The 72,089-nt window shown below is 31.2% G+C and overlaps 5 protein-coding genes and 1 pseudogene across 10 annotated transcripts in view; all 6 read right to left on the bottom strand.

Annotated features, from left to right (window-relative positions):
- The window catches only part of LOC125420739 (G-type lectin S-receptor-like serine/threonine-protein kinase At4g27290), a 2,408-nt gene extending 207 nt beyond the window's left edge, over window positions 1–2,201 (bottom strand). Inside the window, exons 1-4 of the mRNA XM_048467698.1 lie at window positions 2,126–2,201; window positions 1,414–1,777; window positions 1,049–1,296; window positions 845–912 (exon numbers count right to left, since the gene is read on the bottom strand). Coding sequence (XP_048323655.1) covers window positions 845–912; window positions 1,049–1,296; window positions 1,414–1,777; window positions 2,126–2,201 — 756 coding nt within the window. The remainder of the gene's footprint in view (window positions 1–844; window positions 913–1,048; window positions 1,297–1,413; window positions 1,778–2,125) is intronic.
- Window positions 2,202–2,830: 629 nt separating this feature from the next.
- LOC107435916 (G-type lectin S-receptor-like serine/threonine-protein kinase At4g27290) lies at window positions 2,831–4,801 on the bottom strand. Its single transcript, XM_060813946.1, has 6 exons — window positions 4,567–4,801; window positions 4,150–4,301; window positions 3,882–4,062; window positions 3,515–3,752; window positions 3,291–3,441; window positions 2,831–3,147 (listed from the first exon to the last, which is right to left on the bottom strand). The coding sequence occupies exons 1-6, from the start codon at window positions 4,799–4,801 to the stop codon at window positions 2,959–2,961; spliced, it is 1,146 nt and encodes a 381-aa protein (XP_060669929.1). The 3' UTR covers window positions 2,831–2,958.
- A 56-nt stretch (window positions 4,802–4,857) lies between these two features.
- On the bottom strand, window positions 4,858–6,410 carry LOC132799280 (G-type lectin S-receptor-like serine/threonine-protein kinase At4g27290; annotated as a pseudogene).
- A 21,815-nt stretch (window positions 6,411–28,225) lies between these two features.
- On the bottom strand, window positions 28,226–32,700 carry LOC132804536 (G-type lectin S-receptor-like serine/threonine-protein kinase At4g27290). Of its 2 annotated transcripts, XR_009639730.1 has the most exons (3): window positions 30,508–32,700; window positions 30,166–30,280; window positions 28,226–28,604 (listed from the first exon to the last, which is right to left on the bottom strand). XR_009639730.1 is itself a non-coding variant. In XM_060819169.1 (2 exons), exon 1 carries the CDS (start codon window positions 31,561–31,563, stop codon window positions 30,508–30,510), a length of 1,056 nt encoding a protein of 351 aa, XP_060675152.1. In that variant the 5' UTR covers window positions 31,564–32,700; the 3' UTR covers window positions 28,653–30,280. The 2 variants fall into 2 exon arrangements, 1 of the variants encoding a protein (XP_060675152.1); XM_060819169.1 differs by lacking the exon at window positions 28,226–28,604 and having other exon boundaries at window positions 28,653–30,280.
- Window positions 32,701–32,837: 137 nt separating this feature from the next.
- Window positions 32,838–63,085, bottom strand: LOC107430800 (G-type lectin S-receptor-like serine/threonine-protein kinase At4g27290). 5 transcript variants are annotated; one of them, XM_060819158.1, is made up of 7 exons: window positions 61,872–63,079; window positions 61,520–61,636; window positions 34,501–34,658; window positions 34,133–34,343; window positions 33,771–34,008; window positions 33,523–33,673; window positions 32,838–33,439 (listed from the first exon to the last, which is right to left on the bottom strand). In XM_060819158.1, the coding sequence occupies exons 1-7, from the start codon at window positions 62,791–62,793 to the stop codon at window positions 33,134–33,136; spliced, it is 2,103 nt and encodes a 700-aa protein (XP_060675141.1). In that variant the 5' UTR covers window positions 62,794–63,079; the 3' UTR covers window positions 32,838–33,133. The 5 variants fall into 5 exon arrangements, with proteins under 5 accessions (XP_060675141.1, XP_060675143.1, XP_015897133.3 ...); XM_060819160.1 differs by having other exon boundaries at window positions 34,501–34,631; XM_016041647.4 differs by lacking the exons at window positions 61,520–61,636; window positions 61,872–63,079 and adding exons at window positions 35,039–35,155; window positions 35,417–36,460.
- A 905-nt stretch (window positions 63,086–63,990) lies between these two features.
- On the bottom strand, window positions 63,991–68,020 carry LOC107430761 (G-type lectin S-receptor-like serine/threonine-protein kinase At4g27290). The gene is made up of 7 exons (XM_016041638.4): window positions 66,400–68,020; window positions 66,105–66,221; window positions 65,387–65,517; window positions 65,093–65,303; window positions 64,760–64,997; window positions 64,524–64,674; window positions 63,991–64,452 (listed from the first exon to the last, which is right to left on the bottom strand). The coding sequence occupies exons 1-7, from the start codon at window positions 67,688–67,690 to the stop codon at window positions 64,156–64,158; spliced, it is 2,436 nt and encodes an 811-aa protein (XP_015897124.3). The 5' UTR covers window positions 67,691–68,020; the 3' UTR covers window positions 63,991–64,155.
- Window positions 68,021–72,089: the final 4,069 nt, after the last annotated feature.

Below are 72,089 nucleotides of genomic sequence, written 5' to 3'. Positions count from 1 at the left end.
AAAATTGCCTTCCCCAATCTTATTGTTGCTTGAAATATTGCTAGTGGACTCACTAATCTTATCTAGGTCAAAGAATAGCAACTCCAGGTTTTCTGTTTGGCCTTATTGTTCTGTTTCTTTATGCTTGAGCTGGTCCCTAAATTGTCTAATTAAGAATGAAGAAATAAAACAAAAATGTGGTTTGAGAGTGATAAATGAAAAGGGAACAGAAATATGTCTGGATTGGATATTAACATGGAAGCTAAATATTATTTCCAATTTCATAATCATGGAAGCAATGAATCTAATTTCTTATCAACAAAGATCACTTCATGTACTACTAAGCATGATATGAAATTGAACTATCTGCCAACCAAAAAATGTCTATGCAAGTTTTGATGTGTATGCAAATTTAACCAAATATTATACTTTTCTCAACTGTCCTAATTCTGGATGCCCAATAAATAGCAAGCCGAGTTTAGCAGTTAAAACAGAACTATTCCTACTAGATTTTTTTTTTTTTTTGTTTTTTTTTTAATAAGACCTCACTCATTGTTCATTATGTTTTTTTTAAAGTAACCCAAAAAAACTTGGAGCGGGGTATGTGCATACAAGATATTGGTGCAAAAGAGGTAACATTATGAAGTTGAAGGATGCCACGCAACAAAGTTGAATGTGTTGCAGTTACTAGCAACTCAAATAAACAGTACAAGCAGGTTGTTGTGGAAATCTATAATTTAACATGGTATCCAAGTGTTTTGAAAAGCTGTTCAGACTTACCTTCTAAGCCTTTCTTTGCCCTGAATTTGCTGATTTAATGAGCAAGCAAGAGCATCCCACAGATCACAAAAATAACAGCCAAAACCTCCAGAGCTATCTTAACCTCATCCTCACCATTTGCACCTTCACATTTAATATTGGCACAGCATACAACTGTATTAACACAGCATCACAGCTTAAAGATAACAGAAAGAAGCTATAATGAGCAGTTTTATTTTTTTAATTCTAATGAAAACAATCATTATGCAAAAGACATGGAAAATAAGCAGGTAAGAAAATGATTGTGCACCTAATTCTGAAGCATGCATTCGAACACAGAGATCTTGCCCACCATCTTGAAACTCTCTAATATCATTCAAGTCTCCAAACCACTTGAAACAGTCACTACCTCCTCCACTATCTTGAAACTCTCTAATATCATTCAAGTCTCTAAACCACTTGAAACAGCCACTACCTCCTCCACAGATATTAGCATTCATATAAGCAGTACAAGAACAATTGTCTAAGCATCTTGCTTTGCATTCCTTGAGATTCCAACTTAAATTCAGCCAAGAATGTGCAGTATCTGGCAATTTCAAGCCTTGAAATTTGATAAACAAAACTGAATCTTTGTGCAGGCAGTTCAATGATTTATTTCATTCAAATCCTTCAGACCAATCCATGAAGTTTCCTTTTAGTTTAAAACCCTTTAAACATTTGCAAACAGGGGATTCTCCAATGATACAATTTCCATAGGCACCACAGAGATCATCTCTATCACAGTTATCTCTGGGCTCTGACATAAATACTTCCCAACTTTGAGTCCCTGAATTACAAACATAGCGGTTCCTAGTATAACCATTGGTTTGGTCCACAACTACCCTTGATTTTGCAAATTCATTTTTGAGGTAACAATTATAGTAAACTTCATCTTTGTTTGAAACAAATTCAAAGTTGAATAAAGGGTTGGGTTTCAACTCTGGTGCACCACTATATCCAAGACCATTCCATAGGCCAGTTCGATAGTTCTTCTCTGAGCCTTTCCACACGATAGATTCAGGATAGTTATAAAGTGTTATCTGCCAGGTATAGTCTCCTAGAGAAGGCTCATTAGGGCTCTTCCATGATATTAGACGCCATCAAGACTAGTTTTCCAATCCGATCCCAGCATCATACCTGGCAATAACGTGTCACAGGGATAATCAAATCTCTTCCACAAATAGTTCTCTAAGTTGTCATACTTCTAATTTCTTAGTTCTAGATTTCCAGTGTCCAAAAGCTGTAATATTGGAGCCTGGACAGATTTAGTTGGGCTTGCTGACCAAACAACTCTACTCTTATTGTCTGAGAAGGATAAGATGGCCTGTTCTGTTAATCATCAAAGTACAAGGAGAATCATTGATTGGGTTCTGTCGGGTTGCCACACAAACAACAGTCATAACGGGGATATCCTTGTACCACATTCCCACCTACCGGTATGTGGGATTACCAGGACTGAAGAAACCTAGTTCAAATCTTTCATATTTGGAAGATGATGTTGGATGTTAAATTCAAAGTCATGAGGATTAAGAAAGGCAAAATTGTTCAAAGAAAGAGTCACATCATACGTCAATGACAGAAACCCTTTAATTGTTTCTTTTTAATAATTGATAGTGGACTTTTGACATACAAAGAGAGAGTATATTCCAGCTTATCCATCTTCTGGATGAGATGGAGATTCTTTGTACATGTTTCAGCATACAAATAAATGTCTGCGTAGGTGAAAACAGACCAGTATTAACCGTTAATTTTTTTATGCGACATGGTAAAAGTTAAAACATTATTGGCCGTGTGTACCAAATCAGCCCTTGCACCATGTGTATTGAAAATTTTCTAGAAATATGAACCCGATCACTAAAATTGACTATAGTAGACCTGTAAATTGTAATTACATCCTAGATTCATAGAGAGATTGAACAAATTGGTTAACTGGCACACTAAAAAAAATCATGACCATTTAGATTTTTTTCGGTTTTGATCACACAATTTAGATTGCTAAAATACGAAAACAGGACATGCATTGATGACAAAAAGTAACTCTACTAGACCTGTAGATACAAACCTCTATCGAGGCTCTAACAGAGTTATAGTAATTTCATTGGTTGAAGAAGATTCAAGCTTGTTCAATGGAGAATCCGTTACAACAGTGTCTTTACCTAATAAAAAAGCAGATTGTTTGGGCTAAGGCAAGACATTTTCGCTACCCAGCATAACAACAACATAAGACATGCTTGGCCTGCCTGTAGGGTGCTCTTGCACACACAATAGACCGATATGAATGCAGCAAAGCGCCTCAGAAAGATTGCTTGAATCCTGGAAGCATGGATTGATAAGCTCTAAAGTTCTGCCTTCTTTCCAAAATCTCCATGCCTATAACATATCAAACCCAATTTCTCATTCAAGGTGCTTTGCTATTATGTTAAAACACCATTGATCTTATGATCTCAAACATATATAGGAGAGATCGACTAAGAATGAATTATGTACAATAACAACAACAGTATGGCACTTACATATCCAATAAGGTTGAGAGTGTGGTCTACATGATAGAAACCTCTATTTTTCTTTCCACTTATGATCTCCAACAACAAAATCCCAAAGCTAAAGACATCAGACTTCACTGAGAAGAGCCCATCTATGGCATACTCAGGTGCCATGTAACCACTGTAAAATGTCATTTATACATATGTCATTTAAATGAAAGGTTGAAACAAAAAACATTTTAAGAAATACTTACGATGTTCCAACCACTCTCTTTGTATTCCCTTCAGTTTGATCTCCACTAAAAGTTCTAGCCATACCAAAGTCTGAAATTTTTGGATTCATTTCAGTATCAAGTAAAACGTTACTAGCTTTGTGATCTCTATGTATAATCCTTAATCTAGAATCTTGATGAAGATATAGAAGCCCCCTTGCGATTCCACAGATTATATGGAAGCACTTGGACCAGTCTAATAGTTTACTTTTCTTTTGATCTGAAAAGAACCTCATTGAAGCTAATCATCTATACAACAACGTTAAGGTGGGCATATTTCTATATTTTTCTATAGAAATTTCTATATTTTTCTTATTATATTTAAGGTAGCTTATGTGGAAAAACAAACCAAAAATGAAGGAGTCCAGCATTTTTTCTTCCCCTTGAATGCAATAGCCAAGAAGTTTTACTAAATTTCGATGTTGAAGTTTTTCTATCAGACCAACTTCATTTTTGAATTCGTTCAGTCCTTGTACTGAACTCCTTGAAAGCCTTTTCACAGCTATTTCTTGCCCGTCTTCTAATGTACCCTGAAATTTATTTGTTGAACAATTATGATATATAGTAATTAAGTTTGGTGTCGTTGGACTGGTTTTGTCAATATGTTGTAGAGTTACCTTGTAAACATATCCAAACCCGCCTTCCCCAAGCTTATTGCTTGTTGAAAAGTTGCTAGTGGCCTCAAAAATTGTAACTAGGTCAAAGACTAGCCCCTCCAGGTTTTCTAGTTGGCTTTTATTGTTTGGATTCTTTACTATTGCGCTGGTCTCTGCATTGTTTAATGAAAAAGAATACAGAAAAAAAAAGGTGTTTTCACATTAAGAAATGGAAAAGAGAACAAAAATTGATATGCTTGGATTGGATATACTAAGTTGATTTGAAATGGAATCTATTTTCAAATTTTATAATCATAGGAGCAATGAATCAAAGCTTTTTTAATATCAAATATCACAAGTCCAAGACAACTACAGTTGACCATCAATCTGTTAACATGTACAAATTCTGCAAAGGTATTCAAAGTACTTTAATTTTACCTTCAAAACCTTTCCTTGCCCTGACTTTGTCAATGTAACGAGCCAGCAAGAACATCCCACAGACCACAAGAATGGCAGACAAAACTTCTGCAGCTATTTTCACCTTATGCTCGGCAATTGCACCTTCATATTTAGTTTTGGTATAGTATACAAAGGTATTATGACTACAGCTTAAAGGAAATAAAAAGAAGCTAGAAAGTGGAAAGTTTTTCAACTCTAACGAAAACAGAGCCATTATGTAAAACTCATTGAAAATAAGGATCCTAATTATTGCTTTAATGTTATTAGCAACTAAGGAATGAACAGATAAGATGGTGATCCCTTACCTAGATCTGAGGCGTGCATTCGAACGTATAGATCTTGTCTACCAAAAGATGGTGATCCCTTTCCTTGCTCGGAGGCGTGCATTCGAACGTATAGATCTTGTCTACCAACTTGGAACTCTCTAATATCAATCAAGTCCCCAAACCACATGACACAGCCACTACCTTTTCCTCTGATATCAGAATTTGTATAAGCCGTACACGAACAATTAGTCAGGCATTTGACTTTGCATTCCTTGAGATTCAAACTTTCATTTACCCAAGTATATGTGGTATCAGGTACTTTCAAGCCATGAAATTTGACAAAGGCTTATGAATGCTTGTCCTGGCAGCTGAATGGTTTATTGCGTACACAGCCTTGAGACCAGGCCATCAAGTCTCCTTTCGGCTTGAAACCCTTTAAACATTGGCAAACAGGGGCTTCTCCAATGAGACAGTTTCCATAGGCACCACAGAGACCGTACTTGTCACAGTTGTCTCTAGGCACCGTCGCAAACACATCCTAACTTTGAGTCACTGAACTCCAAGCATAGCATTCCCTGCTATAACCATTGATCTGGTTCACAACTACCATTGATTTTTCAAATTCATTTTTGAGGTAGAATATGTAATAAACTTCATCCTTATTGGACAGAATTTGAGGCTGAATAAAAGGTGGTTTGGTTTTAACTCTAGTGAACCACTATATCGAAGGCCATTCCAAGGACCACTCCGATAGTACTGATTGGAGCCTTTCCACATCATAGACTCGGGATAGTCATAAAGTTTTATCCCCCAAGAAAGGTCTCCTGGAGAAGGGTCATCATAGCTCGTCCATGATACTATACGCCGCTCAAGACCAGTTTTCAAGTCCCATCCCAACTTCATGCCTGGTAATAAAGTATCAGTAGGATAATCAAAACTCTGCCACAAATACTTCTCTGAGTTCAAATCGTCTTTCGCATCTCATAGAACTAGATTTCCTGTATCCAAAAGCTGTAAAATTGGAGCCTGTATAGATTTAGTTGGGCTTGCAGACCAAACAACAGTGTTCTTCTAGCCAAGAAGGACAAGATGGCCTGTTCTGTTCATCATCAAAGTCCCAGAAGAGTCATTGATTGGGTCCTGCGGGTTCGCCACCCAAACAACAGTTTTACCTGGGATATCCTTGTACCATATTCCCAGGTACCATTTTGTGGAACCACCTGGACTGAAGAAACCCAGTTCAAATCTTCCATATTTGGAAATTGAAGTGCTGCCCTCACTTATGGACCGGGTTGCTTAAATAGTATCAACAGCCATAGAAAACTCAGAGAAGAGAAGAAGTAAAGTGGTACTGACAAAAAATGTCAAAGAAAGAATCCCCATTTCTTCCTTTCTTGGCCAGAGCAGACCTTCTGCTTCCAATTTAGATGTGCATAGGCTCAGCTAGACAATGATTAATGCAAAAACGAGACAGTTTATGTTACATTGATTGTTGATTGGTTGGCTGACCAAGAAGTTGTCACTCACCACTATATTATAATTGACAGGACTACTCATTTGGGAAACCGTGGAGCAAAGTGTGGAAACCCGCTACTCAATTGACACGGCAGTGTCAGAAAAAGAAAAACGAAAGAAACAAAGTTAGGTAAAATTCTTATTAGAGTCTGCAACTGAAATTTTTCTGCAAATGCACGGACAGAAACTGTGACTACCGAGAGATGGCAAAAGTAGACTTTTTCGACGAGTCAAATACTTACGTGGAGAACGTTTGAATATTATTGGAGCCTTGAAATATGATGACGGTATATGAAAATACAAAGGATTGCGACGGGAATTCTTTTAACCAGTGAAATCACATTTATGTATATTTTTTCTTTTTTCTTTTTTATGGTGAATGTGAAATCAAATTTATATGGACAGAGTGCTTGACTAAGAAGCACACTATCCTTCTTTCTCCCCCCACCCTCATTTATCAAACAAAAAAAGAATAAGCACGTTAGCCACGTAACCATCCCACCCACTCGACGTCAGTATGCAAAGACGCCACCTAGATATGCACATCGTATTATCAATTTTATTATTTACCCAAAAAAATAAAAGAGTATCAATTTTATTTTATTTTTTTAGTGAGTGTCAATGTTGTTAAAAATTCCAAAGAAATTACAAAAATTAATTAGAAAAGAATTAAAATTTACGTTCAAATAAACATTTTAACTATACAAGCGTATAGCATAATATTTCTTTTTAAAAAAAAAATTACAAATCATCCTTAAACTTTCATCTATATTTCTAATCTCTTAATTTTTTGTTTTTTCATTGAAGTAATTTACCCCTAAAATATATTATAATCTGAAAAATATGTCAGTCCTCAAAATTTTTTTGTTAGATTTTAATAAAATGACTAAGTAGTCTAACCAAAAAAAAATGGCTAACTGGCATTTAAATTAATATGATATATGTAATATTTGTGAGCTCTAAAAGATATGAGAGAATTAGGAACAAGATAAGTGAATAATATGCTAGTGTGAATTGTGACAACTAGTGTGGACTAATACAGGATACTGGCAAGCTATATGGTATCTAATTCTTCATTGCTTGGGTATTGAATGGTAATAATTCAAGTGTAAATATAACTAGCGTAAATATAACTACTTTCTTATAAACCAAAGGTCAACAGAATCCTAAGCTTAAGCATATTCTAATAAGAGCAATCACAATATAGGTGATCTCCTGGTAAGTCTGAACAAAAAAATCTCATACTATCTTGAGTATGATGTCTAAATTAAGATCAATATCTATGAAGGAAGAAAATAAGATATTAATGGGAGTGAGGTGTTGTAAAATATAAAGCCCCGCTTGATTAAAAGTTCATTTTTTATTTTGTGTTTTTGTTTTTGTTATTCTAAATTATATATATATTTCTTACTTCATATTGTTTGTTAATGTTTAGTTAATGGTAGTTTGAGGTATCTATTAACTATAAATGTAAGGAGAAAAAATAAATATAAAATGAAATACAACTTAAAATAGTGTTGGTTTTTAGTTTTTAGTTTTTAGTTTTCAGTTTTGTGTTTTTTTTTTTTTTTTCCTTAACATTTGTAGTTGATTGATATATCTAATAAATTTTAACTACTATCAACTAACATTAACCAACAATTACAGTAAGTAGTTTACACACAATTTAACAGAAAAAACAAAAACAAAAAAGAAATAAAAAGTGAACTTGATGGGATCTAAACAATTAATTTCTCTCTTATTACAAAATATAAATCTATACATGTTCTGTTTCATATGTAACATCTCGTACCAAACTGTATCAGAATTTTTTACATTTTGATCAAGTTTGACCGGAATTGACGGGGATTGACCAAAAGGCTTCCATTGTTGACTTTTTGGTAGAGCTAGAATTTCATTTTGACCAAGGCACCATTGCAAAGCACACATTATTACAAGTTCATGAACTAACAGTATGCCAAATTCGAAGTCAAGATATGAAAGTTGTGATCAAAATAAGGTTTGATCAGGACTAATTAAGCAAGGTCCAAGGTTGACTTTTTATTTGTATAAGTTATGGCTTTGACTTGTGTACCATCGTGAAGTGTTTGTCAATACAAGTCAGTAGACTAGCAACAGACTTAATCCGGAGCTACGGATGAAAAGTTATAGCTCTATAAACTTATAATTATTTATTTGGAATTGGTTTTACCATGTATATATATATATATATATTTTTTTTTTTTTGATAAACTTGCGAAAAAGAGGAATTAAAATATCAGCTGATACATGCCATGTGTTGGCATCTGGGTGGCTTATGTGGAAGAACAATGGCCATTTCGTGTCCATTTATAAGCCCATTCGGACCAATGGGAGAGAAGGAGAAGAGAAAGAAGGCAAGAGAGAGATAGAGACAGAGACAGAGAGAGAGCTTAAACCACCGCCCTATGAAATCCCATGGCCTAAAATCCAGCGACATGTCAGGATTGGAGAAATTTCTCTAGTGAGTTGCAACGGCAATGTTCACTTCTTTTTGGTGAGTTTCTAGCCAAATGAGCATCCTTTTCCACCATTTTTTACCCCTATAAAACCAAATCCAAGCTTTTTTTTTTTTTTTTTTTTACTCAATTCAAGCTAGATTGAGAGATCCAAAAGCTTGAAGTTAATCAAATCTTTCTGTGAAATTCTAGCCATCGCCAGTAGAATTATCGAAAGGTAAGATAGGATTTGTGATCCTCATGCTTTAAGCTTTGTTTTGATATATAGATTGCTAATTTTAGTTAAGTTTTATGTTTGACCCCCTAGGTAAGCTATATATTAAATACCCAATAAAAATTAATATTTTAATATGTATTATATTTTTGATAATGTTTTAGGGACCCATGTGAATCGTATAACATATCCCATAGAAGATTTGGAGTGGTTTCTATTTTTAAGTGAGTGATATATTTTTTGAAATATTTTTGGTGTTGATTAAATAAATAATTATTTTTAATCTAGATTTACTACGATGCTATATGAATTAAAGGAAATTGTTATATATGATTGGTTTATGAATATATTTTCCGTATATTATTTTGAAAAAATATTAGTTGAAATTTGCTATAATTATTTTACTCCGTTAAATACTTTATGTGGGTTTGACATCTTATGATGTTTCAGTATAATTTGTGAAATGGTTTTGGGTAAAGGTTTGTACATTTATGTTGTTTTTTGATGCATTATATAATATTAGTGTTCTGTACTATTGTTATCATTGATTGGGGCACATGTATCATTTAGTAATCATATAGGAGCTAAAGTAGAAAAAAGGTAAGCAAGTATCTTACCATATGAGCATTAGCCGCTCTTTCCTTAGCTGTTGGATGATAGATTGTTAGGATTCAAGGTGTCCAACTTCAGGTGTTTCTTCACCTCTCTTCTTGTCGGGGGATATTTGAGATGCCAAACACCACATGACATCACTTAATATATAGTGTGGTGCATCAGCTATACACCTAATATTTATGTGCTTTTAAATTTTCTTAATGGATTTAATTAATTTGTGGTTTTAATTAATTAATTAATCATTTATTAATTTATTTAATTGTTTTAAGTATTATATTTATTATTTTATTTTATTTTTCATTTTGATTTTTCTTATTTACTTTAAAGAATATTTTTTGGATATTTAATTAAATAATAGTTTGCCTCATCTTATTTTATTTTATTTTATTTTACTTTACTTTACTTTATTTTATTAGCCTTTTAAATTGAGTGGACTACTGAAAATTTTGAGAGAAAAATCCATTTTTCTAAAAATATTTATTTTATTTTCTTAAATTATCACTACTATTATTATCAATATTATTGTTATTATTATTTTTTATTTCATTTTATTAATTATTTTTATTATATTTTGCATTAATATTACTATTAATATTAGATAGATATCACTCATTGGAATGATTACTATCTTATTAGTTTTCTTTATTTTCCAAATCCATTTCTCTAGGTTCAAGTAGTTAGTGGACGAATTGTTCAAGCTACGCATCCCTTTTCAACTGCATTCTTTTGTCACAGTGCCAAGTAGCATCTTTACATATTCCTTTACTTTATTATTATTACTTCAATGTATTTGTAATATTAACATTTTTTTAAAAAAATATTTTTAGAATACTTTGATATTAAACTGTTGTTCTGGAGATCTATATAAGATTATTTATGTTTATTAATTATTTATATGCTGTATTCTTTTATCTTTTAAAGTACTAAAATCTTGTGAAAAATTTTGTGTTAAGGCAGAGAAATAAAGTGAATAAGAGTGTGATTTTAGTTTAGGAAAAATTTATGGAAGTTTAATTCACCGAGAAGATGCTAACAGATTTTTTGTAGAATTTTCAATGGAATTTCCCTAATCGAGACTATTATAGGGTTCTGGCGGAGAATTATGGTAGGGTTTTGATATCATATGTTTCAATTTTTATCAATTTTGATAAAAAAAAAATATTATAATTTAGACATATAATTTTTATATGTTATATATTAGAATGCTAATTGGTCAATTTTTTTCAAGTCATTTTGTATAGATTTTGATTCTGATACCATTTCTTGATATGTCAAATTCCACTCTAAATAGTAACTCAATAGAGGAAGTAATCTATGTTGGATTTTGTTCACACACTCATAACAGTTGCATGATATGAATCTACACTAAAATTCATCAAGTGTCTATATATATATATATATATATATACACAAAAAGATGAATCAATTTAACATTATGGCATAGTCTAGGGAAAAAAATTGTTTGATAAAAAAAAATTTAGTAAATAAATTGAAACATAGATAAAAATAAAAATTTCTAGAACATGCTTAATAACTTCTTGCCAGGTGGTCACATTCACACCCACCCCCATACCATCTTCAAAATTCAACAACTTTGAATGGTAACCCAAAAATTTCTTACAAGTCAACACTACATTCTATATGTGCCATTAGAAAATTTTTCAATATAAATCAGTGTTGTAAACGTTGCAAGGCGGCAACATTAAGGCTTAAGCCTTACGAGCCTAGGCATGTCTAAACACAGCCTAGGTGTGAAATGGCGTTTCACAATTATATTATTATTTTAATTATTATAAGGCTATTAAATAAATAAAATAATTCATATTTTAAATGTCAAAATATATATAAGTATATATTATCTTTGTAGCAATAAATATAAATTAACATGTAATTGATCATAATAAATTTATACAAATTAATATTTTCCAAGTTTTCAAAAACAAATTATTTTCAAAACATATATATTACAAACCTACAAGTACCTAAAAGTTCCTAGATTAATACATACTTTAATTATTACCATAATCTAACTATTGTCTAATTGTTTATTGGACCCCAATTCAATATCTACATCTTCATCCAACTCATCTTCTATGTCATCCGATACAAAATTATTTTTCTCAGGCTCCCTAATTTTAACTTAAGCATTTTTAGAATCTTTTTTAGGTGGTAACATATCATTCTCCATCTCATCATCATTTTCATCATCATCACAACCTTCAACAATCCATAATTGTACATTACTAGCATCACTTGCTAGTAGAGTCTCTAATTCCTTTTTTTTTTTCTTTTTATTTCTTTTCTTTTTGGTTAAATTTTCTCTTTGATTCCTTAATTCTTATATATTATGTTTTTATTTTATTTTTTTAAGAAAAAAAAAACTTAATCTTAAAAAAGTTTCCATTTTTTAACAATATTTTTTATTTTTTTATTTCTTATGAATTGTTTTTCAACATTTTTAAAAAAATCATTTTAGAAAAAAAAAACTTTAAACAAAAAAACTTGCAATTTTTAGAGCCTAGGCACACATTAGACGGTTAACACAGCGTTAATCATTTTTTTCTAAACCTTACTACTATATAAGGCGTTATCTAAAAGTATTAAAAGTATTACGTATAGATGCACCTAGGCGGTATCTTTTCCCACCTTTTAGAACATTGATATAAATACAGGTGGGATCCACGTAGAAGCACCAGAATTTTTTTTCTGCCATTATCAACGAGAGAGGTTGTTGGGAATTTTTTTTCTGCCATTATCAACGAGAGAGGTTGTTGGGAGTTTCCCTGAAGAGTATATTTTAAGCTGAGTAAATAGTCGATGACCCGTTCCCAATTGGTAGGTCAATGATGATTTTTGTGGCCACCAACAAGTGAGTGTACTATAACCAAAAAAATAAAAAAATAAAGTAAATAAATAAATAAAATAATGAGTGTGCTGCAGTTTTGTAAAAAAATAATAATAAATACATTGAATCCTATTTGGAAAGTATAAAAATTAATGGGAATTTCAAAATTTTTAAAGAAATAAAGATTTTTTGTATTTAAATAGTTTTTAGAAGGAGAAAATTATAAGTTTAGGAGAAATTAAATTTCACATGTTAGAAAAATAGATGGAAAATGATTCCTCCAAACGTGTGCTATTTTAAGATTTCTTATTATTAAGTTTTATGTATTTTATTAAAAAGAAATTTTATCCTTAATTTTTAAAATTTAAATTTATTAATTATTTATAAGTCCTAAATATCTATATAATATATAAAAAAATAATCGTATGCGCCACGTGTCAGCATACTATTTTTTCAAAAATTCCCTCCAAAAGCACATTTTTTATTTTTATTTTACTTCTTATTTATTTATTTATTATCTTACCTTTTTCATGGTTATAACCAAATATGTATAAAATAATATATGGTAATAATTTTGAAATAAATTTAAAATAAATAAAATATTTTATTTTATTTTATATATCAAATAAGTCAAATACATAAAATATATTTGCATATATATAGTTTTTTTTAATTAAATATATTTTAAATATTTTTATATAGATATTTTTTATTTGGATATAAAAATAGAATACCATAAATAATAATTATTAAATATAACAAAATGAGATTTATTTTCAAAACAAATTATTTAATCTTATATTATTATCTACTAATATATATTTTTATTATCATATTAGATGGACAGTTTAAGAAGATTAGATTGTAATCAAGTATATTCAAGCCAATAGAAAAAATCGTGGAGATCATTACTTAAGAACGCCGCTATTATCCTTTTAAATTATATATATATATATATATGTATGTATTATTATTATTATTATATTATGTTATATAATTTTAAAATTGTACATTATTATAATAATGGAATTGCAACATTGATTGAATCCAATAACTACATGCAGTAATAATTTTGAAATAAAATTAAAATAAATAAAATATTTGATTTTAGTTTATTTATCAAATAAATCAAATATATTTGGCTATAAAGAAATCAAATAGATTTCAATTATAAGACTGATCTCCTTATTTGATCTTCCTAAATATATATGCAAAACATGAATAAATTAGTAATGGGATGAATCTCTTTATTTGGTAAAAGAAATGAATATAATAAGTCATTTTCTTATTATTACTAAATATATTTTTTCTAAAATTTTCATATACTAATACATATTCATATATGTATATTAATAAATGGAATTATATTATAAAATAAAAAAATTAAAATAAAATAACTAATGATATTGGTCTCCTTATTAATAAATGAAATTACATTATAAAATAATAAAATTAAAATAGAGTAACTAATACTGATATTGATTTCAATACTAAAAAATTTAAGATAAATAATGCATTTTTAAAATATTTTCCAAAAAGATTTAACATGACATATATATCTATATATGTTAACCAAGAAAACAAATGCTTAAAATGACCAATATATATTTGTTTTTAAAAGATAATCTTAAGATTCTAATAATATATATGTATGGTAAATAATATTTGAATTTATTTGCAAAGAATTAAATAATACATTTGAATTTCAATTTGAATTCCATTAATAATGAGATTGAGCTCTTTATTTTGTTTCTGTTTTAAATTTTAAAAGATTGGAAAAAAAAATTTACATGTAATACAAGATTTTATTATATGGATATATAATAAATATAATTTTATTATAAAATAATAAAATTAAAATACAATAATTAATAATACGATTTATTTTCTTACTAAGAAATTTATGATGAATAATGTATTTTTTTAATATTTTCTAAAAACTTTTTAAGATATACTTATATATGTAGATATGTATAAGTTAACAAAAGATATATATATATATATATATATATATATGTGTGTGTGTGTGTGTGTGTGTGTATATATATATATATGTTTAAGATGTACTTATATAGATGTACTTATATATATATATAGATATTTTAAGTTGCATTTAAAAGATAATATTAAATTATGATAATATATATATATATATATATATGGTTAACAATAAATGGAATTTTATTATAAAACAATAAGATTAAAATGCGGTAACAAATAATGAGATTTATTTTCTTATCAAAAAATTTATGGTAAATAATGGATTTTATTAATATATTCTAAAAAATATATTAAGATGTACTTATAGATATATATATATATATATATACGGAAATTCTATAATTAGGACGGTCCGCATAAGGACCGCAGTATTAGTGACGGTTTTTTATAGTATTAACGACGGTTTCTTAAAAAATCATCACCAATATTATGAAAAACCATCACTAATACTGTGATCCGCAAGGAAACAAATGTTCAAAATGACATATATATATATATATATATATATTAAGTTGTATTTAAAAGATATTCTTAAAATTATGAATATATATATATGTCAACTATCACGTATATTTTATTTTGTCAATGATAATTCATCAAAATATTCTCTTTATTATGATAATACATATATATATATAGTCAACTATTATGTATATTATGATAATATATTTATATATGGTCAAATATAATTCAGATTATGATAATATATATATATATATACGAGCCAAATTTTCATTTTTTTCATCTTTAATTATTAGGACATCAAAAACGTCTCTTCATTTATGAGTGTATTCAAATTTATGGATACATAAATTTTATATACTTATAAGAAAACATTAGAAAAAAGATTTTATTATTATATATATATATATATATATATTTTTTTTTTTGCTTGGGTATTATTATATATATTTCATTATGTTTATTCTATTATAAAATAAAAAGATTTTATATAAAATAATAAAATTAATCTCCTTCTTTTATTATATAATAAAATATATTCTTTTTATTTTACAATAAAAAGAATAGATATGGTGTATATATATATATACACCTCTTTTTAAATCTAACTTATTGTAAATTAAGTTATAATAACAATAATAATAATAATAATAATAAATATAATTAAATTATATTATAAGGATTTAACATAAAAAAATTAATTACTTGTAAAAAATTGAAAAATACATTTGAATTTAATAGAAATAAAAAGAATAGATATGGTGTATATATATATACACCTCTTTTTAAACCTAACTTATTGTAAATTAAGTTATAATAACAATAATAATTATAATAATAATAATAATAAATATAATTATATTATATTATAAGGATTTAACATAAAAAAATTAATTACTTGTAAAAAATTTAAAAATACATTTGAATTTAATAGATGGAAAGTATTATATAGATATATTTGAATTTGAATTAAATTATATAAATATATTTAAATGTAAATTTGAATTTGAATTTAAATTTTATAGATGAAAAAATTAAATAGGTAAACATTTTATAATTTGAATTCCATAAATAATTTATTTTATAATGTAAAAATGTTTTTATAGAATAAATAATAATAATAATAATAATAATAATAATAAATAAATAAATAAATTATATTATTAGTATTTAATATAAGGAAATTGATAATTTTCAAGAAATCAAAAAATACATTTGAATTTGAATTTGAATTTAAATTTTATAGGTGGAAAATATTGAATTTAAATTAGATTATATAAATACATTTGAATTTAAATTTAAATTCCACATATAAAAAAAAATTGAACAAGAAAATTTCATAAATGAAAAAATTAAATATGTAAATATTTTTGAATTTAAATTATATAATTGATTAATATTATATATAGTTGTTAAATTTATAGTTATTAACAAACTTTTATAGTATAGATTGAAAAAAAATCTAAATATATTTATTACTAATAAAATTTTTAAATAGGTTTTCAAATATAATTAATTATTATAAGTTATTATTAAAATTTATCTATTATGGTTATACATACCATGTATCGCACGGGGATGGATGTTAGTCTTTATATAAACCAAACACTTTTTAAAAATTAATTTATAAGAAATCAAATTCTAGAAAACTGATTTCTAATAAACTAATTTTTTTTTTTTTCAAAATTTTAACACTTACCAAATTGGGCCGAAAGAAAATTGTACACCCATGTCCCTTGAGATAGCGAATTTTGGCCAAGTCAACTAAGCAAGAGGTAAACTAAAATGGAATATATTGGAAACTTAAAATATCATTATCTAGGCTATAAAATTATGAGAAAGTGCGAAATAATTATGGGTAAGAATTTTGTTATTTGTCACAATTGATAATAATCACCAACTTATACATTAAATTTTAATTTAGATATTTAATTTTATTATTTTTATATTAAAATATTTAATTTTATTATTTTTATATTAAACTTTTAAAAAGTAAGTATTTAATAATAATAATTTAAATTGTCATTTATCATGTAAATTACTAGTGGTCATCCATTAGCGTTGATAAATAATATTTTTCACATTTTTCTATGCATAAAGTAACTAAACAAACAAACAAACAAAAAAAGTTCTTAACCTTGTTAGTCTTTAATTATTTTGTAGACGCAGGATGGTTCCAGATATATTTTTTTAAATATTATTGCTTATGTTATTGTTTTTTATTTATTTATTTTCGCATTTAGGTCTTTGAACTTTTAGTATTTGAAATGTGCACTGCATTTGATGCAATATGCATGCTTGTGGGATAAGTGATTTTAAATTTTTTTTTTTTTTGGTAATAAATGTGCTGTTTAAAACAGCTAAAAATTAAATTAAAAGATAGTTTTAAATGATTAACAGTAAAATTAAATCTAAAGTTTAAGAACTAAGTGCAAAACAGAAAAAGTCGAACCAACAAAATTCTAATAATTGACGGGCATAGGTGTTAAAACCCAAATAATAATAATAATTAATTGATTTAAAAAAAAAAGGCAAAACTTAGATTATGCTTACTTAATAAATTATGTTTATTTTGAATTTTGTTGTTATAAAAACTTTAAAAAACGTAAGTGTACAATGTATTTTAAAAAGTTATATTATTGTATAAAAATATGCTTGTTGTCCAAGTCAATGATTCATATTTGTTTTAAAAAAGAAATAAAATGGGACGTATTAGTAAAAGTGACATTTTTAGCATTTAACAATATCAATATTGTTGTCATTTTAGGACAACTCAATTGAAATTATATATTCATCCATTACATATGTCGCTTCAACCTAATTTTATAAAATTAGGAGATAATTATTCATATATTCATATTATTAACTTTTTAGCATATATATTTTTATTTTATTATATTTTATTATTTTAGATAAATTTATTATTTTTAATTATGCTTCGAATTTTAAAAGGTATGGATGAAATAGTATACCACTTGACAATCTCAAAGGTGTGAATGTAAAAGCGTATACCACTTGATAAACCTCATTTCCCTACTTAACTACAATCTTTGAAAAGATGAGAAATTTAAATTTCCTAGTAACAATTTCATAAGCATCGCTATACAATAGTTGTAATAATGGAATACAGTAAAAGCCTAGCAAATTATATTCAACTGAGCAGAACTTAAGCACTTTTATGTCTGAACTGATACATATAAATAAATGATTACAGCTTGCAGCATCTCCAATATCTAGCTATTTCAACCTTTGTTCTTCATTTTTTTTCTTTTTTTAATGAATATCAAGTATTTCAGCATTATACAATATTAGTGTTCTGTACTATCGTTATCATTGATTAGGGCACATGTATCATTTAGTCATCATATGAGAGCTAAAATAGGAGAAGGTAAGCAGGTATCTTACAATATGAGCATTAGCCGCTCTCCCCTTAGCCATTGGATGATAGATTGTTAGGATTCAAGGTGTCCAACTTCAGGTATCTCTTCACCTCTCTTCTTGTCAAGTGATGTTTGAGATGCCAAACATCACATGGCATCATTTAATATATAGTATGGTGCATCAGCTACACACCTAATATTAATGTGCTTTTAAATTTTCTTAATGGATTTAATTAATTTGTGGTTTTAATTAATTAATTAATCATTTATTAATTTATTTAATTGTTTTAAGTATGATATTTATTATATTATATTATTTTTCATTTTAATTTTTCTTATTTACTTTAAAGAATATTTTTTGGATATTTAATTAAATAATAGTTTGCCTCATCTTATTTTATTTAATTTTTCTTTACTTTACTTTACTTTATTTTATTAGCTTTTTAAATTGAGTGGACTACTGAGAGTTTTGAGAGAAAAATCCATTTTTCTAAAAATATTTATTTTATTTTCTTAAATTATTATTACTATTATTGTCAATATTATTGTTATTATTATTTTTTATTTCATTTTATTAATTATTTTTATTATATTTTGAATTAATATTACTATTAATATTAGATAGATACCACTCATTGGAATGATTACTATCTTATTAGTTTTCTGTGTTTTCCAAATCCATTTCTCTAGGTTCAAGTAGTTAGTAGACAAATTGTTCAAGCTGCGATCCCTTTTCAACTGCATTCTTTTGTCAAAGTGCCAAGTAGCATCTTTCCCTATTCCTTTACTTATTTATTATTACTTCAATGTATTTGTAATACTAACATTTTTCAAAAAAATATTTTTAGAATACTTTAATATTAAATTGTTATTCTGGAGATCTATATAAGATTATTTATGTTTTTATTAATTATTTATATGCTATATTTTTTTTTAAAGTACTAAAATCTTGTGAAAAATTTGTACTAAGAAGGAAAAATAAAACGGATGCATGTTAAGAGTGATTTTAGTTCAGAAAAAATTTGTGGAAGTTCAATTCACCAAAAAGATGCTAACAGATTTTTTGTAGAATTTTCAATGGAATTTTCCTAATCGAAACTATTATAGGATTCTGGCAGAGAATTATGATAGGGTTTTGATATCATATGTTTCAATTTTTATCAATCTTGTTAAAAAATATTATAATTTAGACATATAGTTTTTATATGTTATATATTAGAATGCTAATGATCAATTTTTTTCAAATCATTTTGTATAAATTTTGACTTTGATACCATTTCTTGATATTCCGAATTCCACTCTAAATGGTAACTCAATAGAGGAAGTAATCTATGTTGGATTTTGTTCACACACTCATAACAGTTGCATGATATGAATCTGTACTAAAATTCATCAAGTGTCGATATATATATATACAAGAAAGAGGGATCAATTTAACATTACGACATAATCTAGGGAAAAATTTGTTTTGATAAAAAAAAATTAGAAGATAAATTAAAACATAGATAAAAATAAAAATTTCTAGAACATGCTTAACAACTTCTTGCCAGGTGGTCACATTCACACCCACCCCCATACCATCTTCAAAATTCAACAACTTTGAATACTAACCCAAAAATTCCTTACAAGTCAACACTACATTCTGTATGTGCCATTAGAAAAATTTTCAATATAAGTACAGGTGGGATCCACGTGGAAGCACCAGAATTTTTTTTTCTGCCATTATCAATGAGAGAGGTTGTTGTAGTTTCCCTGAAGAGAACATTTTAAGCTGAGTAAATAGTCGATGACCCGTTCCCAATTGGTAGGTCAATGATGATTTTTGTGGCCACCAACAAGTGAGTGTACTATGACCCCAAAAAAAAAAAAAAAAAAAAGTAAATAAATAAATAAAATAATAAGTGTGCCGCAAGTTTTGTGAAAAAAAAAAATAAAAAATACACTGGTTCCTATTTGGAAAGTATACAAATTAATGGGAATTTCAAAATTTTTAAAGAAATAAAGATTTTTTGTATTTAAATAGTTTTTAGAAGGAGAAAATTATAAGTTTAGGAGAAATTAAATTTCACACGTTAGAAAAATAGATGGAAAATGATTCTTCCAAATGTGTGCTATTTTAAGATTTCTCATTATTAAGTTTTATGTATTTTATTAAAAAGAAATTTTATCCTTAATTTTTAAAATTTAAATTTATTAATTATTTATAAGTCCTAAATATCTATATAATATAAAAAAAAAAAACCATATGTGCCACATATCAGCATACTATTTTTTTTCAAATTCCCTCTACAAGCACATATTTTATTTTTATTTTACTTATTATTCATTTATTTATGGTTATAACCAAATATGTATAAAATAATATATAGTAATAAATTTGAAATAAATAAAGTATTTTATTTTATTTTATATACCAAATAAGTCAAATACATAAAATATATTTGCATATATATAGTTTCTTTAGTTAAATATATTTTAAATATTTTTACATATACAAATATTATATGGAAATTAATAAATATATATTTTTATTTGGATATAAAAACATAATATCATAAATAATAATTATTAAACATAGCAAAATAAGATTTATTTTCGAAGTAAATTACTTAATCTTATTTTATTATCTATTAATATATATTTTTATTATTGTATTAGATGGAAGGTTTAGGAAGACCAGATTTTAATAAAGTATATTCTAGCCAATAGAAAAATCATAGAGATCATTACTTAAGAATGTAGATATTATCCTTTCAAATTATATATTATTATTATTATTATATTATATTATATAATTTAAAAATTGTACATTATTATAATAATGGAATTGCAACATTTATTGCATCCAATAACTACATATCGTAACAATTTTGCAATAAAATTAAAATAAATAAAATATTTAATTTTAGTTTATTTACCAAATAAATCAAATATATTTGGCTAGAGAGAAGTCAAATAGATTTCAATTATAAGATCGATCTCCTTGTTTGATCTTCTTAAATATATATGTAAACATGAATAAATTAGTAATGGGATTGATCTCTCTATTTGGTGAAAAATATAAATATAATAAATGATTTTCTTATTATTATTAAATATATTTTTTCTAAAATTTCCATATACTAATACATATTCATATATGTATATTAATAAATGGAATTATATTATAAAATAATAAAATTAAAATAGAATAACTAATAATGATATTGGTCTCTTTATTAATAAATGGAATTAAATTATAAAATAATAAAATTAAAATAGGGTAACTAATAATGATATTGATCTCATTGTTAAGAAATTTACGGTAAATAATGCATTTTTAAAATATTTTCCAAAAAGGTTTAAAATGATATATATATATATATATATATGTGAACAAAGGCAACAAATGCTTAAAATGACCTATATATATATATATATCTATAAATTTGTTTTTAAAGGATAATCTTAAGATTATAATAATATATATATATGGTAAATAATATTTGAATTTATTTCCAAAGAATTAAATAATATATTTGAATTTCAAGGAATCAAATAATACATTTGAATTTCAATTTGAATTCCATAAATAAAAAATTTATGTAACAATAAATAAATTAATAATGAGATTGAGCTCTTTGTTTGGTTTCTGTTTTAAATTTTAAAAGATCAGGAAAAAAAAATATATGTAATAAAAGATTTTATTATATGGATATATAATAAATATAATTTGAATATAAAATAATAAGATTAAAATGCAGTAATTAATAATATGATTTGTTTTCTTACTAAGGAATTTATGATAAATAATGTATTTTTTTAATATTTTCTAAAAACTTTAAGATATACTTATATATATAGATATGTATAAGTTAACAAAAGATATATATACATATATGTATATATATATATATATGTTTAAGATGTACTTATATAGATGTACTTATATGGATATTTTAAGTTGCATTTAAAAGACAATATTAAATTATGATAATATATATATATATATATATATGGTTAATAATAAATGAAATTTTATTATAAAATAATAATATTAAAATGTAGTAATAAATAATGAGATTTATTTTCTTATTGAAAAATTTATGGTAAATAATAGATTTTATAAATATATTCTAAAAAAATATTTAAGATGTACTTATATATATATATATATATATACACCTTAACAAAAAAAAAAACAAATGTTTAAAATGACTTATATATATATTAAGTTGCATTTAAAAGATATTCGTAAAATTATGATAATATATATGTATATATATGGTCAATTATCATGTATATTTTATTTTGTCAATGACAATTCATCAAAATATTCTCTTCATTATGATAATACATATATATATATATATAGTCAACTATTATGTACATCATGATAATATATTTATATATGGTCAAATATAATGTAGATTATGATAATATATATATATATATATATATATGAGCCAAATTTTCATTTTTTTCATCTTTAATTATTAGGACATCAAAACATTCTCTTCATTTATGAGTGTATTCAAATTTATGGATACATAAATTTTATATATTTATAAGGAAACATTAGAAAAAAGATTTTATTATTATATATATTTTTATTAGTTCATTATGTTTATTTTATTATAAAATAAAAAGATTTTATATACAATAACGAAATTAATCTCCTTCTTTTATTATACAATAAAATATATTCATTTTATTTTACAATAAAAAGAATAGATATGGTATATATGTATATATATATATATATATGGTGTATATATATATACATCTTTTAAAATCTAAATTATTGTTAATTGAGTTATAATAATAATAATAATAATAATAATAATAAATATAATTATATTATATTATAAGGATTTAATAGAAAAAAATTAATTACTTGCAAAAAATTAAAAAATACATTTGAATTCAATAGATGGAAAATATTATATAAATATATTTGAATTTGAATTAAATTATATAAATACATTTAAATTTAAATTTGAATTTGAATTTAAATTTTATAGATGGAAAAAATTAAATAGGTAAACATTGATTGAAAACATTGAATTTAAATTAAATTATATAAATGCATTTGAATTTGAATTTAAATGCCATATATAAAAAAAAAATTGGATTAGAAAATTTCATAAATGGAAAAAATTAGATACGTAAACATTTTTGAATTTGAATTATATAATTGAATAATATTATATATAGCTGTCAAATTTATAGTTATTAATAAAATTTTATAGTATAGATTGAAAATAAAATTCAAATATATTTATTAATAATAAAAATTTTAAGTATATTTTCAAATATAATTAATTATTACAGATTATTATTAAAATTTATCTATTATAATTACACATACCATGTATCGTATGGAAATGGATGTTAATCTTTATATAAATCAAACACTTTTAAAAACTGACTTATAGGAAATCAAATTCTAGAAAACTGATTTCTAATAAACTATTTTATTTTATTTTTTCCAAAATTTCAACACCTATCAAATTGGGCCCAAAGAAAATTGAAGACCCATGTTCCTTAGAGATAGAGAATTTTGGCCAAGTCTTTTTTTTTTTTTTTTTTTTTTTTTTGGGGGGGGGGGGGAAATTTAGACAAGTCAACTAAGCAAGAGGTAAACTAACATGGAATATATTGGAGCCTTAAAATATCATTATCTAGGCTATAAAATTATGAGAAAGTGCGAAACAATCATTAGAATTTTGTTATTTATTACTATTGATAACAATCACCAACTTATATATTAAATTTTAATGTACACATTTAATTTTATTATTTTTATATTAAAATCTCTAAAAAGTGAGCATTTAATAGTAATAATTTAAATTGTCATTTATTATATAAATTACTAGTGGTCATCCATTAGCATTGATAAATAATATTTTTTGCATTTTTCTTTGCATAAAGTAATTAAACAAACAAACAAAAAAAGTTCTTAACCTTGCTAGTCTTTAATTATTTTGTAGCTGCAGGATGGTTCCAGATATTTTTTTTAATATTATTGCTTATGTTATTGTTTTTTATTTATTTATTTTCGCATTTAGGTCTTTGAACTTTTAGTATTTGAAATGTGCACTGCATTTGATGCAATATGCATGCTTGTGGGATATGTGATTTTATAATTTATATATATATATATATATATATTTTTTTTGTAATAAATGTACTGTTTAAAACAGCTAAAAATTAAATTAAAAGATAGTTTTAAATGATTAACAGTACATTAAAATTATAACTAAAGTTTAAGAACTAACTAAAATTTAAGAACTAAGCGCAAAAAAAAAAAAAAAAAAGTCGAACCAACAAAATTCTAATAATTGACGGGCAGAGGTGTTAAAACCCAAATAATAATAATAATAATAATAATTGATAAAAAAAAAATAATAAAACTTAGATTATGCTTACTTAATAAATTATGTTTATTTTGAATTTTGATGTTATAAAAACTTTTGAAAACTTACGTGTACAATGTAATTTAAAAAGTTATATTATTGTATAAAAATATGCTTGTTGTCCAATTCAATGATTCATATTTGTTTTAAAAAAGAAATAAAATGGGACATATTAGTAAGAGTGACATTTTTAGCATTTAACAATATTAATATTGTTGTCATTTCAGGACAACTCAATCAAAATTATATATTCATCCATTCCATATTTTATTGGGGTGTCCTATATATATATATATATATATATATATATTCATTGGTTTTAATCTAAACAATATATCTCAAAAATATCCTAATTTTATAAAGTTGAAATATAGTACAAATCAATTAGGGCAAATATAATTTTTACTTCAATCTAATTTTATAAAATTAGGAGATAATTATTCATATATTCATTATTAACTTTTCAGCATATATATTTTTATTTTATTATGTTGTATTATTTTTGATAAATTTATTATTTTTAATTATGCTTCAAATTTTAAAAGGTATGGATGAAATAGTATACCACTTGACAATCTCAAAGATGTGAATGTAAAAGGGTATACCCCTTGATAAACCTCATTTCCCTACTCAATTACAATCTTTGAAAAGATGAGAAATTTAAATTTCCTAGTACCAATTTCATAAGCATAGCTATACAATAGTTGCAATAATGGAATACAGTAAAAGCCTAGCAATTCCTAGTACCAATTTCATAAGCATAGCTATAAATTGCTTGGTTTGGTTTGGATTTAATGCTTTAATGATTTGGTTTGGATTGGTTGATCGGTTTGAAACTTATGAATTTATAAATATATAATACAAATATAAAATTTTCCAAATATAAAATATAAATAATAAATTATAATTATTCAAACATAAAATATAATTAGAATAATACAACATAGTTTAGAATGGAAAATAAAGAAGAAAATTTAGCAAATGATATACATCATGCACTTATTAAATAGCAAACATTAATGTCATCATCTCACTCCTATAAAATCAAATTAAAATTATTAGAATAAATAATGTAAAATAATACATTCGTTAAAATTCATTTACTGAAGAATCAATGCATAATTTTTTTTTTAACCTTAAAACTTTGGTAAATCATAAGTCAATCAACGTTGACAGATTCACTAATTTTAGTTGATTCTGTAAGCTCTACAATGATCAAAACAATAAAATTAGCAATAAATTATATTTAAACATTTATATATATATATATATATATAACAATTGGATACAATATATGTAGATATATATATATATATATATATATATGATCGGGATGTAAAAAAATATATATATATTATGGTGATGGTGATGGACTGGTGGTGGGTGGCAACAAAAGTAAATATTTAGTTTAGGGTTACAACTTACAATTTAATTTGGGATTTGCTATGTGGGGATGTAAAAGGAAAATATATATATATATATATATATATTAAAAATCAATATATAAAAATGGAAACAAAAATTTAAAAATTAATATATAAAAATGAAAAAAAATACTAAAATTAATATATAAAAATGAAAAAATAAAAAATATATAATTTTTTAGTTATATAATATATTATTTGGATTGGATTGGATTGGATTGGATTTATATTTCCAATCCATACAATTTATAATATTTTGAACCCAATCCAAACCAATTGATGTAAAAATCCAATCCAAACCATTAAAAATGGATTGGATTGGACGGGTTGAACGGATTGGATTGGATTTTGCCCACCCCTATATTCAACCGAGCAGAACTTAAGCACTTTTGTATCTGAACTGATACATATAAATAAATTATTACAGCTTGCAGCATCTCCAATATCAAGCTATTTCAACCTTTGTTCTTCATTGTTTTTATTTATTTATTTAATGAATATCAAGTATTTCAGCTTGGCCAGGAAATCCTTTTTCTTCTTTTTCTCGTTTATCTGATATTCGTTTAGAGATTGAACAATTGGTTGACTTTCACTACAAAAGATTGACCATTTAGATACTTTTCAGTTTTGTTCACGCAAACTAAATTGCTAAATCTCAGAAAAAGAATATTTATTGAAGAAGGAACTAAGAAAAAGTGACTACACTACACCAGTAGTAACCACAAACCTGTATCGAGGTTCTAAAAGAGTTACACTAATTTCATTGGTTGAGGAGGATATATACCATCTTGTTTGGTGAAGAATCTGCTGCAACAGTGGCTTTACCTAATGAGAAACCAGGTTGTTTGGGCTGAGGCAAGGCACTTTTCACTTGCCAATATCACAACCACATAAGACATGCCTGCCCTGTCATCAGGGTGCTCTTGCACACACAACAGACTAATATGAATGCTGCGCAGCACCTCTGGAAGATTGCTTTTGAGTCCCTGAAGCATGGATTGATAAGTTCCAAAGCTCTGCCTTCTTTCCACAATCTCCATGCCTATAACATGTTGAGTTTAATTTCTAAGTCAGGGTTCTCTGCTTTTAATATTATGTTAAAACATCGCATATCTTAAGATCTCAAACGTATAAGAGGTTGGTCGAGAATGATTTATATAGTATAATATTGGTTTATTATGTGATGATACAAATCAAAAACAAATTAGAACTTGCTTGTCCAGTAAGGTTTTGACTATGGTCTCTATTCTCTTTCCACTTATGATCTCCAACAGCCAAATACCAAAGCCAAAGACATTATTAGACTTCACCGAGAATAGTCCATCTATGGCATGCTCGGGTGCCATGTGTTAGTATGCATTGCTTTACAATTTAAAACAAAGGGATGAAGAAAACAATGTCCATCTAAAATAAAATGATCAGATAGAAGATGATGTTGAATGTGAAATTTGTTTTTATTACTTTAATCAAAGTCCAAATGATTAAGAAAGACAAAATTGTAAAAAGAAAGAGTCATATGTCAATGACATAAAACTCTTTTCCTTTATAAAAACCTTTTTTTCCTTTTTAATAATTGGTAAAGGATCTGAAAAGATAGTATTTTCCAGCTTATCTATCTTCTGGATGATATGCAGATTCTTCATAGATGTTTCAGCATACAGAGACAAGGACAGAGATGGGGACGTAGTGGAGAAGAACAGAAGAAGAAATGTCTGTTCAGTTTAGAACTTAGAACAGACTAGGGTTAACCGATAAGGCTGATTTGCTTTTTTACTTGACATGGTACTACTGATACACATGGAAAAACATTACTGGCCGTGGGTACTAAATCAGCCCTTACACCATGTGTAGTGAAAAGTTTCTAGAAATATCAACAGGATATATTGATGACTAGAAGTGACTAGTGGACCTGTAATTACGAACCTCTAACCAAGATTCATCGACAGGCTGAACAAATATTTGGTTTAACTTGCACAAAAAAATAATCACGACCATTTACATATATATATATATATATATATAGTTTCTGTTTTTCCTCGTTTTGATTACACAAATTAGATTGCTAAAATATGAACCAGGACATGTGTTGTTGACCAATAAGTGACTATACTAGACCCGTAATTACAAACCTCTATCGAAGCTCTAAAAGAGTTACAGTAATTTCATTGGTTGAAGAAGATTCAAGTTTGTTCGATGAAGAATCTCCTGCAACATTGTCTTTACCTAATGGGCTCAGGCAAAGCATTATCGCAGCCCAACATGAAAACCACATAAGACATGCTTGATCTGTCTTCAGGGTGCTCTTGCACACAGAAAAGACCAACATGGATGCTGTCCAACTCCTTTGAAAGATTGCTTGGGTCGCTTAAGATTGGACTGATAAGTTCTAAAGGCCTGCCTTCTTTCCACAGTTTCCAAGCCTACAATATGTCAAGACCAATTTCTTGTTAGGTGCTCTGCCAATTGCTATCATATTAAATCTCATAGGAGATGGGCAGAGAATGGATTATATACTTTAACACATGAGTTAATGTGAAAACAAAAAAAATAAGAACAATGGCACTTACATATCCAATTACCACTAGTTTCTAGATGATAGAAACCTCTGTTTTTCTTTCCAATTATGATCAACAGTAGAATAACAAAGCTAAAGACTTCAGACTTCACGGAGAACAGCCCACACATATGGCATATTCGGTTGCCATGTAACTACCACAAAATATCATTGTGAACATTTGACAAATTTAAGATGAATATTTGAAGTAGAGAGCATTATAATGAAAAACTATGTTCCAACCACTCTCTTTGTATTCCCTTCACTTTGATCCCCTTTAAAATTCTAGCCATACTAAAGTCTGAAATTTTTGGATTCATTTTTTTATCTAGTAAAACAATACTGGCTTTGAGATCTCTGTATATAATCCTTAATCTAGAATCTTGATGGAGATATAGAAGTCCTCTAGCAATTCCGCAGATTATATGAAAGCGCTTGGACCAGTCTAACAATTCACATTTTGTTTGATCTGGAAAGAATCCTGATTCAAATTAAAGGCAATATCCCACTTGAGTTCATAGAGAACAAAATTGAGGGTTCTATGTTTTATAAAAATTGCTCTGTGAGTTCTAATTGAATTTGTAAGGACTACATGGAATACAAACAAAAATGGAGTCCAGGCTTTTGTTGGGCATGTATTCATAAATCAGCATCTTTTCTTCCCCTTGAAAGCAACAACCAAGAAGCTTTACTAGGTTTCAATGCTGAAGTTTAGCAATCAAAATAACTTCGTTTTTGAATTCATTCTGTCCTTTTCCTGAACCGATTGGCCTCTTCAACGCAAGAGAATCTTGTAGTGTGCACTGAATTATATTTCCTAAAAGATTATGATATACACCAACTAAGATTAAGTGTTACATTTGACAGTTCTTATTATCATGTTGTGGGTTACCCTGTAAAAAGGTCCAAAACCACCTTCACCAAGCTTGTTGCTTCTTGAAAAGTTGTTAGCGGCTTTAACAATCTTATCTAGGTCGAAGAGTAACACCTCTAGGTTTTCTGTTTGGCATGCATTGTTCTGATTCATTATTATTCTATTGGTCCCTGCATGGTCTAATGAAGGAATTGAAGAGCAAAGAAAAAGAGAAGGTAGTTTCACATTAAGCAATGAAAAGGAAACAGAAAGTCATAATGTTTAGACCAGATAAATAAGTTGATTTACCATAAAAACTGAATAAATAAGTTGATACCCATTTCATAAATATAGAAGCAAAAAAATGTTCTCTTCGTATATATATATACATGACATTCTCATTCCCTGAACGAAATATCATCCAATAACGTAAGTTGATATACAACTGAGAATAATTTGAACTTGAATAATGGCCATATACAGACAAGGTGTGCCACTCTAAAGTGAGTTTTGGACATGGCCGGTTTGTATATATATATATATATATGTTTTACAAAGCTATTCAAAGTATTACCTTCAAAGCGTTTTTCTTCTGCGGATGTAGTGAGCAACCAAGAACACCCCACATACCACAACAGTGACTAGCAAAACTAGCACAGCTATCCACACAGTACGCTTCATTTTTGAACCTTCAAAATAATTTAAGCATAGTAGACAAAAAGGATTACTATATCAATAAAGCTTGGAGAAAATAAAAAGCACCATTACTTAACATGGAAAGTTTTCATTTCGTTTTTAATGAAAACAGAACCATGATGCAGAACACGGAAAATAAATAGATAAATAAGGATCTTAATTATTTAACGGCATTAGAAGTTAAGAAGTGCGCAGATGAGAAAGTGATTCCAGGCCATACCTAACCACTACCTCCTCCTCTGATATTAGAATTTGCATAAGCCGTACAAGAACAATTGCTCCAGCATTTGGCTTTGCATTCCTTAAGATTCAAACTTTCATTCACCCAAGAATATGCAGTCTCTGGCAATTTCAAGCTGCGGAATTTTAAAAACCCAGATGAATCTTTGTCCTGGCAGTTGAATGGCTTATTCCGTATACATCCATGAGACCGGTCCATCAAGTTTCCTTTTGGCTTGAAACCCTCTAGACATTGGCAAACAGGGGATTCTCCAATGATACAGTTTCCATAGGCACCACAAAGAGCATACTTGTCACATTTATCCCTTGGCACTGTAGCAAACACATCCCAACTTTGGGTCACTGAATTCCAGGCATAACGATCCCTTGTATAACCGTTGGTCTGGTTCACAACTATCCTTGATTTTTCAGAATTATTTAAGAGGTTATAAGTATAGTAAACTTCATCTTCATTAAAAACAAATTCAAACTTGAATAAAGGGTTGGGTTTTAACTCTGGTGCACCACTGAATCGAAGGCCATTCCATGGGCCACCCCGGTAGTACTTCTCGGAGCCTCTAAACATGACAGACTCAGGATAGTTATTAATATCTATCTCCCAGGTAAGGTCTCCAGGAGAAGGGTCATCTGAGCTCTTCCATGATACTAAACGCCTTTGGAGACCAGTTTTGAAGTCCCATCCCAGCTTCATACCCGGTAATAATGTATCACAAGGATAATCAAAACTCTGCCACACATAGTTCTCTGAATTCTCATCTTTATCATCTCTTACTACTAGATTTCCAGAATCCCGAAGCTGTAATATTGGGGTCTGGATAGGTCTAGCTGGGTTTGCTGACCAAACAACACCACTCTTCTGGCTGAGAACAAGATGGCCTGTGCTGTTTATCATCAAAGTACCAGATGAGTCATTGATTGGATTCTGCCGGTTTGCCACCCAAACAAACAGCTTTAGCAGGTATATCCTTGTACCAGATTCCCACGTACCAATTTGTTGAACCACCTGGACTGAAGAAACCCATTTCAAAATTTCCATCTTTTGAAACTAAGGTACTATTTCCAGTGATGGACTGGGTCCCAGAAATGGTGTCAGCAGCCCAGGAGATCTCAGTGAAGAAGATGAGCAAAAAAATGGTACTCAAAAGTGTAAAAGAAAGAGTCCCCATTTCATCAAAGTCTTAGACAGAGCTCTCAGCTTAGAAGCTGTTTAAAGACACAGTGGAACATTCGAAAGGAAATAAACTCATGCTGATGTTATACCTTCACTGTTTGGCCGGCTGAACTTCTACATCTCTATAAAAGTAAGCAAGAAATTTCTCAATAATTTAATACTTAAAACGTTTAGATATCCGTTTAATCAGGAGAAAATTTTGTTGGAAAACTTAACAAAGGGTGGAATGAAGTGACGACTAGTGTTGTAGCTACAAACCAGTAGGTGCCACATTGAAACTTAACAATGCATGATAAATAAATAAATTATATTTATATATTGGCAAATTTCAACATGTTTATAACCTTACATATACACGCACATTGTCCTTTAACGAAAACAAAAAATAAAAAAATAAACTAAGGACGTTTGACTATGATGAAACCAAAATGTACTAAATTACATCAGTTGGACATGCCGCGTGTCTTGTTGCGTGCATTTTATTTCACTATTTGTCACTGTCCAGCCCCTTGTCTTGGCATAATTTTTCTATGTTTGACCGTTTGTTTGCATCATCTATTATCCTTTTAAAAGGAAAAATTATATGGTGGTAAGAGATGGAAATTGTATAAAACAATAATAAATCACTACATAAAATAATATTATTACTTTGAAATGTTGCCCATTAAAAAGATATTTATGTAAATGTTTGTTAGTAATTTGTTATAATATGGTTAACATGGAATAATTTCTGTTTTTGTTTTCTGGTTTGAGAAAAGTCTTCTTTCGATGGAAACGACATCTGGTGGGTTGAGAGTTATTTAGAATTGAGTCTAAATCTGGTAATTGCCTGTGTTGGTCTACCTTGCATGTACATCAAGGCTGGTAAGTCATCCCGATCAAATAAAATAAAAAAAAAAAAACATAAAAAAAGGCCGGTAAGTGAATCTCTTAATTAGGCATAAATATTTTGAGTAGAATACCAACCATGAATTTAAATGTATTATTTCTGTAATGTTTTAATTTCTGATTCTGATTATTACTATTTTGTTATGCTTCATTTTGTTTGGTAAGCACACTACTTGTTTGAGGAAATGCCTCATAGAAGATGGAAATCACAGTGAAAATCAACAAAAAATTTCTATTAAAATCTCTTTGAGTACCTGCATAACATTTCTTTTTTATTTTTTTATTTTATTTTATATAAATAAATATATATTTAACAACGCAGCTGGTGGCCTAGATGACAGATGAAACTGAGTACTAACAACTCAATGCTTGTTTAACGTGACTGCAAATTGTCTCATGGGTAAGCTCAGAGAAGAATTGTGACAGACATTGACAACGTCTGTGGATCTAGACTCTAGAGTGGTTTGATTCTGGGCCCTAAGCTAGACTTGTATCAACACTTGTATTGATAAGCAATATGTTAATGCACATATTACTAAAATGAATACTATCTTCCATCTAAAAGACTTATGCTAAATTCATTGGTTGAAGATGTTTCCTGCTTGATTGAGGGAGAATCTGCTTCAGATGAATGTTTGCCTATGAGAAGACTTGGTTTTCTAGGCTGTGGCAAATTTGTTTCATCACCTAACATGAGAATCAAAGTTGACATACTTGGCCTGTCTTCAGGAAGCTGTTGGACACATAAGAGGCTAACATGGATGCAACGCAATACTTCTGATAGATTGCGTGAGTCCTTGAAGCATTCATCTATCAGTTCTTGAGACCTTTCTTCTTCCCATAATTTCCATGCCTATTACATTTTGAAACATAAATAATTTTCATTCAACAGCTTACTGTTATTAGTAAAATAGAAACGAAGAGATTGTTACTCACATATCCAACAAGGTTAAGGTTGTCATCAAGACGATAAAGTCCTCTGTTTTTCTTTCCACTTACTATCTCTAGCATTAAAATGCCAAAGCTAAACACATCAGATTTTACTGAGAATTGACCATCAATAGCATATTCTGGAGCCATATAACCTCTGTAGAACATGATAGACAACCAAGACACAGATTCAAACTAATTTAGAACGAAAGAACATTAAAAATGAGAGAGTACAATGTATCCTATCAACTTACAACGTTCCGGCCACTCTTCTTGTGACTCCTTCTGTTTGATCTCCTCCAAATGTTCTTGCCATTCCAAAATCTGAAATTTTAGGGTTCATATCTTTATCAAGTAAAACATTACTTGCTTTAAGATCTCTATGTATGATTCTCAATCTGGAATCTTCATGAAGGTATAGAAGCCCCCTTGCAACCCCAAGGATAATGTTAAACCGTTTTCTCCAATCCAAAAGTTTACCGTGTGCTTGATCTGGAAATTTTCTCATTCAAGTTATGAAGTTTGAATACTCATATTGAAAAATTGAGTTTTGAACCTATGAACATAAAAGTGAATAAGGTAACAAAAGGATATTAGGGGTTTAAGGTATTCGAACCAAATATATAGAAGTCCAAGCTTTGGTTGGGCATGTATTCATAAATCAGCAATTTTTCTTCTCCTTGGATGCAATAACCAAGAAGTCTTACAAGATTTCGGTGCTGCAGCTTGGCTATTAGTATAACTTCATTCTTGAACTCATTTGGTCCCTGTCCAGAGTTCTGCGAAAGCCTTTTCACAGCAATCTCTTGCCCATCCATGAGTGCACCCTGTTATGTTTGTTTAAAAGAAAAGAAAAGAAAAGAAAAAATAAATAAATAAATAAAAGGTAAAAAGTAAAAAATAAAAAAAAAAAGGAAAAGAAACTGCTTGGTCTTCTAAGTTTCTGTTTTCCCTAGATTCTTATACAGCATGTTCAATATTTACCCTGTATACAGTTCCAAATCCGCCTTGTCCAAGTTTGTTGTTGAATGAAAAGTTATCAGTGGCACTAGCTATAGTAGATAGGTTGTACCAAGGCAATTCCAGATCCTCCTCCTGACCTTCGTTGGTCTGACCTGTTGTTCCATAGATATCAATTTTCTCTGATGTAGGTATCGAGAAGGGGGAAAAAAAAAATGTAAGGGGGAAAAAATGATCAGCTTCTGTTTATGCATAAGAAAACAAGAGGAAAACATTTATGGATTTGCATAAATTCATAACAATTGAAACTTACTTACAAAAGAATTAAAATAAAATTAAGCCAAGATAATCTCCATTTATGGTATAGGGAAAAAAGCATACAAGACAAGCTCTGGTTCAGGCCACCAGAACAGATTTTGGACATGCATCAACTTTGACCCACTAACCAATGTTCTATGAATTCATCAAGTACCCAATACGTCTCAGATCATGATAATTAACCTCAAAATCCAGACGCTGTTATGATTATTTATATGCTGTGATGGACAGAGAAGTGACATACCTTTAGAAATTTTCCTGTTTCTTTGAATATAATAGGCAGATAACAACAGGCCACAGACAATAGAAACAACAGCTATAATAATCGCCGCAATCTTCACTTTAACTCCATTGTTTGTTTCTTCATGGTTGAAATCCACAAGGCAAAGCAACCATAGTTAAAACATTAGCCAAATATAAAAATAAGAAAAGAACCTAATGCAGGGGACAAGATCTTGAGCAGAAAAAACCCTATAACAAGAAAACACAAAACCATAGGCCAAGCAGAAAATCAATCCAAAATATTTAAAGTAGCAAAAGTAAAAAGAAAACACAAAACCATGGGCCAAGCAGAAAATCACTCCAAAATATTTGAAGTAGCAGAAGTAAAACTCCGTCTTACCTAACTCTGAAGCAGGCATTCTAACATACAGATCCTGGCCACCACCATTCAAAAGACGCCGAATGTCAATTAGATCACTAAACCAGAGAGAACAGGCACTGTCTTCTTTGGCATCAGAACTTGCAAAAGCTATACAAGAACAGTTGCTTGAGCATTTCGCCTTGCATTCCTTCATATCCATACCTTGACTGACCCAACCATTTTTGGTATCTGGCAATTTCAAGCCAACATATTTTATAAACCCATTGTTGTTTTGGCACTTCAATGTTTCATTTCGTTCACAACCTTGTCTATATTCCCCTTGTTCCCATGTTTCTGGTGAAATGGGTTTAAACCCTTTCAAACATTTGCAAGCAATTGGGTCACTGATGGTACAAACTCCATAGGGGCCACAGAGTCCATAGTTATCACAGATATCTTCTGAAGCTGATACAGAGACCCACCTTGCTGATAAACCCAGAGTATCACTAGTATAATCAAAGCTTTGCCACAAAAAAGTTCCAGAATTTCCATCTTCCCCATCTCTCAGCACCAGATTTCCTGAATCTAGGAGCTGCAAAATGGGATTCACAGCTTGTTTTGAGGAGCTGGTAGACCAAACAACGGTAGTATTCTGACTGAGGATGACAGCGTTACCAGTGCTATTTATCATCAATATGCCAGATGAATCATTGATGGGTTTATGCACATTCGCTACCCATGAAACAGTTCTAAGTGGGATTTTCCTGTTCCAGATTCCCAAGAATCTACTGCTGGAATTAGCTGGGCTAAAGAAACCCAGTTCAAAGCTTCCATCTTTAGAAGTTAAGCTTCTGCCATCACTGACGAACTGGGTTTGTGTGATGGCATCGACTGCGGTTGAGAACTTGATGAAAGAAAAGAGCAAATGGATTCCAACAAAAACAAAACAAATATTGTCCATGCTTTTACCAAAGTATTGTTGTAGATGTTTGATAAAAAAAAAATCTCACCTTGCCTCATTTGGAGTCTTTCTAATGATTTATAAGAAGAGATTTTAAACTCTTGGATTAAAGGGAGGGAATAAAAATAGAGATTAGTTCGATAAGGAAAAGAAAGCAAATGAAAAGAAAAAAAAAAGAGTATTTATTAGTAATTATTCTTGAAATAATTAGTGAATGAAAAGTAAAGGAAAAAAAAAAAAGAATATTTATAATATGGTTGTTTAATGAAAAAAAAATTAATATAATTTATAATTTTTACAAAATTATTCTACATATAAAATATTTTAATTAATTAGTTTTTAATTTATAATGATAATGTTGAAATATTTAAAAATTTTATTATTTTTTTTCCCTTCTAATTCGTTGTCAAATTTAAGTGGAAACTAAAATCATTAAAATAGATACAATTTAATCCCTTTATTTTTTTTTCTCTTTCTTTTTTTTTACTTTTCTTTTCCATCAATTTTAACAATTCAAACCAAAAAACCGATTATTTTTTCTTTTTTTTATTCCCTTCTTTTTTATTCCATTAATTTGTATAAACAGATGAGGGCGTTGTTAGCTAGTCCATAATTAAATAAATATATGTATATATAGTTAAATGTCAAAAATGACCCAACGCCATCTGTAGAAGGACACAACATGTGAGGGGTCTGGGAAACGCAAGGAGTAGAACAAAACCGTGAATTACACGGCTAATTGCCTTTGATGCAATCCCACAATTTTTTTATTTTTTATATTTGAGATACTGATGAAGATTCTTAATATATTTATTTTGTATATTTGTATATTCGATTTTATTTGCGATTTATTGCCTTAAGTGAACTTCGTACAATTATATAAATGTATTTGATGTAAATATACACGGCTTATTTACGAGGACCTGACTTGTGAGAAGACAAATCTAAATAGTTGGTTAATTACATTTCATCCATTCAAGCTTTTGTTGATTATCTATTTTTTGTTAATATATATATATATATATATATATTGTGGTCTGGTTTGTACTCTACCTTTCGATAAATTCTACTCTCTCTTTTAATAATTCCAACGAGAGTACGAGTGGCCATGCAATGTAGACAATTCAGTTTGCTTACTGGTCATATATATATATATATATATATATATACTAGGTCTGGCCATGTGCGATGCACATGGTTTAATATAAAATTTAGATATCTAATAGTTTATATAAAATATTTCTAATGAAAATAATTTTATAATTATTATGATACAATAATTTGAAAATCGTCTATCTATTAATTATTTTTTTAATTTTATATTAATAGAAAGGAAAAAATTTATTTGAATAAAATAATCATATAAAGCATTTCATGAAGAGTGATTTATTTTTGTAGAAAATAGTACATTCTTTTACTAAGCAAAAAATTAAACGAATAGTAAAAACACAAAGTACTTGTATTATAAATGATGATATTTTAGCACAATTAATACTTTTATAAGATAATTGCAAGATTTAATAGAAAAATATGTAATATTTAAACTATTTTCTATTACATCTTACATTTTACAAAATATTAATGTTAGTGCTATTATTGTAGGATATTAAAAACAAAGTATTTTGTAATAGTATACAAAAAGTTACAATTGTCTGTCATTCCAATATTGACGTAAAAAATATTTCATGATAGTCAATTAAGCATTCTTTGTTTGTCTTTATACTGAGCAAATTTTTTTTCGCTACTCTCATCATACTGTAAGAGAGATGTTTGCATATATTATGAATTGTGTTTTTATCATATAGTAAAAAAGATAAAAATATTAATATTTGTTACATTTCTATTAACTTAACTAAGCCATTGATTTCTCTTCCTTTTATATTTTATTCGTTATATTATACTTTTTTTATTTTCAAGTAACTTACTAAATAAAAATTTTGATTTTTTTAATTTCTTATTGGAGTTGGGAAATTTGATCTTAAAAAAACAATGAGTGAGGAGAGCTACTTGATTGTCCTCATAGACAGCATTGTTACACTTCAATACTCAAATATGGTAAATATCAAATCCAAAATGTAGTCAAAACGTAATACTTCAGTGATATTTTCTAATTTGTATGGTTATAAGTGTTGTTTGAGGTAACACTTTACTAAATTAAGAATTAATGTTTAAAAAACAATAATTTTATTATTGATTTCTTTTATAAAAATCTTTAAAATTTATTTAGAATAAAATGATATATAATAATAAAATATGGAAATATAAATCTATGGCTTTATTATCCAACTCTTACTGACAGAACTCCCTTTGTTTTTACTCTTTTTATTTATTTCTATTTTTTTGCATTACTAATAACACTCCTATTATATATTATTCTTTTCACCCAAACCATAAAATGGATATTTGAACCTGATTTTGTATTAATGTTGAAATAATGTATAACTCTTATGTATGACTATTATTATATTATGTGCATATCCACTATATTTTATCACAACTATTTGCTTTTTATCATTTTAGCACCACTATTATATTAAAATAATGATTTAAACATATTTTGATGAATTAGTGTTTAATTAAGTGCAACTAAAAAACTTGCTAAGTTATTAAAGTTCAAATTCCTTTCCATATATCAAAAAGTGAAAATTACACACTTCTTTTTTATTTTGACAAAATTAGACAAAATTTGAAATAGACAATACTATCGTCTTACTTGTAATTATGTTTAATATTGTAAATAAAATAAATGATATAGGCATTATTGACCTGAATTAAACAAATTTAATAGTAAGAGTAAACATTGAAATCAAGCTAAAGCCATACAAGTTCTTCTCGCCCCCCCCCCCCCCAAAAAAAAAAAGTTAACTAAAATAAATAACAATATGAGGAAAAAATGAACAGTAAAAAGGGACCAAAAACAGGTTGGCAAAACGCATGGGAGGAGTGCCGTTTTGGACCAAAATGAACAGTAAAAAAGGACCAAAAACTACTTCTCTTCTCCTTTATAGTATAGACTTATAGTATAGATATATATATATATATACTTTTCTCCTCTTTTTTTAAAGTAAATTAATTAGTGTACAACAGGAATATGTGCTCCCTTTTAATATAAGAGTAGGGCTTCAACCTATATTAAAAGAGGAATAGATACTCTAAAAATATTGAAACTATTTCTATCAAATGATTAATAACCCTTCAGATCAAACCAAACTAACCATATAAATATGTGATAAGTTTGCCATATTTGAACAGAAAAGTCTCATTTGGGTGGGATCCATCTTTGTAAATGAGAACTATGTAGTGTTGAATTCATAGAAGTTTTTATACTGGATATCCTTGTCCACAGGACCACAAGGAATTATATATTTATAACCACCACAGGTTTTCATGCAGTCAAGTTCGTATTGCACATCTCCAAGTTTCTATGAGAAAGACAGCAATTTAATGTCTGCTCTGCTTTATAATGGCACTAAACAATTACGCTAGTTTAAAAAAAAATAATAATAATAATAATAATTCCGATAGTTATGTGAATTGGGATTTGGATTCATTTAAAAAGAAAGTGGTTGAATACATACATACATACATATATGCATGGAAAAAAAAATATTTCTAATAGTACAATAAGATAGGATATTTGGAGGAGCAAACCAACGTGACGAAACAAAAAAAAAGTACATGTAGATAGGAGTATCATTAATGTTATAGTTTATGAGAGTTTGAAGCTGATAAGTGAGATTTTTATTCACTTATTTAGCCCTTAATGCTTGATTAATGGCTTAAAAACTCAAGTTTTATTTTATTTTTAAAGCTTTTTGTTCAAAATCTTGAAGAGAAGCTTTAGATTGGAGTTAATGGCTTGTTGATGAAGAAAAGACCAAGTGTAGAGCAAATTTTGCAAACATGAGAATACTCCAAGCCAAAAATGGAGTCCACGCCATGCTCCATGCTAAGATAGAGTGAACCCTTGTCCACGCCATGCTCCACGCTATAGGCCTCACTCCACGCCATTTCACCCTCCACGTCACCCTCCACTCCAAGGTCCACGCCAAGGTCCACACCATTCTCCACGCTACAAGCTTCACGCCACCCATCAGTTTGTTTCTTTTCACAGAGGAAGTGGCGTGGAGTCACGCCAAAATGGCATGCACCCTTAAGATCCATGCGGCAACATATTTCAGCACTTTTTTTTATTTTGTGAGTATAAGAAAATGGATGATGTGGTGTCAAAAAAGAAAGGTTTTTTTTTTTTTTTTTTAATCAAAATAGACAGTGGATCTTCATTCTTGGTAGGGTTTAATGAAGAAAGGAGCAGCCACCATTTTGGAAGGAGGTGAAAAAGGGAGACACAATTACCAAGTAAGATTTTAGAGAGAGAAGAAGAAGAGCTAGAGAGAGAAAGCTTAGATTGAAGAGAATTGGAGCATTTCAAGACATTGAAACATCAAAAATCTTCAACTAAATTAGTTTTTTTTTTCTCTCTCTTCCATCTTTTATTCTCTACTTTTTATTGGTTGTATTGTTGTTTATTGAATATTATGTCTTCCTTTATGGATTTTTCTTTGAATTTTATTATGGTATTTACAAAGAACATGTATAGCTAAATTTATATCTAGGATCTTGGTGGAACCTCTACTTGAATGATATTTAATTAATGAGTTGAATTTTATTTTTCTTTTTATCCAAATTGCTTGTGTGAATCTTGTATTTATTATTCAATATACTCTTGCATTTGGGAATTTACTTGGGTATTGGGTAAATTCACTATTTTATACTTGGGAAGGTTTAATTTGGTGAATTGGTCACTAGATTGACACAATCTAGGCCCTAGTTAATATTGGAAAATTTAATTGAGGTTTGGGTAGCCACAAAAGAGGGGGGTATAAGGAATGAGGACTTAGGAATTTTAGAAAGGAATTTATAATTTTTATTAAGGACTTATAGATTCTAATTTCACTTTGGAAAAAAGGATTAGAATAAATTGGAATTTCTCTAGGCTAGAAATTGGATAAAATTTGGTATTTTGTCAACGTAATGAGTTAAATATAGAAATAGTAGAGGGTACATCAAAATCCTAGGTTTTTAGTTCATTGTAATTCCATTTTAAGTTGTTGAATTGTGTGTTTGTGACTTAATTTATTTTCTTTTGTCATTTACTTGATTTTAGTTTACAATTTCATTATTTAATTTTTTGCTTTGCTTTTAATTTCAATTCTCTCATTTTAATTGCGTGCCTAGATAAAAATAATTAGTCAAAATTTTGGTAATTAGTTGATATTAAAACCAATGTTCGTGGGAATGGTACTCACTTATCACTCTATTTGTAACAGCCCAGACCACCCGCATCAGGATATTGTCCTCTTTGGCCCAGGGTTCACACCCTCTCTCCCCCCTGGCCTCAAGGTTTTGCTCACAAAACGCGTCCTGAAGGGAGAGGTATCCACAGCCTTATAAAGACCGCTTCGTGCCCCTCTCCAACCGATGTGGGATGTTACAATCCTCCCCTCTTGGGGCCCAGCGTCCTCGCTGGCACACCGATCCGGGAACCTGGCTCTGATACCACTGTAACAGCCCAGACCACCCGCATCAGGATATTGTCCTCTTTGGCCCAGGGTTCACACCCTCACTGTCAGGACCCGTCCAAAGTTCCCCACCGGAACCCTAGACAAGCCCTGATCCCAGGGAAACCCTACCGGACCGTTCTGTGGAAGATCCGGCAGAACCTCCCCTAAGGGATGAACTTACCACAAAATTTCCTGCACTGAAAACACACTTCTATAATTGTTCCCTTATTCCTCCCACAGTACAACGAACTGGTTCCACAAATTTCAGCACTCCAAAATAAAAATACAGTAATCCAGTGCAATACAAATACATAAGTGTCCCATACAGTATACAGAGCTTTATGAAGTACTACAAAATACAGAATACAGTAAAAGTGAAAGAAATAGTACAACTGCAGTAAAAGAAGAACAAGGTACTGCACGAACAAATACAGCGAGGAAGATCGAGTCCGCTCCGAGTGAACACCGACTACCTGGTACCTAGAGGAACGAAATTTAAGAGTGTGAGATGCTAATCATCTCAGTGAGCGACCCTACTACTCTACACTATCATACCACGGTAATAGGTATATAAATAATAATTATTTGGAAATAATAATGTCTCTCAAAACCCTTACAATTCTCTCAGTTGGAAAGGTTCCCCTTTTAAAACATTTTCACAAAACCCTTTATTCATATTTCCCGAAAACCAAGACATCAATTAAATACCAGAACAGTAATATTATATTTTTAATTCCAATACAGTTTCCAAACATTTTATTTTTAAAACACAGTTCTGAAAATCATTTGATGCACCCACTATATACCAGTGGCGCCAACAGTACCCAGCGTCCCAAGGTACCGCTAGACAGGAGGTTATAGAAAGAAACCGGCATACGGTCGCGTGGCGTCCCACTGCGCCGCTGCTAACCTGGTGTCCCGGCCAAAGGGGGGTGGCCGCCCTCTCCGATGGCATCCACAGGACACCCTCATAATATCAACCGCGCGCTACTCACACCCACCTGCGCGCTAATCACAACCGTGTGCACACTAACCATATCACATATACCATATCACATAATCAGAACACCAGTACGTGCACGGTGCATCTAAAAATTATAAAATCCATAAATTTAAATCATAAAACAAATTTCACATTTTTCATAAGCATAGCGGGCATAATCCATCCGCTTGAACCGGGAAATTCTCCACAATTTCCTTATAATCCATACCATAAATTCCATGATTTTCAAATCCACCAACTCCCAAATCCATCAATTCAAATATCCACATTTTTTTTTTCCAAGCATAAATAATTTCTCGAAATATCATAATCAAATCCCATAATATTTTATGGGCATATTTCATAAAAATTGAAATCACCAACATAACCAAATATTTTCCTTGAAATATTTGAAAATCAAATCGTGCCCAATTTACCATTAAAACCACACCAATTTCAAAATCCTCAAAACCATAAAATAATTTCACATGGCATAAATTTGTGAAATACACATTTTCTTAAATCCGATAAATTCACAAATAATTCCACAATAATTCAAATAAATATTTGGCACATAGAAATTAAATTCCAAATATTTAAATCACACATTATATATTCACCAATTAAATTCCCAAAATTAATTTGAAGGTGGGTCACTCACCTTGTGCACGTATCTCAATCAAGATCCTCCGCAGGATCGACTCCGCTACTTGCACGTGCACCTAAAACACCCACAGTACCAAAACCACAAATATTAATATTTTATTCGAGTAATCCCCAAATGGGTACCCGAGGAGCGAACACCAAACGATAACTAAAATTTACGAATTATATACCGAATCGAAGCACGAGTGATGCTAATCACAGATCCGGTCTTAATTTCCGATGATCGTACCTGACGGGGTCGGAATTTTATCGGGAAGCTTTTCGGGTTTCGGCTCCGCAATTCTCCCAAACCGTCGCGAATTGGTGGAAACGGAAGTTGGATTTGGGTTCAGGAGGTCGAACACTGCGGACTGGAGCTGGCCGGAATTTTCGGGGTACTCGCCGGAACAGTGATTTCCGGCGGCCGCCACGTCACCGGCAACCGTCGCCGGAACAGTAATTTCCGACGGTGGCCGTTTGCTGTGAAATTTTGCAGATTTGTAGATCGTGAGGAGAGCAATCCAACGGGACCGACGGTGAGCAAAACGGAGGTCGGACGGCGGAGAAATCACCGTTTGAAGATTTTCGACCCCTCGCCGGAAAACGCTCCGATCCCGGCGCGTCGGTGGTCCGATGGCCGTGATTTTTGGTGGGTAGGCCGGACTTGAGGAGAGGATGCTGGGTGTATGGCGTGTGTACTGTATATCGGCCGGAATAGTGCCGATTCGCGGTGGCCGGCGGTGGAGGGGAAAAATCGCCGCCAAACTTCGGACGTCCGATCCGGGCGCGTCCGGCGGCCGTTCGCCGTGAAATTTGGAGGTTTTACCGGAAATGAGGTGGGCAAGCTTTCTGTCCGGCGCGTGTACAGTAACTCAGCCGGAACAGTGACAAAATCCGGTGGCCGGCGGTGGCTCTTTCTCTCTCCTCTCTCTCTTTCTCTCTCTTCTCTCTCTTTCTCTCTCTTCCCCGAGTGTTTTAACAAATAAAACCCCTGCATGACACTGTTCATGCCACGTGGACCAATCAGAAACTGACACGTGGCGTTTCACTGTTCACCGACCCAAAAAAATATTAAAATAATACGGTATCCGGTAAACTTCAAACGTCCATAACTTTTTAACCGGATGTCCGTTTTGAGCGTGCCGCTAGTCTGTGAACTCGTATCGACGAGTACTTTACAACCATACAAGAGTCAACTCACAATTACATCACAAGAAAAAGTCAACTCCCGGCACCTTTTAGACAGTTTACACTTCAACTTGTTTTACCCATAACTTTCAAACCGTAGCTCCGTTTCCGACGTGCTACTAGTCTACGAACTCAGGGCGTCATGCACTTCGCCACGGTACCCTGGTCAACTCGAAATTCCCACCGAGTCAAAAAGTCAACTTTTGACCCCTTCGGTCAACGGTCAACGTGCACGGATTCCGGTGCGATTCGGGACGGGGTGTTACACTATTACTTGATACGATCAGTATATTACCAAATCATCCTTATCAGAAGTTCCATTGGGATCTAGTTTAGTTTCTTAGCTTATTTAGTTTGATTATGAATATCATTATTTTCTTTTTCTGTATGCTGTGCCAATGGATGCTCACTTTCTGACATCTGAACAACAGATGACATTGTCAGCCCATCCGAGGGACACAATTGCATACAAAGGAGACTGACTTGGATGCTATGCAACACTTCTAATTCAATGCAAAAGTTCCTAATATTTTCATCAATCAGTTCAAAAGGCCTTCATTCTTTCCACAATCTCCATGCATATAACAAGTAAAAGGTCATTTTGTTTGCATAACATACAAAGATCAATTGCGTTTGGTTCTTAAACTTACATGTTCAATAAGGTTAACCTGTGATTCATAAGATAGAAGCCTCTGTTTCTCTTTCCACTTATTATCTACTGTATTATTATACCAAAGCTAAAAACATTGGATTTGATTGAGAAATTCCCATCAATAGCATATGTAGTTGTCATATCATTATAAACAAACATCATATAAATATAGCACATTAGTATATAAACAGAAGTGGACTAGTAGAGAGCATTTCATGTCAAAAGTATTTACTAAGTTCCAACTACCTTGTTTGTGTTTCCTTCAATTTCATCTCTACCAAAAGTTCTAGCCAACCCAAAATCTGAGATTTTTGAGTTTAACCCCATTAAATAGAACATTACTTGCTTTGAGTTCTCTATGTATAATTCTTAATTAGGAATCTTGATGAAGGTATAGAAGCCCCCTAGCAACCCCCTAGATAATGTTGAACTGCTTAGACCAATCTAACAATTTACCTTGAGTTTGATCCGGAAAATTTAAGTTTGAGAAAAGGACATAGCATTTGTAATAAACCTGTTATTCAAGTAAAGGACATAGCATTTGTAATAAAACATGTTATTCAATCTCACCAAGAATGTATAGCTTATTATGGGAGACAAACCAAAAATAAAAAGTCTAAGCTTTTGTTTGGCATGAATTCATAAATCAGCAAGTTCTCTTCTCCTTGAATGCAAAATCCAAGAATCCTTACAAGATTTCATTGTTAAAGTTTGGCAATTAATATTATTTCATTTTTTAATTCCCCTAGTTCTTTAAGGCCCTTTCATAGCTGTTTCTTGTCCATCTGCTAATCTACCTTAAAAAATCAATTTTATATTGTTAATACAAGATGTGGTCCTCTTTTTTTTTTTTCCTATCCTCATATTAGCATATTACAAACTCACTTTGTATACAGGCTCAAAAACACCTTCACCAAGTTTTCTGCTAAGTGAGATGTTATCTATGGCACTAGCTATTACTGACATGTCAAACGATGGGAGCTTGAGGTCTTTCTTTTGTCCATCAGTTTCTTCACCTAATTTTCCATTAACTAAACAAATAAATGAATAATGAAAGAAGATGGAGTTCGATCAATTTAAACATTAAACTGGCAAAAATTAGTATGCTATTAACCCAATGAAATCAGTAAGCCCTTTTTTTTTTATTAGCGAAAATTGATCATTTGTTTTAATGAGCCAACCAAAGCATTATAAGCAAATGAGTCCAAGAAAAAGATCAGTGTCATATCATTAAACAATATATCCAATCCCATTATTAGAACATAAAGGTCAATTAAGTAAATTACATGATTATGAACAGTATACATAAAAAAATTTTAACATTCTCCCATTTGGACTGTATAATCATAATATAAATAAAAACTTAATTCGCAAAATCTCTCAAAATATAAGACAATTTCACCTAAGCATATTGAATATTGATAGGATACAATAATATACATAGTCTAGGTCATAGAGATTCATTGTTATAGTACTACTAGATCCAAAATATACGTATACAGAGACAAAATGTCTCACGCAGGCCTGCACATAAAGTGCTCTAAATAATGTGTATAAATATCTCATTAATGATTCACACGCATGTATATATTCCTCAACAAAACAATAAATGATGCAAATTATTATGCTCCCACTAACACTCTGCAGCCAATATCCCTATATGACATATATATTCCTCAAATAAATCTAAAGAGGTAAACCTTTGGTTAGTGGATCTGCCAACATATTGTAAATAAGCATGTACTCAACAAAAATGAGGCCTTTTACAACTTCCTCCTTCACTCTTTAGAATTTTGTATGGATATATTTAGCTTTGGATGTGTATTCCAAATTATTAAAGAAAGATACGGTTGTGAATTATTATAGTCCTTATAAGCCTTCAATCCTTCAATGGAGTAAACTCCCAAATCATTCACAAAATTTTGTAGCCAAACTGCAACCAATTGCTTTAAAACATGCCACATACTCTACCTCCATCATTAAGGATGCTGTAATTGATTGCTTGGTACTTTTTTAAAACACAGCTCCTCCTACCGCAACAAACATATACCCAGTAGTGAACTTTTTATCATCCACATAGCCACCATAATCAACAACAGCATATGCAACTACATCAAGTGAGTTGGTGTGTCGATATGTTAACATATAGTCTTTTCTACCATGAAGATACTTGAAGACCTTTTTGGTTACTCTTCAGTGCATGAGAATGGGATTGCTTAAGTATCTACCAAGCACACCAACCGCATAAGCAATATTAGATCGTGAGTAAACTTGAGCATACATCAAATTGCCAACTATAGAAAAGTATGATTTCTTTCTCATTATATTTTACCACTGGTGCATTAATAGGAAAACAAATGTACATACAGAACTTTTTTAGAATTCTATTAATATTCACTCTCTGAGACAACTGTAATACATAATCAACCATATCTTGAAGAATTTTTACTGCTAAAATAAATCATGCTTCTCCAAGGTCTTTCATATCAAAGTGACTGAATAACATCTGCTTTGCCTCAGTCAATAGGTCAAAACCATTGGATGCTAGTGATATGTTATTGACGTACAATATCAAGAATATAAAACTACTCCCACTAATCATTGTATATATGCACTAATCAACACTATTATCCTCAAAACCATTATTGGTGACAATTTCATCAAGTTTCAAATACCATTGTCTCGAGCTTTGCTTCAATCCATAAATCGATTTCTTGAGCTTATAAACTAGGTTCTCATTCCTAATAGCTCGGAAGCCTATCCATTGGACCATATAAAAATCCGCATAGAAATTATCATTCAGAAAAAGAGTTTTGACATCCATTTGATATAATTGCAAGTCAAAGTAAGTATGAAAGACAAAATGATTCTGAAGGAATCCTTTATAGATACTGAGAAAAAGGTTTCTCTGTATCAATTCCCTCTTATGGCTAAACTTTTGACAATAAGTGAAGCTTTATATCTTTCCACTTGATCATTGGAGTCACATTTGGTCTAGTAGACCCATTTACATCCAATAAGTTACTACCATTTAGTAACTCAACCAAGTCCCAAATATTATTCAATGTCACGGGTGTCATCTCATCTTTAATAGCATCTAAACAGAAGTTAGAATGTGAACTGCTCATTGCTTTGTTGTAAGTGACTGGATCAGACTCATCTTATACCAAACTCATGTTCTTGCAAATAAACTGCATAGTCCTTGCATATATCATATCTTCAAATCCTCCATGACCTTTAAAGAGGCACATTAACATTGACTTCATCTCAAACATCTTCTTATTCCTCAATGGTTTCATTTTGATCAACCATTGGTAGCTCAACAATTGCGTCAATTATATCTTTGGCAAAACCATAAACAGTAGGAATGAATACACTTTCCCCTCTAAATTCAAGCTTTATTGGTATTTAGCTACAATAACACCAATACAATCCTCAAAATAAACTACCCTATCTAATTTAACAATCATGGTGTTGTAAGATGAACAGTGGAACTTAGAACCCCTGGATCCTATACGATAACCAATGAAAAAAGCTACTAATAGTTTTAAGATCCAATTTTTTAATTTGAAGATTATAGGGTCTAACTTTAGCTTTACAACCCGATACTCAAAAGTGATGTAAACTAAGCTTTTTACTTGACCACAATTTATATAGAATTTGTAGAATAGATTTAATTGATATTTGATTCAAAATGTCAGCTGCATTTTTTAAAGCCTCTCCCCATAAAAAAAATTGGCAAATTAGAATTTATAACATACATAACACCATATCCAACAATGTGCAGTTTCTTCTTTTTGCAACACCATTTTGCAAAGAAGTACCGACATTATATTTTGAGCTTTAATGCCACAATCCTGCAAATATTTTGCAAAATGAACTAGGTCTCTTCCAGTCTTATCATATCTACTATAATACTTACCACCTCTATTATACCTGACAGCCTTTAACTTTTTATTCTTTTGAAGCTCCATTTTGGCTTTAAGCTTTTTAAAGGCTACCAAAGAATCAGACTTCTCATGAATAAGCATAACATATTCATAATAAGAGAAATCATTAATAAAGATGATAAAATATCTGTAGCCTCCTTATGCAAATGATGTGAAAGGTTTATAAATATCTGTGTGAACTACTTCTAAAGCATCTACATATCTACCAATTTTATTCTTTCTAACTTTAGCAGTTAGCTTACCTTTCATGCATTCAATATAAGTTAAGAAATCAAGATTAGTGAGTATACCATCCTTCATCAATCTTTTCATTCTCTATCTAGAAACATATCCTAGATGTTTATACCATACCATAGAAAAATTGTTATTAATTTTGGCACATTTAGAAGTAACCACAGGAGCATCAATAGTGTTAATAGAAGAATTAACAAAAACATCATTATATAAATTAAGTTGATACAAATTGTCACATAAAGATCCACATTCAATCATGTTATGATTTTTATACAAAACAATTTTTCTATTTCCAAAATCAAAACTATAGCCACAATTATACAAAAGGGATATAGATGTCAAATTTTTCCTATTGAAGGTATGAAACAAACTTCTTGCAACTCCAAAAAGGGTCAAGTGGCGAGTTTCAACTTAATTATACCTATGATGTTCACCTTCCCTTTTGATCTATCACCTATATATACATGCTATATATTCAAAATTGGTTGGTCTTCTTTGGTTTGTCATTCCCTACAACAAATTAGTAACATGAATTGTTATTCCAATATCCAACCACCCAAGTATTTACAGGCACATTAATAATATTGATTCCAATCATATTAAATTCTAAGAAAACCAATACTAAGGAATTACCTTTCTTCTCTTGTTATGCCTTCAATTTCCAACAGTTCATCTTTTCATGACCAAACTTGTGACAGTAATTGCATTTTCCACTAAAAAAATTCTTTCTTTCCACCCATTGATGAGGAGCTACCTTTGTGCCCATCAGACTTGACACCTTGTCCTTTCTTCTTGAATGACTTAGATTTTTTACCCTTCTTTGAAGATTCCTCTTAGATTGGTTCTTATAATCTATTACCATAACAATAACATTTAACCTGTTATGCTTGATGTCATCCCTTTTTTTAAGAAGTATGGTTGTGATCTCTTCCAAAGTCTATGCAATCTTTTGTGCTATATTCAACCTTTTGAGTGTTATAGCTTGATCTAATGTGATCAAATTGAGATAGAAGGCTTTTTAATACTGTATAATTCAAAACGGTTTCACCCAAATTCATTTCTATGTCATTGACTTGTTATAAAAGGAGGAAAGCTTCAGTATATCCTCTTTTATGCCACTGACTCCATCATATATATTAGATGTAAACAAATCTAAAAAGTGGTGTTTCTCATTCTTGTCAAATCTAATGACTTTCTCGCTAATCACATCCAAAAGCTTTGCGGTAGTATCCTCATTTGGAATACTTGAATATATGAAATCATCCATATAATTCTACATAACCATCATGCAACATTTATTTTAGTGCTTCCAATTTTCATACAACTTTATAGCCTTGGCAATGCTCTCATTACTAGGAGTTAGTGGTGAATCTATCTCCAAAGCTAAGTCTAACTTCATAAGATTCAAATTCATCATTAGAGTATTTCTACGCCTACGATAATTAATCTCATTCAAAGTTATCATGGAACTTATTGGTAGAGTATTTCCATAAATGCTAATAGCTATAAAAGTAGAAAACATCATAAATGCATAATAAAATTATGTAAATGTTATCTTCCCAACCTTTTTATCCATATTATTTCAAATAAAATTCCTAGAGTCCTTGTAACACAAAGGATACCCATAAAGAGGCTAGAGACAAATAACCAAATCACCATAATCAATGCATTGAACTAAGTTATCAACAGGGTAACTCAGAACCTGGGATTCATAATAGTTATTCAACTTCCGCTAGCAAAGGAAAAAAAAAAAAGGGAGAAAAAAGTTTCATTGACAATTTCATAACATAGGCAAATTTTAGATTTACGACAGATAAGTACTTAAATATCCTATTTACAATGCCGACTTGTATAATTGTATTATTACATTGACAATTTCATAGCATGAAAAAGTAAAGTCTCACAAACACATGAAAAATTTCATAGTATGAAAAAGTTAAGTCTCACAAAAGGTCACTAGTTGACATTCATACCATTATGTTAACTATGGCATAAAACCTAAACCAAAAAAAAAAAAAAAAAAACATATTTGACCAGGGGCTTGCACCGGTTATCATCAAATTCTCATTTAATCATAAAAAAGAAAAAGAAAAAAAAAAACCTCTTCATTTCAATTGAAAAAATAAAAAATGAATTTTCAACAAAAGTCATGTCTAAAAAAGTTCAAAAAATTAACAATTTGGGGGGGAAAAAAAAACAATTTCGGTACTCACTGTGGTAAGACAAAGAACTGGCACACTCACATAGATATAACCTATGAACTTGTTATGTATGCTTTGAGACCAATCGATAAAAAATAGCATGCTGTTAACCCAACAAAATCAATAAACTTTTTTATATGATTATTTAATAATCAAGCATGCATGTTTTCCCAAGATCAACATACCAATTCCATAAGCATATATCATATTTTAGAAATTTAAATAATTCAATTACATGCCTAAAGTAGTAGTAAATGAAGAAGTTATGATCTGTAACTTGTATTTCAAAAAACTAGAATTCCCAAATGAATTGAAGTCTGCTCTTTACTGTCAAATTTTCTCACATAGCTCACCAAGCCATAAGCATGATGGCCACCAAATTTTAATGAACCTTTATATAGTTTTTTAACACACACATATACTTGACACATGTCCACATATATGTCACAATGTACACATACACTTGACACATGTTAACACATGTCACAGTTTACAAATAAACTTGACAAATGTCACAGTTCCATAATATTATAATAAAATAATATAAATATATATATATATATATATAAAATAATGTTTAGAAAAAAATTTGTGATACTTATCTACTTAAGTTCACAATGGAGCTTAAATTGAAAGAGAAAATTGATTATTTGGTTTGATAGGTCAATCAAAGCATTATAAGAAAACAAACCTAAAAAAGACTTCTTGTAAATATCAATAAACAAAATGTCCAAGTTTATTATTGGAACGTAGAGATAAATTAGTGAATTATATGATTATAAACAGTCTACATAAAAAAATTCTAGCATTAAATATTATGCTCCATCATATAGGTTGACCCTTGAAGAAAAGTATAAAATTTATCATAATCCACACTAATTTTTTGAGTGGCTCTTTGGTCTTCTGTTCGAGTTTTGTCTTCTTTACTATGAATGGCTTCTTATGAGTATTGGCTTGAAACTTCATTTAAAAATAGTAGACAGAAGAACAAACTTTTCTGCAGCACTATCCTTTTTTATTATCAATTTGATCACAAATTCAACACCACAAAAAGGATTTCATCTAAGAACTTTCATATCAAGATGAATCTTTGTACTGGCAATTGAATGGCTTATTCTGAATACAACCTTGAGACCAGTTCATGAAGTTTTCTTTTGGTTTGAAACCTTTTAGACATTGGCAAACAGGGCATTTTCCAATGATACAGTTTCCATAGGCACCACAAAGAGCATACTAATCACAGTTATCCCTTGGCACTGTTGCAAACACATCCCAACTTTGAGCCATCGCATTCCAAGCAAGGCTTGATATTGAGAAAGAGAAAGGAATTAATAAATAAGGAAAGGAATGGATCTGCTGGTTGACTTGCTGTGCAAGGAAAATTATACCCATTAGGAATGGTTGACTTCTACATAAGGATTTAATTTGAATTATTATTTGTGTATAGAAACTTTCTTAAGACACTTCTTAAAGGCCTTTTGTATCCAGTCTTATTGAGTAGTCTACCTCTTTTGTATAAATACCACAGTATTCTTTCATAAATATATACAAGTATTATAAACCTTGTCAAAACTCTTCTTCAATTTCTTCATGATATCATAGCGGGTCTTTTTTTTTTTTTTTTTTTTTTTTTTGTTTCTTCTACATTTTTCTTTCTCTTCCTGCATGTTTGACTATGGCTGATTCAGATCCTATTCTAAAGCTTTCATCTATTCCTTTGAATGGATTTAATTTCATATCTTGGTCAAGGGCTGTTACTCTATCACTTGGTGGCAAGTGAAAATTGGGTTGTATAGATGGCAGCCTTAATTGTCTAGCAACAGATAACGCCAAATTTGAAGATTGGATAGCTACTAATCAACTTGTTAGATCATGGATCTTAAATTCTATGGATCCACAAATTAGTGAAATATTCACCTATTCAAAATCTGCATGAGAGTTATGGGAAGCTGTCATAGAATTATATGTTAACAAAAACAATGCTTTTCGCGTTTATGAATTAAAGCTTGAGATTGCAAAACTAAAACAAGGTGACAAAACATTTAGTGAACATCTTGGCCATCTTAAAAAATTATGGGACGAATTGAATCTATATCGTCCACATACTACAGATGCAAAAACGTTGCTGCAGAGAGCTGAGGAAGGTAAAATCTTTGCTCTACTTAGTAGTTTAAAACCTGAGTATGAAACATTGATAAGCAACATCCTTATGGATGTTACACTCTTTCCATTATCTACTGTGTGTTCAAGCATTCAACAAGAAGAAATCCATAGGCGAACCATGAACGTGACTGAACCAATCCCAGATGTAGAAACACATGAATCTCATGCTTTGATAACTGAAAATTTTAATAAGAAAATTTTCCAGTTTCAGAAAAGAAAGATCATTCGAGATACAAAGAAAAGAAGGAACTCTTCTAATGTGAATATTGTGGTAAACCCGGACACACAACGGATTGATGGTGGGAGCTGTATCCACATCTTAAATTAAGTTTTGAGAAAAATAAAATGGATCATGCTGCAATGGCTGATGCATCCATCTCTAAAAATCGAATGAATCAATTCAGTCAACTCTTTCAACAATTTTGTAGACCATTACTGAATCAACTCCTTATTCTACATCATCTACTCATCTTTTAGGTAATTTGCAAGCCTATTTCACTTCTTCTCCTAATGTCTTTTCATGGATTATTGATTCTGGAGCTACAGATCACATGATCAATAATTTTTCGTCTGTATATAATTTTACTTCAAATCATAAAGTTTTTGAAGCCAATGGTTCTGCAGCTCCTGTCATAGGAAATGGAAAAATAAGTTTCTTTCCTCATTGTCCCAATTCAGATGCTTTAGTTGTTCCATCTTTCCCTGTTCAACTTTTATCTATTGGAAAGATAATTAATTCCTTGAGCTATAATGTTATTTTTTCTCTTACTGGTGTCATTTTTCAAGATCAAAAAATGAAGAGGAAGATTGGTAAGGGAACTTACTATAATGGATTATATCTATTGAATTCAAACCTTCCTGAAAAAGCCTGACATATAAAGAGTGTTAAGGAGAGTCAAGTTTTACATAAAAGATTTTGCCATCCATCAACTCATGTTTTATAGAGTCTTTTTCCATCCATTGTTGTTGAGTCAGATGTTTGTCAATTCTCTAAACAATCCCGTTTACCTTTTCCTAAGTCTTCTTCAATTTCAAATCAATGTTTTAAACTGATATTCTAATTTATGAGCCCAGCACCTGTTGATTCTTATGATGGATACAAATATTTTATCCTGTTCATTGATGACTGATCTAGAGCCACCTGGATCTATTTACTAAAATATAAAACTAAAATAGCTTCAATATTTCAAGAATTTCATAACATGGTGACTACTCAATTTGATGCCAAAATTAAATTGTTTAGATTTGATAATGGAACAGAATATACCAAAGGTCTGTTACCTGAATATTTACGTAGCCGTGGTATCATACATCAGACTAGTTGTGTTGGAACCCCATAATAAAATGGAGTGGCTGAGAGGAAAAATAGATATATTCTTGAAACCACATGTGCGATCATGTTTCAAATGCATGTTCTAAAGAGATATTGGTCCCATGGTGTCCTCACTGCAACATACTTAATTAACAGACTGCCTAGTCGAGTGCTTAATGCCAAGTCACCATTAGAAATTTTGAATAATCGTAAACCAAATATATCATATACTTGTGTTTGGTTGTAGCTGTTATGTGCACCAACAGGCAACTCATCGTGATAAATTGGATGCTTGAGCAATTAAATGTGTATTTCTTTGGTTATTCCTCCACAAAAAAAGGATATATATGCTACAATGTGAGTAATTGAAAAATTCTCATATCATGTGATGTTGTTTTTGTTGAATCAAAATCTTTTTTTTCAAGCTACAAAAGATTTAGAGAATCAGTCTCGCGGAGAAATTATTAGATTTGGTACCTCGTCCAATTATCTCAACTATAGAAATAGAAGCAACAAAGGATGGTCATGCTACGGTACAAGAGGATGTTGTAGAACCAACAATAGAAGAGGCTCGAGGTGAAAATAGAAATGCTACAGAGATAGAAACAACATCATCACCATTACCTCAACGTAAATCAAGCAAAGTGACTCATCCTCCTGAAAGAATGAAAGATTTCTTTACATATCAAAGTGTTTCTTATCCTATTGAGACTCATTTGACATATGATAATATCTCTAAGTCTCATGTATCTTTTTTAAAGGATATATTTGGGAATCATAAACTAAAACTTTCAAAGGATATTTTCAAGAATCATGAACTAAAACTTTCAAAGAGGCTAATTCTAGTCCTATTTGGAGGTAAGTAATGAAAGAAGAATTATAGGCACTTGAGGACAACCAAACATGGGATATTGTTAAACTTCCACCAGGAAAGAAAATAGTTGGTTGTCGTTGGATATACAAAATTAAATTTAAAATTGATGGATCCACTGAACGACACAAGACCAGACTTATTGCAAAAGGTTTTACTCAGACCTATGGAGAGGATTACACAGAAATGTTTGCTCCAGTTGCAAAAATGAATACAATTCGAATTCTTCTCTCGGTAGCTGCAAATCTAGATTGGAAGTTATTTCAAATGGATGTTAAAAATGCATTTCTTCAAGGTGATTTTATAGAAGAAGTCTACATGAGTATTCCTTCGAGTCATCCACAAGAATCCAGAAATGGTTGGCTTGTAAATTAAAGAAGGAAATATATGGACTTAAACATCACCTAGAGCATGGTATGCCAAGCTCAGTTTCTGTTATGCAAGCAAATGGACTTAAAGGAAGTGCTGCAGATTCCTTATTGTTCATTAAGGAAGGTACTTTCGAAATCACTGTTGTACTGGTATATGTGAATGATATAATAATTACAGGTGATGATCATTCTGAAATTCTAAAACTTAAGGACTTGCTGCATAAAAGATTTGCTATTAAATATTTGGGAGTATTAAAGTATTTTCTTGGGTTAGAAATTGCTTATTCAAAGAAAGGCATATTTCTTAATCAACGAAAATATGTGTTAGATTTGGTGCAAGAAAATTGGAATCTAGGAGTCAAACCAATAAACACTCCTACATACAGCAATAAGCTTGATAATGATGGTGAATTATTTCCTAATATTTGACAATATCAAAGATTAGTTGGCAAAATAATCTATCTTACCATCACACGTCCAGATATAACCTATGCAATTAGTCTAGTGAGTAGGTTTATGCATGCACCAAGAGTTAATCACATGGCTGCAATTCATAGGATTCTACAATATTTGAAGGGATCACTGGGAAGAGGCATTCTGATGTGCAACCATGGTCACTATTCCATTTTAGCCTACACTGATGCAGATTGAGCAGGTTGTCCAGTTGATAGAAAATCAACAACAGGATATTGTACATTTGTTGGTGGTAACTTGCTAACATGGAAAAGCAATAAGTAAAATGTGGTTGCAAGATCAAGTGCTGAAGCAGAATATCATGCTATGGCATCAGCTACTACTAAAATTATTCGGCTTAAACGTTGCTACAATATTTGAGCTGTCATACATCTCAACGTGTCAAACTATTTTGTGACAATCAAGTTGCTATTCATATTGCCTCAAATCCAGTTTTCCATGAACGCATAAAACATATTGAGGTGGATTGTCACTTTGTTAGAGAAAATGTTTACAATGGTGTTATTAGTACTCCTTTTGTTTGAAGTGGTCAATAACTTGCCAGGTATCTTCATAAAAAGCTTATCTTCTATTAAGTTCCATGAGATTTGTCCAAGTTGGGCTCTGTTGACATCTTCGCACCAACTTGAGGGGGAGTATTGACAGAGAGAAAGGAATTAATAAATAAGGAAAGGTTCTGTCTGAATGGATTTGCTGGTTGACTTGCTGTGCAAGGAAAATTATACCCATTAGGAGTGGTTGACTTCTACACAAGGATTTAATTTGAATTTTTATTTGTATATGGAAACTTTCTTAAGACACTCCTTAAAGGCCTTTTATATCCAGCTTTATTGAGTATTCTATTTCTTCTGTATAAATACCATAGTATTCTTTCATAAACATATGCGAGTATTATAAACCTTGTCAACACTCTTCTTTGATTTCTTCACCTGAGCTCCCAAGTAAGGTCTCCAGGAGAAGGGTCGTCTGAGCGCTTCCATGATACTAAATGCCCTAGAAGACCAGTTTTCAGGTCCCATCCCAGCTTCATACATGGTAATAATGTATCAAAAGGATAATCAAAACTCTGCCACAAATACTTCTCTGAATTCTCATCTTTATCATCTCTTACTCCTAGATTTCCACAATCCAGAAGTTGTAATATCGGGTTCTGGGTAGGTTTAGTTGGGTATAGTGACCAAACAACACTACTCTTCTAACTGAGAACAAGCTTGCCTGTGCTATTTATCATCAAAATACCAGATGAGACATTGATTGGATTCTGCCGGTTTGCCAACCGAATAATAGTTTTAACTGGGATATCCTTGTACCAGATTCCCATGTACCTGTTTTGGGAACTACCTGGACTGAAGAAACCCAGTTCAAAGTTTCCATCCTTTGAAACTAAGAAATGGTGTCAGCAGCCATGGAGATATCAGTGAAGAAGAGAAATATTAAAATGGTACTCAAAAGTGCAAGAGAAAGAATCCCTATTTCATCAAAATCTTAGCCAGAGCTCTCAGCTTAGAAGCTATTTAAGCACACAGTGGAACATTCGAAAGGAAATAAAGTCACGCTGATGTTATACCTTCACTGTTTGGCCAGCTGAAATTCTACGTCTCAATAGTACGCTAGGAACTTCTAATTAATTCAATACTTAAAAGTAAGCAATGGCAAGCAAAATTTATATACATATATACACACACGTTGACGTTCAACAAAGGAAGAACGCGTTCGTTGGGAAGCGAAAATAAATGAGGGACTTTTGACTTCATGATGAAACTAAATTGTACTAAATTACATCAGTTGGATATGCCGTGTCTTTTTGGATGTATTTTCTTCCATTCTTCGTCACCGTCCAGCACTTGTTTTTGCATCATTTTTCTTTGTTTGACGGCTTGTTTACATCATCTTTTATTCCTTTAAAAGGAAAAATTGTATGGCGGTAAGAAATGGAAATTGTAGAAAATAAGTTACCATATAAAATAATATTACTTCTTTGAAATGTTCCCCATTAAAAAGATACTTATGTATATGTTTATTAGTAATTGATTATAAAATGGTTAACTTGGTATAATTTCCCTTTTTTTTTTTTTTTGAGAAAATTCTTGTTTTGATGGAACATCACATGAAACGAAATCTGGTGGGTTAAAAATTATTTCCAATTGAGTCTAAACTTATATACCTAGGTTTATGGCTTCTCCAATTAGGTTATTGCTGGTGTTGGTTTACCTTACATGTAGCTCGAGGCTGGCAAGTCATCCAATAAAAGTAATAAAATATAAGGCCGGTCAGTGAATCTCTTAATTAGGCAGATATTTTGGGTAACAACATGAATTTAAATATATTATTTCTCTAAGGTTTTAATTTCTGATTCGGATTATTATTGTTTTTAGCATGCTTTATTTTGTTTGGCAAGCACACTACTTGTTTGAGGAAATTCCTCACAGAAGATGCAATTACAGTGAAAATCAACGAAAATCTTCTATTAAAATCTCTTTGAGTACCCGGGTAAAGGTTTTTTCTTATAAATATATATATATATAAATTAGGTGACAGATGAAGCCGAGTACTAACAATTCAATGCTTCTTTAATGTGATTGCATGTTGTCTCATGGGTAAGGTCAGAGCCAAAATTGTGACAGACATTGACAAGGTCTATGAGTCTAGACTGTATAGTGGTTTGATTCTGAGCCCTATGCTAGACTAATATCAAGACTTGTATTGATAAGCAATATGTTGATGTACATATTAGGAAAACGAATACTATCTTGCATCTAAAATACTTATGGTTAATTCATTGGTTGAAGATATTTCCTGCTTGATTGAGGAAGAATCTGCTTCAGATGAATGTTTGCCTATAAAAAGCCTCGGTTTTTTAGGCCGTGGCAAAGTTTTTTCATCACCTAACATGAGAATCAAAGTTGACATACTTGGTCTGTCTTCAGGAAGCTTTTGTACACATAAGAGGCTAACATGGATGCAACGTAATACTTCTAATAGAGTGCAAGAGTCCCTGAAGCATTCATCTACCAGTTCTTGAGACCTTTCTTCTTCCCACAATTTCCACGCCTAATTACATTTTGAAACATGAAGTAATTTTCATTCAACAGCTTACTATTATTAACAAAAGAGAAATGCAGAGATTGTTACTCACATATCCAACAAGGTCAAGGTTGTCACCATGATGATAAAATCCTCTATTTTTCTTTCCACTTATTATCTCTAGCATTAAAATGCCAAAACTAAAGACATCGGATTTTACCGAGAATTGACCATCAATAGCATATTCTGGAGCCATATAACCACTGTAGAACATGACAGCAACCAAAACACCGTCAAATAAATTTTAGAACAAAAGAAGATTAAAGATAAGAGAATGTAATGTATTCTATCAACTTACAAGGTTCCAACCACTCTTCTTGTGACTCCTTCTGTTTGATCTCCTCCAAATGTTCTTGCCATTCCAAAATCTGAAATTTTTGGGTTCATCTCTTTATCAAGTAAAACATTACTCGGTTTAAGATCTCTATGTATGATTCTCAATCTGGAATCTTCATGAAGGTATAGAAGCCCCCTTGCAACACCAAGGATAATGTTAAACCGTTTTCTCCAATCTAAAAGTTTGCCTTGTGCTTGATCTGGAAAGTTTCTCATCTAAGTTATAAAGTTTGAATACTCAAATGGAAAAATTGAGTTTTGAACCTATGAACATAAAAGTGAATATAGTAACAAAGGATATTAGGGGTTTAAGGTATTCGAACCAAATATATAAAAGTCCAAGCTTCTGTTGGGCATGTATTCATAAATCAGCAATTTTTCTTCACCATGGATGCAGTAACCAAGAAGTCTTACAAGATTTCGGTGCTGAAGCTTGGCTATTAGTATAACTTCATTCTTGAACTCATTTGGTCCTTGTCCAGAGTTTGGCGAAAGCCTTTTCACTGCAATCTCTTGCCCATCCATGAGTACACCCTGAAAAATATGTTTGTTTAAAAGAGAAAAAAATAAAACAATAGAAAAAGAAACAGCTTTGTATTCTAAGTATCTATTTTCCCCAGATTCTTATGCAGCATTTTGAACATTTACCCTGTATACACTTCCAAATCCACCTTGTCCAAGTTTGTTGTTGAATGAAAAGTTATTAGTGGCACTAGCTATTGTAGATAGCTTGAACAAAGGCAATTCCAGATCCTCCTCCGGGCCATTGTTGTTCTGACCTGTTGTTCCATAGATATCCATTTTCTCTGTTGTAGGCATCGAGAAAAAAAGATCAGCTTCTCTTTGTGCATGAGAAAACAGGGGGAAAATATTTATGTATTTGCGTAAATACATAAAAAGTGAAACTTAAAAAAGAATTAAATAAAATTGAGCCGTGATAATCTCGATTTATGGTACAGGAAAAGAAGCATACAAGACATGCTCTAGGTCAAGCCACCAGGGCAGATTTTAGAGATGCATCAACTTTGACCCACTAACCAACGTTCTATGAATTCATCAAGTACCCAATGAGTCTCAGATCTTGATAATTAACCTCAAAATCCAGACGCTATTATCATTGTTCATATGCTGTGATGGACAGAGAAGTAACATACCTTTAGACATTTTCCTGTTTTTTCGAATGTAGTAGGCAGCTAACAGCAGGCCCGAGACAGTGAAAACAACAGCTACAATAATCACTACAATCTTAACTTTGACTCCATTTTTCGCTCCTTCATGGTTGAAATCCAAAGGGCAAAGCAACTATAGTTAAAACTTTAGCTAGATATAAAAATAAGAGAAAAACCTAATGCAGGGAATAAGAACTTGAGCATAAAAAATAAAATAAAATAATAATAATAATAATAATAATAATAAAGCCCATAATAAGAAAACACAAAACCATAGGCCAAGCAGAAGATCAATTCAGAAAGCTCAAAAGTAGCAAACGAAAAAGTCTGTCCGTACCTAACTCTGAATCAGGCACTCTAACATACAGATCCTGGCCACCACCATTCAAGAGACGCCGAATGTCAATTAGATCACTAAGCCAGATAGTACAGGCACTGCCTCCTTTGGCATCAGAACTTGCAAAAGCTATACAAGAACAGTTGCTCAAGCATTTTGCCTTGCATTCCTTCATATCCATACCTTGACTGACCCAACCATTTTTGTTATCTGGCAATTTCAACCCAACATATTTTATAAACCCAGTGTTTTCCTGGCACTTCAATGGTTTATTTCGTTCACAACCTTGTGTATAGTCCCTTTCTTTCCATTTTTCTGGCGAAACAGGTTTAAACCCTTTCAAACATTTGCAAACTTGTAATTCATTGATGGTACAAACTCCATAAGCGCCACAGAGTCCATAACTATCACAGACATCTGCTGAAGCTGACAGAGAGACCCTCCTTGCTGATAAACCCACGGTCCCAATAGGACAATCAAAGCTTTGCCACAAAAAAATTCCAGAATTTCCATCTTTCCCATCTCTCAGTACCAGGTTTCCTGAATTCAGGAGCTGCAATATGGGATTCTCAGATTGTTTTGAGGAGCTGGAAGACCAAACAACGGTAGTATTCTGACTGAGAAGGACGGCATTGGCAGAGCCATTTATCATCAATATGCCAGATGAATCATTGATGGGTTTATGCACATTTGCTATCCATGAAACAGTTCTAAGTGGGATTTTCCTGTTCCATATTCCCAAGAATCTACTGCTGGAATTAGCTGGGCTAAAGAAACCCAGTTCAAAGTTTCCATCTTTAGAAGTTAAGCCTCTGCCATCACTGATGAACTGGGCTTGAGTGATGGCATCAACAGCGGTTGAGAACTTGAAGAAAGAAAAGAGCAAATGGATTCCAATGAAAGCAAAACAAATATTGTCCATGCTTTTACCATACTATTATATCTTTCACACTGCAACTTGTAATAAGTCCCAACCACGCGAAATGGTAGAAGAAAGACACAACAATGGAGGGGTTTAGGAAACGCAAGGAATGGACCAAATCCCCGAAGTACACGGCTAACTGACTTTGACGCAAACCCACAAAAAGTTGGAGATTTTTCTTTTTTCAAGTTCCCTATTGATTAGCGAGTAACATATTCTTACCATCATCATCATTGTTGGGAGACCACTTCGGCTATTTTGGGAGCCCGTGGTGGTGGGTATGCTTGGACCAAAAGTGATTTATCATATATGGGCAGTTTTTCAACCCAAATAAATAAATAAATAAATAATACTAATAATAATAAATAAAATATATGGGCCGATGGAATTACGGTAATATCTTTTCGGGTTTGAAATCACACCATATTGAAAGATGAAATGAGGACCTGACTTATTAGAAGACAAATCAGTAAATAGTTGGTTAATTACATTTCATGCATAAAAACTTTTGTGGATTACGGTTTTCTTTTTTTTCTTTTTTTTTTTTGTGGGTCCCAAAAACATATATATTGTGGTTTGGTTTGTACTCTTTCTTTTAATAAATTTTCACTCCACATTTTGTCAAAAGTATAATTTGGAATCGGGGATAACCATTGTCCATGGTCATGGGACCACAAGGCAATTATATCTTTATAAGTAGTCAAGGTCGCATTGGACATTTTCAAGTTTCCATGAAAAAAGTCAAAGACAACAATTTAATGTCTCCTCTGCTTTCTAGTGGCACCAAATAATTCCGCTAGCTTTGTGCACAGGGGTTTGGAATTTTATGTTAAAAGATATTTCTAATAGTATAATAAAAATGATACTTTGGGAGCAATCCACCAAAAAAAAAAAAAAATAAAAAAAATACTACTTTTGAGGAGCAAATCAACAAGATAATAATAAAAAAAGTACAAATACATAGGAATATCATTAATATTATTATGGTTCATGAGATTGTTAAGTACCATTTGGATCTAGATTAGTTTATTTGTTTATCTTTATTTAGCTGTTTTTTTATTTATTTTATATTACTGGAGCTCTCTAGAATCCCATGACTTGGAATGATGTTGATTCAGCTTGGTAGCATTTAATTCTTTACTAATAAAGTCAATTTTAGCAATTAAAAAAAAACAAAAAAAAAAAAAAACTGAAAAGTACAACTAAACCACTGTCATGTATGGTTGTCTCGCTTATTGCGTCCCTTTGAGCAAAAACAAATACTATTTTTAATCATCACAAGGAAACAAGAAAATAAAATTGAAATTACAATATATCAAAAACTGCATGTTGCAAGCTTATGATAATATGATCAACAGATCCTTATCGACCTTCAAGTAGCGTAATGGTAACTTCGTTGGCAGAAGGCGGTTGTGTAGTTGATGCAGAATCTCCTGTATTTTGGCCTAAACAAAATCCAGGTTCTGTAGGCTGTGGTAATGGACGCTCACTTCCTAACATCTGAACTACAGATGACATTGTCGGCCTGTCCTCGGGACGCAATTGCATACAAAGGAGACTGATTTGGATGCTACGCAGCACTTCAGATTCAATGCAAGAGTCCCCAATATTTTCATCAATCAGTTCTAAAGGCCTTCCTTCTTTCCACAATCTCCATGCCTATAACAAGTAAACAGTCATTTTGTTTGCATAATATACTAATAGCAATAACATTTGGTTCTTAAACTTACATGTCCAATAAGGTTAAGGCTTTGGTTCATATGATAGAAGCCTTTACTTCTCTTTCCACTTATTATCTCCAGCATTAATATACCAAAACTAAAAACATCAGATTTGATGGAGAATTGCCCATCAATAGCATATTCAGGTGCCATATAACCACTGAACAAACATCACATAAACATAGCATGTTAGAATATAAACAGAACTGGACTAGTAGAGAACATTTCATGTCAAAAGTACTTACTAGGTTCCAACTACTCTGTTCGTGTTTCCTTCAGTTTCATCTCCACCAAAAGTTCTAGCCAACCCAAAATCTGAGATTTTCGGGTTCAACCCAGTATCAAGTAAAACATTACTTGCTTTAAGATCTCTATGTATAATTCTTAATCTGGAATCTTGATGGAGGTAGAGAAGCCCCCTAGCAACCCCACCGATAATGTTGAACCTCTTAGGCCAATCTAACAGTTTACCTCGAGTTTGATCTGGAAAATTTAAGTTTGAGTAAAGGACTTAGCATTTGTATTAAACCTGTTAATCAACCTCACTAAGAATATATAGCTTCTTATGGGAGACAAACCAAAAATGAAGAAGTCTAAGCTTTTGTTTGGCATGAATTCATAAATCAGCAAGTTCTCTGCTCCCTGAATGCAACATCCAAGAAGCCTTACAAGATTTCGGTGTTGAAGTTTGGCGATTAATATTACTTCATTTTTTAATTCCCTCAATCCTTGTCCAGAAGTCCTTGAAAGCCTCTTCACAGCTATTTCTTGTCCATCTGCCAATCTACCCTGAAAATTCATTTTTATATTGTTAATATAAGAAGAGGTCCTCTGTTTTTTACCATCCTCATGGTAGCATATTGCAAACTCACTTTGTATACAGGTCCAAAACCACCTTCACCAAGTTTGTTGCTAAGTGAGAAGTTATCTGTGGCACTAGCTATTACCGACAAGTCAAACGATGGGAGCTCCATGTCTTCCTTTTGTCCTTCATTTCCTTCACCTAATTTGCCATTAATTAAACAAATAAATAAATAATGAAAGAAGATGGACTTCATTCAAATGTTAAATTAAATTAATTTGATCCACTTTATCCAGGCTTACCCTTGAAGAAAAGTAGAAAATCTATCATAATCCATACTAATTCTTTGAGGGGATCTTTTAATTTGTTTAGTTGGTCTTCTTTTGATTTTGATATATTTTTTTTTTACTGTGTGTGGCTCTTGTTATGAGTTTCAGCCTGAAACTTCATTTAAAAAATAGCAGACAGAAGAATAAAGCTTTCTACATAGACTATCTTTTTTTTTTTATTATCAATTTGATCATACATTCAACACCACAAAAAGGACTTCGTCTGAGAACTTTCAAAGAGGACCTCCATCATAATTTCATAAACCTATTAAGACTTTATAAAACTTTATTTCAATTCCCATGCATACTGTATTATCTGCTTGCTTTGTACTCCAATTTTATATTCACGAAATTATTTTCCAGATAATTGGAAATTCTCAATACCATGTGATTTCACTAAACTATATAAATTAATTTATGTCACAGAAATCTGCAGAGAAAAAAGTACGTAATCTTTACCTTCAAAGTCTGTCCTCCTCCTCCTCCAAATGTAATAGCCAACTAAAAGCATTACAAGTATTAAAGCAGCCGCAGCCGCAACTATTACTCCAACCATCCACTTCTCATCTTTCGCCTCTTCATGAATGATTTTGAGACAGCAAGGAAAAAAACTAGTCACATGGAGTAGAGAAATATTGAAAGAAACTTCCAAAATCAATATGAAAGTTTGTAACTTCAAAACAAGGAAAAAAAAAAAAAAATGCAGAAGGGATTTCTGTACAAGCACAAAGCAAAAGTAATCTCATTCTCATACCTAGTTCTGAAGCAGAAACCCGAACATAAAGATACTGTCCTCCACCGGGAATCTGTTTGATATCGATAAGATCACCGAACCAGATGGCGCAGCCACTCCCTCCTTCTCTAACATCTGTGTTTGTATAGGCCATGCATGTGCAGTTGCTCAAGCATTTGGCTCTGCACTCCTTGAGATTCATGCTCCTATTGATCCAAGTATGTGTGGTGTCTGGCAACTTTAGCCCTTCATATTTGGCAAACCGATCATTGATCTGGCAGTACTTTAGTGGCTTGTTCCTAACACACCCATCAGACCAATCATTTGTGTTCCATTTCTCTTCCAATTTAGGCCTGAATCTCTCTAAACATTGACAGAACGGTGAGGCACTGAGGACACAATTTCCATTGGCACCACAGATGCCGTAACTATCACATTGGTCTCTTGGAAATCCTGCATAGAGAGTCCATTTCTTATCCGTTTCTGACCATATCAAGAACTGGCGAAGAGACCTGCTGCTCGTCCTGTTCAAAACCATTCTTCCAATCAAAGAATTGTTTACCATGTGGATTATCGTGTATACCTCATCTTCATTGGAGATAAAACTGAACTTCAAAAGAGGAAGTGATTTTGTGGGTTTGCCACTGAATTGAATACCATTCCATGGTCCACTTCGCAAGAATTCCTTTGAGCCCATCCACATTACTGGCTCAGGAAAGCTATGAAGCTCCATTTCCCAGGTAAGGTCTCCAGGGGATGGATCATCTTCACTCTTCCAAGATGTTAGCCGCCGATTAAGGCCGGTCCTCAAGTCCCATCCAAGTTTCATCCCCGGTAACAATGTGTCACAAGGATAGTCAAAGCTTTGCCACAGGTAGTTCTGTGCATTTTCATCTTTCTCATCTCTCAGGACAAGATTCCCAGAATCCAAAAGCTGAAGTATAGGACTCTGAGCTTGTTTGGACGAGTTTGTAGACCAAAAAACAGAGTTGTTGTTCTGACCCAGAAGAACAAAATTGCTGCCTGTGGTGTTCATCTTAAGTATCCCAGATGAATCGTTGATCGGCTTGTCTCGGTTGGCCACCCAAACAACTGTTTCTTCTCGGATATTATTGTACCAAATTCCCAAGTAGCGGTTCTTGGACTTGCCGGGAGAGAAAAAACCCAGTTTAAAGCTTCCACCTTTGGAAACCAAGGAGGACTTTCCATCTGAAATGGAGTGGGTTTGAGCGATGAGATCGACTGCAGAAGCGGTTTTGAAGAAGGAAACGAGTGTGAAAGTAGTGAGAAACAGAGAAAGAAGGTTTTCCATTGATGACCAGGATGTGGTAGCTTGCGAGTTGGAAGTGTGATAGGCAGTGATATTGTCTGATTAGCAGGGAATACAGGCCAAACCAGACGGCGTTGACTCGTGACTTCCATTGGGATAGTAAGTCAAAAGTTGATCTGTGGCGATATTTTTCCAACTCCATTAACAGCAATTAACAGTGATTTGGAGTGGCCCTTGTTAATATCAACCAGTGAGCAGAGACAATTCACATGTTAGGTCAAATTCATCCCCCCAAATAGTGCGTAATTGGACCATAGAATTCAGCTCCACTTCGAAACTCATATCGCTATGTAAAACATGGTATATATTTTTTTCAACAGCACTTGTCATGGTCTTACATATGGATGTCCCAACGACAAATATATAATAAATAAATTTGAAAGGAAAAATTGAAGAAAGGAGCTTCTGGTCATTTTACTCAAAATGCAGTGCAAGATGAAGTTACAGTCGTGCAAATAGCAGCACTTAATGAAATTGGGCTATTAACCAACTTGGGCCTTCAAATTTTCTAGGCCTTTTCAGGTTGTAGGCCGAATTTAAAGGGCTTAAATGATTTAATTGAATTAAATATCATTTTAACATATGGTGCTTCTTTATTTATTTATTTATTTTTACTTTTTTGCTATGCGCTCTGGCATCCCTTCCCCTGAAGATTTGAACCTAGCTTCCATTGGCTGGGCTGTGGTGTACTAACCACTGAGCTTCCACGCGAGCCTATATGGTGCTTCTTTATACGCGATCAAAATTATCACATCTACATACTTCTCAATTAAATTTACTAGAAACCTCTTTTATTTTTTATTTTTTCATTTTATGTTTTTGGTCTTTCTTTTTACTCATACCACTATTTCCGATCAAAAGTAGCATTATAAGGTAATTGTAATAGGTTATAGCCCTTGCTGGTGGAGCAACCATTGATTATTTAATATGAATATTTTTTTCAACTAATTAACCCTGCAAAAGTGATACATCAATCCCTGCATGTATAACAACTAAATAAAAAATGCACAAATCAAACACTAAAATTCCTACTAACTCCATCACTCCTATCAAACATAATCCACCCCCTTTAATTTTCTCAATTAAATTACGAGGTGTAACATCTTTATTCATATTCTTCCTTCTTATTTGCATCATATTGCCGGATCAGAAACAAAGCGGGAAAAAAAAAATAAAAGTTTTAGGGACAAGAAGTAAGAGCAAATTCAGAAATTGAAATCCATGGAGATTTAGAGAGAGAAAGAAAGAGAAGAATTTAAATGAAATATTCTCTCTGAATTATATTGGATTTCGCACGTTAAATTCTAAATATATATATATATATATAAATATATATATATATTTGCCATTTTGCATTGCAAACTTAGTGTAACCTTGCATCATTTTATCCTTTTTTTTTTTTTTTTTTTACGTACTTTTTGTTTAGGGTTTAGGGGGATTACCAGGTGCTGGGCTCGTGAGCCTCTCAGAAGAGCATTTGTTTTCTTTCGGCAGTGCAAATCAACACCTTTACATTTTAGAGATGTTCACTCACTCCTTCTGTTGAAATTTTTTTCAGCTTGAATTAGTGGATCTTGGATTTTCCCAAGCATTGCAACCCTTCTATGGAAACCTATTGTCTTCAACAGTAGGATATCAATGTAGATGGCCAATGGATACTAGTGATGGCTTTCTTGAAAATATGTTTCTGTGCACTATGCATTAAGAGCAACCATATGATGGTTGTTGGGTTTTTCCTATTAGGTTGTTTCAGTGGTTTGTTACCACGAAGTCAATAAATCCCTATTGTTAAGGGATTGCTTTATCTTAACTTTAGGAACTGTGAGTAGTGGGTTGTTTTATTTTGTTTCTATTTGTTTTGTAAGGCTATGAAATGGCCACATTGGTTTGCAATTGTATAATAGAATTCTTCTTCAATTTCAAAAAAAAAAAAAAAAAAAAAGGAAAAAAAAAACAATATTATCATAATTCCTCTCCTAAACTAAACATTACAAATATTCAATTTATATCAAACTCAGAACAAACCCCCAAAAGGCTGATCATCTTTAAGAAAACATCAAGTTTGAGTGGCTTAGTCATCACATTAGCTAATTGTTCCAGTGTACCAGAATACACCAACTCAACTGTACCAGCCTTTGTGAGCTCACGAAGAAAATGGAAACGCACATCTATGTGCTTACTACGACCATGCATTACTGGATTTTGTGACAGCTTGATTACAAAACTATTATCACAACAAATTATAATTGACTTATCTTGAATCTGACTCATCTTTCCCAACACCCTGTTTAGCCATACTACCTGACATGCACATGAAGCTACAGCAATAAACTCGGCGTTTGTAGTAGATAGAGTTATCACTGGTTGCTTTCTTGATGACCAGGATACTGCTACTGAAGATAATAAAAAAACATAACCCGAAGTACTCTTTCTATTTTCCAAATCTCCAGCATAATCACTGTCAGTGTAGGCAACAAGTTCCTCATCTCCTCCTTTCTTATAGAAAATTCCATAATGAGTTGTTCCCTTCAAGTGTCTCAGCACTCTCTTTACTGCCTGTAAATGAATCTCAGTGGGATTTTCCATGTATCTACAAATAATACTACTACAAACATCATATCTGGTTAATTAGCTGTGAGATACATGAGACTACCCACAACTTGCTTATAAAAGGTTTTGTCCACTATAACTTCTCCTATATCTTTTGTAATCTTAAAGCCAGGAACAATAGGATGTGAACAGGATTACTATTGTCCATTCTAAATTTATGGAGCATTTCCAACATATACTTTTTCTGACTAATAAAAACACCATTAGATCTTTGCAAAACTTCAAGACCAAGAAAGTATCTCATCTTACCAAGATCCATCATGTCAAACTCACGCTTCATGGAATCTTTAAACTCTGCAAACATCAGCTCATCATTTCCAGTAAAAATGAAATCATCAACATACAGACTTACCAACAAAACTTTGCATTCTTTTCTTGTCTTGATGAATAAAATGTGCTCATAGTCTTATTTCTCAAAACCTACATTTAAGAAATAAAATGAGATCATCAACATACGGACTTACTAACAAAACTTTGCATTCTTTTCTTGTCTTGATGAATAAAATGTGCTCATAGTCATATTTCTTGAAACCTTCATTTAAGAAATATGCTTCTATGCAAATGTACCATACTCGTAGTGCTTGCTTAAGCCCATAAAGTGCCTTTTTTAACTTGTAAACCTTCTGTTCCTCTCCTTTTTGCACCTAACAAAAAGGCTGTTCTACAAAAACCTCTTCATTCAAATCATCATGCAAAAATGTAGACTTTACATCTAGCTGGTAGATAGTCCATCCTCTTTGAGCTGCAAGAGCAATCATCAGTCGAATTGTCTCCATGCGGCCACAGGTGCAAAAGCTTCTGTATAATCTACCCCATAGGATCGATTCTACAATTCACATGTGTTCCTAGAACATTGACAATACGCAAACCGATTAAATTAATATTTTAATCGGATAAATTATACACGGTTATCCGAAAGATTTAACACAAACATTAACCAAAATTCACAAATAGTATATCAAAATGAAGCTTACAACACGAGGATTAAGGATTGATCCTTACTTTTCGAAGGTCTGACCCAAGGTGGCTGGAATCTCATCGGGAATGTTTTGGTCTTTAGGTCCTCAGATCTCACAAACTGCAGTGAATTGGAGGAAACTGATCTCGGATTTGGATTTAGGGGGGATGGACTAGTGGGAAAAGGTGGGCGGTGTGATCGGAAACTCGCCAGAATCAAGTTTTCGACCAGCTGTGTGGCCATCGGAAACCATCACCACCGACAGTGCATCCTATGGTCATTGGTCGTGATATTTGGAGGAAAGGTAGATCAGGGGACGGGTGAATGGATGGGACCAGCAGTGCGACAAACGGATGCCAGGATAGGGAGAAATTTGGGTTTGAAGCAATCGGCACCACCATAAAAAAGCCTCGATCTGGGAGCGTCGGCGGTCGATTGGCTGGAAATAAGGAGGCAAAGGTGGTGGGGTGGCACGTGTATGGAAATGGTGGCAGGAAAAAGATGGATATGTGGTGGCCGGTGGTGACGCTCTCTCATCCTTTCTCCCTCCTCTTTCTCTCTCCTCCACCTCACTCCTCACACGCCCTACACAACCATTTGCCCAATCAAAATGCCTCCCGTGGGTGTCACTGTGCACTCACAGGTTGGCCAGATTTTGATACATGTCACATACTGTTCACATATTCAATAATAATATTAAAATATTACGGTATTCGAAAAACTTTGTAGGTCTATAACTTTTCAATGAAATGTTCAAATTAGACGTGCTGCTAGTCTATAAACTCGTATCAATGAGTAAATCACAGCCATGTA

Source organism: Ziziphus jujuba, chromosome 1, assembly GCF_031755915.1.
Source record: "Ziziphus jujuba cultivar Dongzao chromosome 1, ASM3175591v1".
Lineage (NCBI taxonomy): Eukaryota > Viridiplantae > Streptophyta > Magnoliopsida > Rosales > Rhamnaceae > Ziziphus > Ziziphus jujuba.
This window is presented reverse-complemented; position numbering and strand designations above follow the sequence as displayed.

What these genes read in the sequence shown, in the direction of transcription:
- LOC132804536 (XM_060819169.1), bottom strand. Translation starts at nt 31,563, where the DNA reads ATGGAAATTTTGAAATGGGTTTCTTCAGTCCAGGTGGTTCAACAAATT.
- LOC107430800 (XM_016041664.4), bottom strand. Translation starts at nt 62,793, where the DNA reads ATGGACAATATTTGTTTTGCTTTCATTGGAATCCATTTGCTCTTTTCT. An exon ending in GATTTGGAAGTGTATACAGG is followed by an intron (nt 60,900 to 61,013) that starts GTAAATGTTCAA and finishes CATATTTTTCAG; the next exon opens with GGTGTACTCATGGATGGGCA. An exon ending in CTTGGACTTTTATATATTTG is followed by an intron (nt 60,566 to 60,688) that starts GTTCGAATACCT and finishes GAAACTTTCCAG; the next exon opens with ATCAAGCACAAGGCAAACTT.
- LOC107430761 (XM_016041638.4), bottom strand. Translation starts at nt 67,690, where the DNA reads ATGGAAAACCTTCTTTCTCTGTTTCTCACTACTTTCACACTCGTTTCC. An exon ending in GAGGAGGACAGACTTTGAAG is followed by an intron (nt 65,518 to 66,104) that starts GTAAAGATTACG and finishes ATGGCAAATTAG; the next exon opens with GTGAAGGAAATGAAGGACAA. An exon ending in GTTTTGGACCTGTATACAAA is followed by an intron (nt 65,304 to 65,386) that starts GTGAGTTTGCAA and finishes ATGAATTTTCAG; the next exon opens with GGTAGATTGGCAGATGGACA.
- LOC107435916 (XM_060813946.1), bottom strand. Translation starts at nt 4,801, where the DNA reads ATGGCTCTGTTTTCGTTAGAGTTGAAAAACTTTCCACTTTCTAGCTTC. An exon ending in GGCAAGGAAAGGTTTTGAAG is followed by an intron (nt 4,302 to 4,566) that starts GTAAAATTAAAG and finishes TAAACAATGCAG; the next exon opens with AGACCAGCGCAATAGTAAAG. An exon ending in GCTGGACTCCTTCATTTTTG is followed by an intron (nt 3,753 to 3,881) that starts GTTTGTTTTTCC and finishes GGTTCTTTTCAG; the next exon opens with ATCAAAAGAAAAGTAAACTA.